Source organism: Melopsittacus undulatus, chromosome Z (assembly GCF_012275295.1).
Source record: "Melopsittacus undulatus isolate bMelUnd1 chromosome Z, bMelUnd1.mat.Z, whole genome shotgun sequence".
NCBI classification, from domain to species: domain Eukaryota; kingdom Metazoa; phylum Chordata; class Aves; order Psittaciformes; family Psittaculidae; genus Melopsittacus; species Melopsittacus undulatus.
The window spans coordinates 29794959-29867047 of NC_047557.1; the positions used below are offsets into that span (position 1 = coordinate 29794959).

Sequence of the window (72089 nt, forward strand, 5' to 3'; positions counted from 1 at the left end):
CCCAAGGATTTTGTCAGATCAAAAGCTGAACCTAAGCCAACAAATATTGAATACAGTGCAAAAATGGGAAGATTTATGTAATATGTGAATTATTCCAACTCAAAGCACTAATAAGGCCTCTTTTAATATTATGTGATATTTTAGTACTATCTTTCCAGACAGAACAATTAAAAGCTCAACAAAAAAAATTACAAACCTAGAAAGCATGACTGGTGAAAAAACTGAGCAGCTTGTTATGGCTACATGGAAGATTACAGAGTATTTACAGTTATCAGACACCTGCAAATGCATGCAGGACTGTAAAAAGGAGAATAATGAACACATCTATGAGCTTTATGACAAAACACGGTAGTCCTAACCAGCAACCAGTGTGACTTAGACTGGTGTCTGGGAAATGATTTCTTGCCTTACCGTATCACTGGAGATTTTATGCAGTATAACCAAACATTTGTTAAGAATGAATGAAGTATAGGTTATATCCTGCCCTGTATTGGGAGGATCAAGATGGCCTTCCTTCCAGCTCCTATTGAATCATGTGAGATGTAAATAACAAAGAAGAGCAGAAGAGATTAAATAACTTCATTCTACTATATTCCAAAGGCTGAGATGCACCTGCTTTAAGCAGGACAATGTATTCTGCCATGGTGCAATAGATACACACATTTTTAAACTATTGCCAACACAAAGCAGTACAGCAACTTGATTTATTATATGCAGATTCTTCTGCATTGTTGCTAAACAGTACACTGGTCCAAAGTTACTAAAATACTTAAAAAACTATACATATGTAAACAAAACATAAATAAGACAGCAGAGTTCTTTGTACATATAGTTTAGTACAGATTGTTAGGAATTCATGAATATGTACAATTCTATGCCATAGACTGCATTTTTACAATGCATAAATATTTTTTTACAGGAACAAATAAAAAATAAATTTGACAAATAAAAAGGAGACATATACTGTCATAAACACTGGCAAACAGTCCATACTGTATGATGGAACATGTGCAAAAGGCTAGGTTTCTCCAAACTAAGATGCTTAATGAATTCGTTACTCATTTCTGACCTTTTTACTAAAGAACTCTGAAAATTCCCAACAAACTAAAACTTTCCTTCTTAATCCCCACAGGTAAACAAGAAAGAACTGTAATCTCAAGTAATTTTTAGTAAATCAACTGTTTCAAACAACATAAGAAATTATTCAATAATTACAACTTTCAAAGTCAGAAGAATCCCCAAATTTTCAAAGTGGCTCATTTGCAATAAATTCAGGATGCAGCTTTGTCAGGTTTATCAAGGCAAGATGACTGAGATGCAGGGAAGACAGTGGTAGGATTTCTGCTTGTGGATACAGCAACAGGAAGCAGTGCTGAAGACATGGAAGAAACTTTTGATGCTGGAGTATTTATAGCATTCAAAATTGCTCCCTCTGGACTGACCAACAGTTTTTTGATTGAAGTGTCTAAGTGAAGCACCGAAGTATTGCTTGGTAAATGAGAGTTCGGCAAATGAATGGCAGAAACCACAGAAGATGCAGCTACGACATTGACAGGAGATTTTATCATGGAAGACATAGATGGTGTTGCTGCAGACAGTGGAGTACATGAGTTAGCTGGAGTACTAAGTATCTGGGGTGTTGCATGTACGATGGGTAATGCATCTGCAGACCCAAAGGAGTTCACAATTTTTGTGGAGCTTTTCAAATGATGTTTTGATATCTGCCAACTTAATGAATTACTTGGTGCTAGCATCATTTTCGAAGTTACTGGATTAACAACAGGTACATCTTGACCCTCTTGACTGTGGTTAATAGTTAAAGGAGGAGTCTGTTTTGTATTACAAGAGAGAAGAAGAACATGGCTGCCAGCTACAAGGCCTTGTGGTGGAACAGCAAAACGAGTACCATTAATCATTATTTGAGTTCCAGGTGCCAAAGGCATACAGGTGTTAATGACTATTTTCTGCTGAATGCAAGGTTCACACAACTGACTTCCTGCTTTGCTTGTTACAGTTGAAGCTGCAGGCATATGAATCATGGAAGCACAAGTGTAAGCATGACTTTGTTTCTCTGTACCAGGAAGCACCTGCGGGCACTGCAGGGAAGAAGAACTGGGAAAACTAATGACTTTCCCTGTATTTTGTGATGGAGGGGGCAACACACTCTGAGGTTTGTGAATACCTGCATTGCTTGGCATAGCAGCTGAAACTCCTGATGACTGAAACTGAAGCAGTGTGGGCAACTGGCTTTTTTGTACTGGAGGAGGAGCTGGAACTGCTGCTAACTGAGGAACTGTGCATAACACTTTGTGGGGGGTGGCTATAGATCCAGGCAAGCTAATGACTGGAAACTGCAAAGCAGATGCTAAGTTTTGAGGAGATACTGCTGGTTGTGCTGCTGAAATCAGCACAGATGAAGCAAGATGTCCTGTTTTCACAGTCGATATACCTACAGTATTTCCAATATTCGATGTACATAGCCGACTACCCATAACAGGCCTTATTCTCAAGGGATCATTTCCACCAACCAAGACAGTGGGCCGTGTCCCAGAAGTCCCACTTGATGTTACTGAAACAGATTCTACACATGCATTTGCTATTGTTACTGTAAGAGCATTTTCAGCTTTTGTTGTAACACATACAGATTCAGTAACTGACACAACACTTCGACTCACAAAACTTGGAACAGGAACCAGAGTATTACTACTTGTCAAAGATAACGTCAAGTCCATGCTCTTTTTGTCTTCTCCCTTAGAAATGGCAGAGTGCAATATATTCACTGGTGGAACCTGTTGTGCATTGCCTTTGGTATTTACAATGGTTTGACCTATATTTAGCCCAATTTTCACATCTTTTACTTGAGCAATACTTGGTGATGAATTTATCCTTATTGGTGCTCCTACTGTAGATGGGATCAAAACCAACTGCGGTTGCTCTGTGGCACTAACGAAGGTTTTGCTTAGGGAAGAAGGAAGGTTATGTTTCAATGACTCAGCAACTAAATTGGTGGTTGATGGGCCATTAGCAATTTGCGTGTTAATGAAAATAAACTTTGGAGCATTAACACCAGTGGATGCTGGAGAGGGTATAATACTGACTCCTGATGCCCCACAGGGCGAGAAGATAGGTGGATTTGTGAGTAATGTAAGTTTCTGGACTGGCATACCACTGATTAAATCTCCAGTTGTGGCTGAGTTAGACTCAGACTGTATAACAGTTTTAGTTTTAGTATCGTTTTGTTGCAGCACAGAAGAATCTGGAGCTACAACAGTGTTATTCTGTCCAGTGCTAGTCACACTAAGAGGACTGTTTGGAGTTGTTGACATCAAATTGCTGGCTAATGAAATGGAGGACAAAGAAGGAGAGGACACACAGCTAGAGTTCCCTATTACTTGGCCCGAAGTGCCTCCAACAGCAGGCTGGTGTAAGGTCAATTCAATATTCTTCTCCGTCACCTGGGTAAAATCAGCTGGGAAAGCTGGAATGTTAACAGAAGAAGCTGTTGAGGGATCAAATCCAGAAAGAGACGGTTGTCCAGTATGGGGGAGACCAGATGTGGCTGTTGTTACAGATGGAACAGGAGAACATGATAATGCTGTGGTTTTTGGCACAAGAAAAGCCTGAAGTTGAGGTGCATAAGTGAAAACTGAACTAGAAGATAAACTAGGTAAAATCTGGTCTGGGTTTGTTCGCACTTTAACAATTCCAGTGTTTCCACCTCGTGTTGTGACTAGAATAGATTGCGATTCTCTTACGCACACAGTCTTCAGCTCTTGCCTAGTTTCAAAGGAGTCAGCTGTCTGCAGAGGTGCAAGACTATGACAGGCAGAAGTAGTGTTTGTAGACCCACTTAGTGCTGTTGCTGATATCAAAGACTGGCTAGCTGTTGAAAGAGTAGGTGAAGTCAAAGACACAGGAGATGTGGCAGCTGAAGCCGTAGCCTTCATTTTGTCAGTTTCAGTTTGACTCACCTTAACTGTTGATGATAAGTTACCTGCTGAAGTTACAGCAGCCAGTGGTTGTGCAGTGTTTAGGGGACCAGTTGTTTGTGACAAGCGGGTAATATCCTTGTTAAAAATTGTACTAGGTGACCGAGTGCTAACATTTGCAGGGCCCGTCACCAGAACAGACGTTAAAGAAACACTGACATTCGATATTTCTGATGAAGTTGTACAGTGCAGGTCAGATGATTTCTGATGTAGTGACTGAATGTCCTTGGACACACTTTTTCCCTCCTGCTGAATAAGAAAATTCTTAGGTAAAATAAGAACTTGCTGCATAACTTTTTCTCCAGTTTTAGGATCCATCACAGGTTGCATTTGAATTTTCACAGAGCTGTTCTGGAGATCTACTGGTACACAATGGACATTTGGCATTTTGTATACCATTTGCAAAGGAGTCTTTGAATTAGTTTGGCAGGGTAATGCTGGTTTTATCAGTGATGGTTCCAAAGGTGGTGAAACTGTCTTTTCAGAAGTAGATACACTTGCACCTGCAGGAGGTGACAGCTGATTTGTTAAGGTCACTTTGTTCCCAGTATTCTTGGCAAGCAACGCCTGAATGGGTTTGGTCCCTTTCAGAAAATTTGACACTGATGTTGTAGGATCTGTCAAGGAAAATGATTCTGGAGTTGACCCTTCAAATTGTTTCAGCTCAGTCAAACAACTATCTGGCTGCAGGCTACTTTCTGAAATCTGGACTGCAGCCTCGTTAGTGCTCAGCTTAGCTTTCTTCCTCGGTGAAAGCTCATTTGGGCTTTGATCCAGACAACTATTTTGCTTGGACTGTCGTTTAATACATTTGGCCAGTGTCTTCTGTATTTCTTTGGAAGTCGATTCTTTTTTCAGAATTCTGTTTTTTCCTGTAGGTAAATTCATCTCCAATAATTTCATTTCATCTGCAAGGATATTAAAACAGAAACTATGTTTTACATGTTTGTGACTGATTACCTCTATATAACAATTATATAGTGTCTAAGGCAAATTAATAGTTTGCAAAAATAAGGATATGTGGGAAAAAGAATGCCTACTTCTTTCAGGGCATCTGGTAAAAAACCTTTTAAATTAAAAAAGATGGCAATAAAAAAGGAGAAAGTAATAAGCAAGAACCAAGAACATGCAACGACATGACCCTGACCAGCATGGGAGATCATGAGGAAAACCAAACTTGGCCATTCAAAGTAACTCATGAAGTCATTTGAGAGTGTGAGAATGCTTATTCCAGCAAAGTTATCGTGACGGAAAAAGGGAAACACCAGAAAAAAAAATATACAGAGACACTGATCTAGCAAAACAGCCATGGAGATAATGACAATAATCAACCTCACTAATCACACCAATTGATAGGCTATCAAGAAATTGCAGGTGCCCCTTTCAGGAAGATTAACCTGGAGTTTGCAACAGATATGACTCTCCAGGGTAGATCCTGGACACTGGGCTGGAAGGGGTGAAGTAATCGGTAGGGCTATACAAACTTATGAAGGGATGTGCAGTGAAAAGGAGAGGTGCAAGGACAGAGCAAGAAGTGCAACCTATGTGCATAGTGCCAGCTGCTGGGGGTTGTCTGTGTCTTCCCCAAATCCAGTGTACATGGGGGCAATGTCTGTTATTGACTGGCAAATTTCAAGACAGATTAGCCAGTGAACAGATGGGGCTGGGGCCTGGGCATATCAAGTGGAGTTCTAAGTGTGTGGGGTCTGTGGGACAAGGGTGTGGGTGCCACATGTTTCATACCAAGCATCAAGCATCACCAGTCAGTGAGCAGGGGACACATGAAGTGCACAAGAGGGCCCCGGATGCAGTCAGGGGTGCTGGGTGGACAGAGATGCTGTGCACTGAGGTGTAGCCAAGGTTTTGGCAATGCAGGGTTGCAGAAGGGGCCTCTGTGAGGACAGAGCAGGAGCTGTCCTGTGCCAGACACAGCTGGCTCCAACAGAGATCCACTGCAGGCCATAAATGAGCCTGTCAGCCAAGTTGGTGATGCCTCATAGAAAACGCTGTGCTGAAGAGCGTGACGAAGAGATGTTAAGGAAAGATGAAGGAGAAACAACCCTGCAGACACCAAGGTCAGTGGAGAAGAGGGGAAAGATGGGTTCCAGGCACTGGCACTGACTCCCGTGCAACCTGTGAAGACCCTGGTGAAACAGGCTGACCACCTCCCATGGAGGACCATGCTGTAGTAGGTATCTATACTGCAGCCTGTTGAGGATCCTATTCCACAGCAGGTGAATATGCCCTGAAGGAAGTTGCAGCCCATTGAAAGCCCACAGCGGAGCAGGCTTCTGACAGGACCCATGGCTTATGTGGCACCCAGACTGGAGCAGTCTTATCCTGAAGGACTCTAGCCTGTGGAGAGGACCCATACTGGAGTAGTTCATGAAGAACTGTATCCTATATGTGGGAAGGACCGAAGCCTGAAGCAGGGCAGAAGTGTCAGGAAGGAACAGCAGAGACAACATATTATGAACTGATCTCAACCCCCAATCCCCAACCTACCTGTGGCACTTGACAGAAGAGAAGGTAGAAGAATTGGGAATGAAGTTGAGCCTGGAGGAAGATGGAGACAGCAGTGCAGTGGGGTGGAAGAAGCTGTTTCAGTTTTTGTCTTTGTTTCTCACCATCCTATTACTCTATTTTCAATTAGCAATAAATCATTTTTCTCCAAGTGAGTCTGTTTTGCTTGTGACAGTAACTGGTGAGTAATCTCCCTGTATGTATCCTGACCTAAGTGTTTTTCCATCTTACTTTCTCTCCCTGTCCTGTTAAGGAGGCTGACAGAGTAGCTTGGGTGGGCATCTGGCAACCAGCAACATCAACCCATCATAAACATGAATTTTGAGCAGGCCTACTATGTTATTACAGAAATAATTAAACACAAAAATGGCAACAACCTGCATTAATCAGAATTTTCATCTTGGTCATGTCTGGCCTCTTCTAGTCTACATCTGTCAGACACACATCATAAGCAATTTCAATACTATCACAGTAGTAGGTAAGGCAGAAGTAGCACATAAGCTCACATGGAAAAATGAAGCTCGTGAATCAAGTTCAAGCTATGTAATTCCAGTTAATGCTTACCATTGTCGGGGTGATCTTTTTTGGAAACTTCCACATGTTCTGCAGACTCCGAAGATTTACCACATACTACTGCAAATAAATCTTTGCCAGAATCAACTTCACTTTCATCATTACTCCACAATTCTCTGTTAAATTTATCATGGTCTGGATGTCTTTTAAAGTCATCATAGTCCTTCTTCAATCTAGATCTTGAAAATAAAGAAGAAACTAACAGGTAAAGAACCAAACGTTTGTTTTTTTGCCTTTTTTTTTATTCGTATTTGCTGCCACACAAAAAAATTACTGTAGAATTGCCTGTGTCCTTCAAAAATTCCAGAGTAGTTCTATCCACAAGTCTCCAAAACCCAGAAAATGTGAAGTGACAATAACATCCCTTCCCTCACCAAAGCTGAATTCTATGTCATGGAATCTTCTAACAACAGGCCAAAAGATATCACTCGTACTGTCATAGGGGTTAGATCCAGACTAAATTCTGTTCCACACAAGAATTCCACATAAGAATAAAATCTTAAATAGGCCAAAAGACAAATATGACCATCCCTGTTTTATTACATCCATCTTCTATTTTTTCCTTGTCGTGGTTTAAACCAAGTCCCCCAACTCCCGGAGAGTTAGGAAGGAGAATCCAAAGAATGTGGCCCCCACGGGTTGAGATAAGAACGGTTTAATTGCTAAGGCACAACACAAAACACTACTGCCGTTGCTATTACAAATAACAGTGATAAAGCCAATAACAAGCGAAAAGAATACAACACCCCACCAGCCACCGACCCATAACTCACTCCACCCTGCCCGGCCGAGCACCTTCCTCCATTTTTCTCCAGCGCTCCACCCTTCCTGCTCTCTCTCCCAGTTGCATCCTGGGCATCACGTGCTATGGTATGGAATACCTCTTTGGCTAGCCTGGGTCAGGTGTCCTTTCTCTCCTTCCTCCCGGACTCCCCTCCTCCCTGGCAGAGCACGTGCTCAGAAAAGGCCTTGAACAAAAACACCCTCAAAACATGCTTACTATCAAGCAACTGTTCCCAGCCCAGAAGTCAAAACACAGCCCTGCACCAGCTACAAGAAGGAGAAAAAATGACTGCTCCTGCTCAAACCATGACATTCCTTTATCTTACATTGTGACAAATGAATCTGTATGGACTTCGTGCATTAACTGTAATAAATATACTCCTTCCTCTGAATGTAACCCCAAATAGATAATTAAGTAAGTTTTTTATTTCCTACATGCATCATGCTTTTCACCCAGCTATGGCATCATAAGGTTAACTTTCTCTTTTAAAAAAACTTTCCTATCTCTGGGCCATTAGTACAGCTGATACTGTCATTCCCACAGGCTCACACTCAACTAAAAAATGCGTACATGACAAATACATAGCTGCTTTACTTCTTAACACCGTTCAGAAAAACATCCATTTACCTTGATTCCCATAATGAGCTACATATTTCCATTATCCCTTCTTCTAAACTATTGTGTAGGGGAGATCTAGGACGTATTTTAATACACAGTGAACTACAGGATTCAGCTAGTGACCAATATAATATCTAGGAAGATTACTTAGTGAATGAATAAATACATTATAGCAGTTAGCACCTTGTGTAGAATATAATTTAGTCTGGATCTAACTTGTATGACAGCAACAACAGTATCTTCAATCTACTCATTCTTATGCATTAAAATAAAGTTGTTTGCACTGCGTGCAGCAATGGTCACCTGCTATCTAAGGAATTAAGAGGAAAGAGCCAAGCATGAACCCCATGGCAGCTGGGGTGGCACTAGGTCACCCTAAGGTGCTTTCCAACCCTAACCATTCTATGAAGTCATAGCTGGCAGGGCATGAGCCTCACCAGCCAGGATGCCATCCCACTACCTCTGAATGAAGGAGCAGGGCAGGCCTAGAGGTGGCAACTGTGCTCAATCAAAAGCCCAGATCAGCCGGCAAGTTCCTGGTGCTGAGACAGGTTGGAAGTCAAGCTGGGAAGTCAATTTGCAGCTTCAGATCAGGCTCAAGTCCAGTGATAACCTGGTAGGGTCAGGACTTGGTTGAGTAATTTCTGGGAAGGTCCACAGTGATGATACAGGCCCAAGGTCAGTCTGAGAGTCAATCCAGATCAGCAGGACCTGTGGCCAGGCAGGTAACTGCTGTAGCTGAGTGGGAAACCGGTATTCCTACGGCACAGATTGAAGGCTGCAGAATGACCTGAAATGGGGATCCTAGCCATGGGCATGTGACGTGATGTGGACAGAGGCCCAGGTGAAGCTGGTTAAGATCCATAAAGCCTAATAGTTTACTCACAGCCTTGACACTCTCACAAAGAGAAGACAACCTCGAAGTCCGTATGATTCAGTCATTAGGATTTTGAGCATGAAGTTGAGACGTAGAAGAACTACAGAATGACAGTAGGCAACTACTAAGGCTTCTGGATGGGAATTTCCTTTTTCTTTTGAGGAACTTCTACTGTGGGTCTAGTGAACAAATATGATCAGTGGACACAAGTAACCTTTTCTTTTAAATGCTGCTGCTATTCAAATACCATTCAACATTATACTCTGTCATAATTTTGAAGACATCAGAGGACCTTTCAGAAGGGAAGTAAAAAAAATTGATTTTGATCATAAAGACTGCTCGTACTAATTGAAAATCGCAAAAAGTAAGGAAGGTAAACTCCAGTTTCTTATTCCATATGAGGCCTTAAACAGAAAGAAGGAGATCTGCCAACCCTTTCACAACCTAGAAGGCCAACATTGTCATTTAGTTAGTAGGTTGAGACCTCCTGTAGACACTGCAACTGCAGCCAGACTTTTGGTGGTGCTGTTATTCATATCAGCACAAGCAATTTTTACTCAATTGCTTTTTTCTTTTCACATGGTACCTTTATGCACCATGTAATTGGTGCTACACTGCTGTCTTCCCCCACCCAACTCTGTCCTCCCCACAATCTGTAGAGATTGTTATTCAGCTGGAGCTGTTCCCTTGTACACCATTTGTCTGCCCAAACAGTTGTCATATGAAATGGTCTGCCCAAACAGTTATGTTATGAAATACATCAGCTAGCACTGCTGAATAAATCTGCATAAATGATAACCCCCATACTGGAAACAGTAATACTTTTAAAAAGGATTTCAATCTGCCCCATTTCTGAAAGGAGTTTGAACTGCTACAAACAGGAAGAAATAAACATCTAAGGAAAATGAACAGAATCTCAAATATAAGGAACAGAAAAAAGCAAAACTTGTACTTTAGTTCATTATTTAAAAGAAAATGTTCAATGATATCCTAGATTTCCAAACAAGGATTTTAATTCATGCACCGGATCGATGGAATGAGCTACTCAGGAATCAATTCTGAGTAGTTCTATGTTTACTGTCTTTGGTGCTACACTGTTGGTTTTTTAAGACATAACACTTTTTACACTTTTCAGATAAAGTTCTGCACCATGTAACTGTGTAAGTTGCTTTCTTCACACTCAAAATTCAAGCACTGCTTGGGGATGGGCTGGGTATTGGTCAGCAGGTGGTGAGCAGCTGTACTGTGCATCACTTGTGTTTTCTGATTTTTCATTTCTGTTGTTGTTGTTCCCTATTACTGGTGTTGTTATTGTTGGTATTATTTTTACTATCACTATATTCTACTATTCTAGCTTTATTTTAATTATTAAACTGCTCTTGTCTCAGCCCTGGGGTTTTACATTCTTTGGATTCTCCTCCCCATCCTGCCTAGGGAAGGAAAGTTGAGGGTGAGAGGGAGGCCGCACGGCACTTAGTCACGGGCTGGACTGAAACCATGACAGATGCCCTAGGCTAGTTTTCTAGCTACAGGTTTTCAGTACTTCTTTAACCAAATAAATAGCAATACATATCCTAACTCAATTGCAATACAAGTATTGATAGGCACAATTAAGCATTTTAGGGGAAAAAATATTAGGGAGCTAAGCTCAACTTTATTAGTTAGCTTTGGAGACTGTAAGTCTGGAACAAAGAATAATTCTTCCAAATAAGCACTGCCAGTGCCTCACTACTCTCCTCAAAGTATTTTCATTTAATTTATTTGAGAAGCTAAACCTATTGATCACTTTTTAAAAGGAGAATTCTGCTGTTTCTTACATACACTCTTGTTAAAGAAAAAAAAAGGACCATCTGATTACCTGTTTCTTTGAAATGCTTTCATTAGCTTTGGTTCCCATGGTAATAGTTCATTAAGCAGTCGTATCAATGTACCATGCAATTCCTTTACTGCCTGTTTCCGGTGGTACCATCTTCCCTGCAAATATAAATGACATTTATTTATCATTGCATTATACCTGAACCTTGTTATATTTTATTAGTACTACAATAATCCTGGTTTACTAATACAGCATGTGAAGAAAACAGCTGCAAGAAAATATTAAATTTCACAGTTTAGCCTTAACCTATGTAAGACTTTTACTTTTTTATACTACAGATAATGTCCTAGTTAAAAAGCAATACTGCAAGGATGTTCACTTTTTATAGGTGAAACTTCAGCATAATCCTAAAAACATATAATGTGTTTGAAATTACTTAATCGGGTAATCAACACAGGTTAAGGAAAACAACCATGTACATATACTGCTAATAGAGATAGAAGTCCTACAGAAAAGTCTTACCATAATCTCATTTAACATAAGTGATGCAATTTATATTATTGTAATTGTTTGCAAAAACAATTTACTACAATTTTCAGGAAAAAAAAACACAATTTTTGCATTACATTTTGTATGTTATTTGAAATTCTCTATAAAGGTTTTTTTATTAAAAGTTTTGCAAATTGGTCATTTATGAAGTAACAGACTATGCAGTAGAAACCAGTTTTCCAACATTAAAGATTTCAGCTGTTAACTCAAATATATAATCAAAAATTACTTTCTTTTCCAAACTGATACATGTAATCTTATGATCTTCAATGAAAAAATCATGTTTTCATAAATCTGGAAACACTGAATGTGGATAAAAGACACTGTGAAGTGACAATTAGCATGTATATACATACATACACACAATCACAGTGGCCATAATACTGCAGAGTACATCTCTTAACGCTCTTAGATACTCTTATAAGTACTTTTTCTCTCATTATTTTTTTCTCCAGTTTATTACATAAAAGACTGAACAATTCATTTATACGTAACAGCTAGAAAAAGAGAAGTGGCATACTCTAGTACTTCTCCCAGTTTACTAGCTCTGTGCGTTTTACCTAAGTGAGGATTTTATCTCTTGACTTCTCAGAAAGGATGTGAGACAATGAAGAGACCTCTTTTCCAAGAAAAAGAAGCAAGACTTGGGAACTTATTTATTTTGATAAGAGCACATATCTTTCACAGCTTCCTGTGGTCCACCACACCAAGAAATGCAGAGCAGGAAAAGCTGGATGAAGCTTGACACAGCTGCCTTTCAGCAGTCTGCAATTTGGATTTTCTTTTGGAGTAATTCCTTTCTATACATTTCAGCAGATCTGTCCAATGTACAGCAAGAGCAATCAGTCTGAATGCTCGTTTGAAGAACAGGTATATATTTTTTATGGATAATAATTTACATGTTACATAACAAAATTAATATGTACTCTTTTCATTCTTTAATTAAAATTATAAAAGTGAAGATTTTAAGTAGGAAATTATGCCTAATTATCCCTTAGTGTTTAGTTGAGCACATAAGACAAGCTAGCAAACTGTACTCTTATATCCCTTATTTGCAACCAGTCACATCTGCAGAGGTAAATGTACTGCCCCATAAAACCTGATACTGGACACTGCAACAGAAAACAGCATTTGTATATACTGTGGCCTATGAAAGCATTTGATATCACATCCTCACGTTAGCAGTCAACAGAATTAATTGCTAACATATGAAAGAATATTATGTATTCAGATTTATCTTTCTTGTAAGACATACAAAACATTTCACAGCTTCAAAAGGATGAATTAATATACCACAAAGTATTAGCTGATTGTATCAAAACAAAAATCAAAATAGCAAATAATTAACAATGCCACCACTATCAGAATACAGAAATGCTGTACATGCATTAGATATAACAAAAAATTAGATGTGTAAAAGCATAGTATTAAGATATTTATGTAATTACTACAGATTAACAACAAGAAATTATTGATTTATGAGATTCATCTTCAAATCAGGCTAAGATCTTGGCTCAAGTAGAAAAAATGAGTACTTATCAGCTGATCACTGAATAAACTTTGAAGTGATAATTGTATCATGCATTGAATAGCCAGACATAAGCAAAAGGTTTAGACAAGAGCAGACTTCAAGAATTTACTGACGTTTTCAACACTTCCCAGAAGAACAAATACAAGTCATTTGTCTTTTTGTTTACAAAAAATGAACAAAACCCCTAACCATTCCTCTGTCCCCTGAATGTTAGAGCTGGTTTTTAACAAAAACAGTGTCCTCTGTATATAACTTCTGGAAAGCTCAGTATCTACTTCAAAATAACTTTAAAACAACTATTACAGCAACATAATTTAAGCAAATATAAGTGAATTATTTCCCATTATCCCAGTTACTAATTTCTACAGATAATAAAATTTCCTTTAAAAATGTCTGTGTGGCAAACTCTACTCAGTAACACCAAACAGCTACAAACTGATGCTTAGGAGCTTCAGGCTGGACATTTTCATCAGAAACATACAACACTGCAACAGGCTGCACAGACGAACTGTTAAATCTCCTTTTTTCTTTCCTGTTTTCAAAACTGGACTAGTCAGGTCATGGATGACTTAATGCAAACACTGACAAGAGTCCTGCTTCAAGGCAGGGAGAACTCCAAATATCCCTTTTAACCATTGACTGCGGGGTACTATGTGATGATAGATAAGAAGGTTTGGCGGAGAACTTCAATACAAGTATGCATGCATGCATAAATTGTTACTTTGAACTGTAACACTTCCATCACAATACCATAAAACCACACTATCATAGTTAGCATTCTTTTCTTAGTGCTCTCTGGTCTAAAGGTCATGTGCAGATAAGGCCTAAACGTAGCACACAAGATGAGCACAGACGCTACCAATGTTTTGTAAGTCCTTCTAGTAAACCAAGCTAGATTTCAATTCAAGGCCCACAAAGTCAGACCTCCTATAAAACACAAGTAATTTTATCCCAGAAAATTACATCCACTGTAAACATTCCATTAATAACTCCTAATTTTTACAGGTTTTGTCCTGACACAGCCTGGTGTCATTGGCAAACTTGCTGAGGGCACACTCAATCCCACTGCCCATGTCACCGACAAAGATGTTAAACAACACCAGTCCCAACACCAATCCCTGAGAGACACCACTCATTACTGGTTTCCAGCTGGACATTGAACCGCTGACTACAACTCTTTGCATGCAGCCATCCAGACAGTTCTTTATCCACTGAGTGGTCCACCTATCAAATTGATGTCTCCAATTTAGAGACAAGGATGTCATGCGGGACAACGTCAAATGCTGTGCACAAGTCCAGGTAGATGACAGCAGCTGCTCCACTCCTGTCCATCAGTTCCATAGCCCCATCATAGAAGGCCACCAAATTGGTCAGGAAGGATTTCCCCTTAGTGAAGCCATGCTGCCTGTCACCAAGCACCTTGTGGTTTTTCATGTGCCTTAGCATGCCTTCCAGGAGAATCTGCTCCCAGATTTTGCCAGGCACAGAGGTGACACTGACTAGTCTGTAGTTCCCTGGGTCATGCACTTTCCGCTTCTTGAAAATGGAGGTTATATTTCCCTTTTTCCAGTCATCAGGAACTTCACCTGTCTGTCATGATTTTTCAAATATGATGGCCAGTGGCTTTGCAACTTCATTCTTCAGCTCCTTCGGGACCCGTGGATGGATTTCATCAGGTCCCATGGACTTGTGCACATTCAGGTTCTTAAGGTGATTTGAATGAGATCCTCTCCTACAGTGGGCCTAAGGGCTTCATTCTCACAGTTCCTGCATCTCCCTTCCAAGACTTGGGTGGTGCAGTCAGAGCCTTTGCCAGTGAAGATTGAGTCAAAGAAGTCATTAAGAATCTCAGCTTTCTCCAAATCCAGGGTAGCCAGTTCTCCTGACAGCTTCTGAAGAGGACCCACAGTGTCCTTAGTCTAATTTTTATTCACTATGTACCTATAGAATCCCTTCTTGTTTTCTTCCGCAAGTTTAATTCTAACTGGGCCTTAGCTTTCCTAACCTGGTCCATAGCTTCACGGACAACATCCCTGTACTTTTCCCAGGATATCTGTCCTTGCTGCTGCCTTTTATAAGCCTCTTTTTTTCCTTTGAAGTTTCCTTAGCAGCTCTTTATCCATCCAAGGTCTCCTGTCCCTCCTGCTGTACTTCCTTCTAGTCGGGATGCAACACTCCTGAGCTTGTAGCAGGTGATCCTTGAATATTAACCAACAGTCTTGGGCCCCCCTGCCCTCTAGGGCTATATCCCATCGAACCTTGCTGAGCAGGTTCCTGAAGAGACCAAAATCTGCTCTCTTGAAGTCCAGAGCAGTGAGCTTACTGCATGCTCTTCTCACTGTCCTGAGGATCTCGAACTTGACCATCTCATGATTGCTATAACCAAGGCTGCCCTGGAGTGTTACATTTCCAATGTTGGTGAGCCATGGCACCTCTCCTTGTCAGCTCCTCTGTTACTTGCAAAAGGAAGTTGTCTTCCACACAACAGAGGAACCTCCTGGATTGCTTGTCCTGGGCTGTAGAGTACCTCCAACAGATACCAGAATGGTTAAAGTCCCCCATGAGGATAAGGGCCTGAGAGCATGAGGCTGTTCCTACCTGTCTATAGAGCACTTCATCCACAGAGTCCTCTTGATCAGGCAGCCTGTAATAGGTCTCCACACTAATGTCCCCCATAGCTGCTCTCCCTTTGACCCTGACCCACAAACTCTCTGTTACCTGATCCCCTGCCCCCAGACAGTGTTCTGTACTCTCTAGCCTATCACTGACATAAGTATCAACTCCCCTTCCCCATCTGTAGGGCTGTAACTTTCCATTCCGACACTCCAGTCATAGGAGCCATCCCATCATGTTTCTGTGATACCAGTTATATCCCTGTAGATGTGCATACAACTCTAATTCCTCTTGTTTATTCCACATACAATGGGAGTTTGTATAGAGGCATCATAGTATTCAAGCTGCAGCCTCACAAGTGCCAATACAGGGGGATGATCACTGCCCTGGCTCTCCTGGCCACACTATTGCTGATACAGGCCAGGATGTTGTTTGCTTCCTGGCTGTCTAGGCACAACCTGAATCATGCTCAGCTCCATCAATCAGCACCCCCAGGTTCTTTTCCACTGAGCAGCTTTCCAGCCACTCTTCCCCAAGCCTAGAGCACTGCGTGGTTGTTGTGGCCCAAGTGCAGCACCCAGCACTTTGCCTTTTCAAACCTCGTACCACTGGCCACAACCCATAGATCCAACATGTCCAGATCTCTCTGCCGAGCCTTCCTATCCTCCAGTAGATCAATACTCATGCCCAGGTTGGTGATGCCTGCAAACTTACTGACGTTGCACTTGTCCTCATCACTGATAAAGATATTGAACAGAATTTAGTACCATCTTGTTTCAGGTAGTGACAAATAAAACACTATTTTCTTCTGTAAATACAATGTAAGGAATTAAGAACAAAACAAAAGAGAATTAAGGCTTGGAGAGTCGACAACTGTAACATATATCTTTCAGCTGTGTTAAGTTAGAACTAGATTTTAAAAATGCAAACACAATGAAAATACATTTTAGAGATGTGCAGAATGTTTCCATATAAACTCAGAGAGACATTCAACACATTCTTGACTGAAAGCTTACCTTTTAAAATAAGGTTTCTGACATCCAGAGCAGCCAGGAAATGCTGACTCCACTCTCCGTGATGCCCCAATATACACAATACTGGCATACTCATCATGGAACCCCAAAGCAGACTGGAGCCAGGATATGGAGATATGTGGTAAGGACTGAATTTTACAGGGGAATTTTTTGTTTTTAAATAAGCACACACAACCACAATATTATGCAGTTTTATAAGATTTTCTTTAATCTTTACCTTATATCTCAGGGACATAAAATAAATTAGAAATCTTATAAAACCATGCAATATTGTTGAAAAGGGGTGGTGGTGGAGGGAGAAAACTTACCTTACCCTTAATATGCCTGCTCCATTCTGCAGTGGGTTTCTGTGGTATGTGTGACATCACCAGCCTAGCATTTTCTAGTGATGCCACACAGAGAGGGAGTTGATGATCTACAGCTGCTTTGGACATCAGATACCTAAAGAAAAGAGATTGATAACTTGTTCAATTCAGATATGTTCTTACTAACCAATTTATTGGTCAAATACCAGAATTTCAGACACTTACTCCAATGGCAGTTTTGAGTGAATAACAGTCCGGACGAGGTCATGTTCGTAATATACAAAATCATCTATAACTGAAAGTGTTTACATTTTTAAAATGCTTAGACTTATCTTCTCCAGTAAAAGTTCCAAAAACTCAATATCTTGTTTTGTCCTCAGCAATATCATCCTACATACTTCTAAGTACCTATCAACAACTAACCTCTCATGTTGTCTGAAGACTAATACTGTATTCCTCCTGAATACGGTCAGGAGGAATGAGCCACAGGAAATGATAAATCCACTTATGAAATCTCTTAAGCTGTTTTATCTTTGAGCATTTATCAGCAACTAGTGAAAAAATAACTTTTAGCAGTGTCGTAGTTTAAACCAAGTCCCCCAACTCCCGGAGAGTTAGGAAGGAAAATCCAAAGAATGTAGCCCCCACGGATTGAGATAAGAACGGTTTAATAGCTAAGGCATAACACAGTAATAATGATACAGCCCATAACAAGCGAAAAGAATACAACACCCCACCAGCCACCGACCCATAACTCACTCCACCCTGCCCAGCCGAGCACCGACCGATACCTCCTCCATTTTCCTCCAGAGCTCTACCCCTCCAGCACTCTCTCTCCCAGTATGCATCCTGGGCATCACGTGCTATGGTATGGAATACCTCATTGGCTAGCCTGGGTCAGGTGTCCTGTCTCTCCTTCCTTCCAGCCTCCCCTCCTCCACCTGGCTGGAAAAAAACCTTGAACAAAAATCAACCTCAAAACATGCTCAAACCATGACAAGCAGCCATCAAACTTTTTTATTGTTTTTAAGACTTCAGCTTGCACTGATAATCTGCACCTAGATACCCAGTCACATGAAGCTATATGGTAAAATGGTATCTCATACTCTCTTATTAAACATTACAAACAAACAAAGTAAAAAAAACCCAATCCAACTAAACAGTAAATTTTTTGCTACTCAGAGTATCTTTACCTCATGACTTAGCTCATTACTGTGAAATGACTTCTCATTCAGACATACAGCCAAGTGTTCTGATTTCTTTAGGCAAAATTACCTCACAATCATCATTCCTCTGATTAATCTACCACGTTTATTTTAAAGATATAAAACACAAAATTACAGGAAGAAGTTTATTGTCAGCATGATCTTACTACCTTTTTGAACTTCAGACCAGTGAAATTATCCAGCACTGAATTGTCACTCTTTATTAGAAAAACTTAAAGATATTAACTAACTTAGTTCTGTAACTCATGAAGAAACTGGATGTTCCAAAAATGCTGTGTCTTTTAAGCTGTTATGAATCTTACTTATATTCCTTTCATATTGCTGAATTTTCTTAACTCTGGATATACAAATATTTCTCCGCTCTTCAGCTGAAGATCTTAAAATCAGCTGATTTTGTTATACCTGTCTGCTGACAGGAATGCTCTGAATATTATTTTCAAAATAATATGCTAACTGACACAGCACTGTGAAATGTTCTCAACACACAGTAGGTTACTGAGTTTATCTATGCCAAAAATGTCCCAGATTAAATGCATGAGTATGCATTAATATCTTTGATACAGAATCCACTCTTCCACATTTGTAACTGTAGAAATGTGTACGATAAAATTTGCTTAAGGAAAGTTTCATAACAAACGTTTATTGGAGGGCTAGCCACACAAACAAAGGCATGAAAAATCATGGAAAGTTAAAATGTATTATGAACAAAATAGAAAATACAGACAGAAAAAAATGATACTGGAGGAGCTAAGAAAAATGGAGACTGGGCCAAAAATGCTGTAGGCTAATGACATAGGTGAGAAATACCAGAGAAGAAAAAGTAAGTATTGTGGAGAATACTTCAAAATGTGAAGCATAAAATTGGCATTATCCATTCGTATTATACAATGAAACAGCTTGCTGCATCTCCAAAAGCTCAATCTCTTCTCAGAAGTACAGGAAACTGTATGGATGTGAATGTGTAAAACTCAGATTCAAAATTCAACATCTGGGGCTCATATCAGTTTAAAAGATGCAGGCAAGCTGAAGAAAAGCAGTGAGACTATTTAAGTACAAGTCAAGGTTTTGGACAAAGAATTGAAAAAGAGTATCTCAGAAACATTACAGATGAACAGTAACACAGAGTCTAAGCTGAAATATAAAGAAAATGTTTCAGCTGCAAGACTTCAAGTAGGTCTATTAAAATTCTGTTCTCCTAAATATTTACTTGAATAAGGATCTCCTCACCTGCAGCTTAAACCTGCACATATGTATGCAAACACAGATTTCTCAGACTATAATATTATTTGCTTGCATGTACATTTATGTAAATACAGTAACATAGACGAAAACAAGTAGAATAGGAAACCCCTTACATGCAAAAACCTCAAGCATGGTACATATTCCACTGGATAAGGGAGGAAGAGGCTAGGAGGAGGGAGGAATAGGGAAAAGTAAGCTCACCTCCCACTAAAAAGTGAATTAGATTTAACCCAGTTATTAAGTTTCTACCAGGCCCAAATGAAAATACATAGTAAGTTTTTCCACTTTATTGTTTGTAAAGTTGAGGTCTGATTAACTAAAATACCAGTAAGAACCCTTACCTATTTTTATGGTTACGTAAATTTCTGCTGAGCATTCCTGAGAAGTCCCTGTACAATCTTGTCTAAACACAGTTTTCCCATCAAACATTTTCAAATATATAGCAGTATTTCTTCTTTCATTACTGTACGCAGAGGAAATATTTTATAAACTTCTATTTAGCAAATTATACCATTTTGCATTATTTTTGCCATATATTAAAATCTTTTAAAATAAAATGCAGCAAACCAATAAAAACCCAGAAAACAATCTCATCTTCCCACGATGAACACAAACTTCCACTTCCTATGAACAAATTTAATAGCAGCCTGTTTGGAGTTTTAAGAAAAAAAAACCCAAGCAGACAGAAAATATTACGTTCCATTCTGCTCCAATATATTCTTGTAGATAGTCTCAATATCCTACAGATGAAAATATGTCTCTGAATTTTCAGGTGCACTACAAAATACATACTTCTGCAGGTGACATGGATTCAGAGGTACAGAAAATCTCCATTTATTTTCAGCCCTTCTGACTCACCTCCCTGATATAGACAAAAACATTCATGTGTCCTGAGAAGTACAACTGTCGAAGTAAGACCTTCAGGAACAACATTAGAAGATGGCAGAACTCAAAACCTTTGTAAAGAAGGTTTTCATCTCTTTTGCTATGAAGTCAGGAACACCCATGTGTTACAGATCACTAAAAAAAAACCAATAGAATCTTCAATACATTTTCTCCAAACCCAAATTAGTTGTGAACCTGGCTGCTATCTTTTGACTAATTCTCCTTCCCTTCACTTTGTCTGACTTCCCTCCCCACAGGGAAGAGTCTAATCTCCTTCTGAGGAATGTACTGTCCTTCATCTATTTTAATCTTGTCAACTTAAGGGTGGGAATCCGGGACACCAGCCTCCCTTCTCACTCCCCTGACAGTTATCCACTTATCAATCACATTTGCAGGGAGTAATTCAAATCCAATGGTGCTACCAATGTAAATACTTGCATTTCAGTAAACAAGGAATCTTTCAATGTTTTTGTTCTCTCCAAGACACTCTATGCATCAATATAATCAAGACAGGGTCTAGAATTAAGCATCCTTTTAAAAACCCAGTTCATTTTACAATAAGCATGCATACTACAAAGTCAGCTTGCAAAATGACATCTGCAAAAAAGCCCAAAGTTCACTATTTGATAGAAATATCCACAGTCCCATCAGTTTCATAGTACATAACAGCAAGAAAGAATTTAAAAAACAGTAACAAAAAAGTTCTGCTATGATATGCGATAAATACATAAAACTGATCTACAGAATGGCGTAACAGTTTCATGCAAAAACCCAATGACTTCAAATCACACAAGACATTGATTATCTCTATGGGAGGAAAGAGATTTCCGTTTACTCTGCAACTCCCACTGATTTTACCTGACACAGGAGACAGGGAAAAATGTCATCCAAAATGATAAAAACTGATAGCTGTTATCTTGCATACTAATCAGGATAGAAAGTGCTACTTTACTATCCCTTCTCACAAAAGAAATTTCATATAGTGCATAGAAGCCTTTAAGTACACTAAATTGGCTAAATGATTCACCAGTATATATGTTTGTCAAAACTGTTTTTCATCAATACTGCTGCAAGTAGATTTTCAAGTGGAATTAGGCTACTTTCCATGTCTTGATCAATTTGCTAGATCTAGCAGATTTGTACAGCTCACATTCAGTTGAACTTCCACACTTATGTATGCAGTCTAAATTTTCAGCAAACATGAGGTAAAAATACAATAAAATCTCAACAGAATTTTTTGCCAGTATGTTCTACTTCATATTTATAATTGTCTACTTACTCCTGACTTTCCCCACATCTTACCTATGTCAGTATTAGCAACAGAACAGACATCAATTTTACTAGAATTTAATTCTTGTTATGGCAGATTCCTTGGGTACTTCTTAATAACACTGCTTTAAAGGATCTTACTTTACATGTCCTAAGGAACATACCAAAGCTAGAAGACAGTCCAGGTTAGACATTCCTCAGGGAAGCACCCTCCACCTTTTCACTAGACAATGCATAGAGCATTAAATTCAAGTCCCTTTTCTGCACCTCCCTCTTTCTGACTGTCAGACACTCAGTTAACTAGTTAAACTAAGTAAGTTATTCTCTCTCAGTGTAGTAAGTGGCAAGGAGAGGAACTGTTTAGTGGCTGAAAGGACTGACTTTTTAGAGTACCCCTTCTTGCAGTATCACAGACAAATTCACTTGCCACAAAATGGCACTTTTTGTGTCAAAAACAGTCCCACTTTCTTTTGCCCCCAGATGCTCATTCCTGCTCTTACCCCTCAAACTGTGGCAGAAAACAAAGGTATCTGTGCAACTGAGTGATAAATTTCATTAGAAAACTGATCTGGGTTACAAATACCTCAGCAGTAGTAAAAGTGGTTAAGTTTATCACAGAGTAACCATGAAGCTGAAGAAGGAATTTTGCTACCTTCTCTCATGGGGTGGCACAGAAAATATAAGCTGCCAGCGACACAGAGTAGGAATTATTTATTTGCAGTATTTTGGTTTATGTCAGTTGAAAACCTATATGAAATTGCAGACCTGCTTCAGAACTATGGCTGGAGTTCAAAAGTGAAGCAGTCCAGGAAGAGATAACACTAAGACTGAATTGAACTTCTGTTTAAATAACTGAGGTAAAATTTAAGTTTCCTCTCTAAACAGTTATGGCAACCTGGCAAAAACCAGATCTCATCAATGTTGCAAATTCACCAGTCATCAAGCAAAAGCACAAGACTTTTTAAATGGAAAAATACTACTCATAGCTAATTAAAAAGACAATACAGGTGTTCAAAAGAGTATAGAATCAAACTGTTTCAATCAACCAGTGAAAAACCTTTCCAACAGGCTTACTGGTAGTAATGCCTGCACTTAAAATTACCCATGCCTTTCAATTACATAACATTGTTCTAATTTGCTTTTAACTTGCCAAACAAAACATTTCTGGGCTAAAAAACTGTCAGGTCATTTTTTGGCACAAGCTGATGTTCTGATAAGTGATGGATACAACTGGTCCAACTACCTACAAAAAACGCAGGAGAACAGTATGTTTACTCATGTTAAAGTAGTCTTACAGCTCAGCTTTTTCATTACAGCCTCCACTACTTGCAAGTTCTGGAGAAGGAATTCCTTTACGTACTCTAGAATGGTCTCCTAGGAAACAAAGGGCAGTTAGGACTAAGAAAAATGTTATACTTTAAAGTCTTCATATAATTAGACAGCAGTATTTCTAATATGTGTTAGTATCATAAGCTTTAAAGCTTGCCTCAAGGGTTTCTCTCAGTAGCATGTGCAAACAACTACTGAAAATGCAATTACCAAGCAGGTTAGTCACGAACAGATTCCTATGAGTTCATGTAGGTCACCACTGCAATCGAAGATCAATAAAGTTATCATGAAGTAGTAAGAACATCATCACCTTCAGGTCAAAACAAGAAAGGCATCCATGAACAGCATCAAAATTAATACCATTGAGTTTTCATATTAGGTCAAACTTCCATCACCAAATTAGAGCAATGTTTTACTAGACTAGGCACTTCAGACAAGCTGAAACAAACCCTATTCTGAATGCTTCTGAAACTGCCACTGTCATTTGTGTCTGAGCTGAAGAATGAAATTCTGATCTCCTCCATTTTTTAAGGTATCTAACCTATACATAGTATTAAGACATCAAAATGAAACTGTAATGAATTCACTTGCAAAATACAACCTCATTTTTTGCAAATCAATTTCAGTAACTATTCATCTAATATAACATCAATTTGTGTTTTTAAAAGCAAATATGAAGTTTGCCTGATAATTGATTTTTAAAAATCAATACCTCACTTTATTGTTTCCTTATCATCACTTCATTGTTTCCTTATCATCACTTCAGTAATAAATTATAGCCTTTTTAATTAACATAAAATTTCTAACCACACAAGTGTTTAGAGACCCAGAATCCTGATCTATAGAAACACACAGAAAGATTGTTCTTACCTCACAGCTCCTGAATGCTGAATGAGTTGTATCTTAACTCCCCTGTACTTAAGAGGGCTTTTTAAGATGGTGCAATTAGAACTAAACATAGTATTCCTGCTGAAGTCATGCAACTTATTTACATAATGACATTATCAGATTTCAGTCCAAAGAGCAATTATGACATATTTGGCATTTGTCTACCCTTGAAGAAGCCTTGTTGGTACGGATCTACCAGCAGACTAAAAGTCTCATCTATACTAACATTATTGATATGCTGATGTGTACTCTCATTTTTGGCATTTTCATCTACTGTTGAGACAGCCCTTCTGATAACCTCTTTACAATCTTACCACATAACCAATCTGCAATTTGCCAACTACAAAATAATTTCAGATTAAGTCTAGTTTTATTCCTTTGGATATTTTAACAACTATTACGCTAAGTGTCTCACTGAATGGGGTCCTAATCTATATTGCTTCTCACCTACCACATTTCTGTTCCCCATTTAAATTATTTAAGAAAACATTGGTTTCGCATGAGACTAAAGACAGCCACAGAAATTAGCAGCCTAATTACTAAGGTATAGAAAAAGCAGTATTTTTAACTGCTACTGTTCACTGAAATGCCACAGAAATGCCTACCAAAGGTTTAATAAAACTGCAATGAAATAAAGTATAATTTGGATGTAAAGGGCCATTTAAATGAGTATTATTCACGTATTTGAAACAATCCATGATCTTGATGAGAATCACTGCTGCCTACAAAATCTCAAATGTGTTGGGTTCTCTTGTCTAACCGTTATTCATTTGAGGTTTTCAGATGCACAGACTGAGTGATCCAGTGTACATTGGTAAAATTTGTACCTCAAACGGGTATCAAAAGCCAGATGACATGCTTCCTGGGTTTTATTTAACCCACTTGAATAAAAATTAAAAGGCAATTTGAGCAACTTACTTGCAAACAAAAGGAGTTAGGAATCCTAAAGCAACATAAGAGTCAGCTCACAAGATTTATCAGCACTGCATAAGGAGACATAAGAATTCTATCCTGTAATTGCTTTTTACGTAAGAAATTGTCCTCAGGGAAGAATGATCCCATGTTTATTAGAAATTAACTGCTCCTTCTAAGGTACAACCACTATCCACAGATTTTTTTGGCAGTGAAAAGCGTTAACACAGTTATAAACTTTACTTATATAAGAACATTTTGAACAGAGCACTATATACAGAAAAGATTCAGATTACAGTCTCCAGGTATCAACCTTATGAGGCTTCATGCAGTTACTGAACAGGCACAAAATGTTCAGTTGACAAGCCACAGCAAACAACTGGCACCGTTTTATACCCACACAAGAGAAAGTTTTTAACATCACATACCGATTTCTTTTTAATGTCCTCCAGATCTCTGAGTTCATTCTCAATCTTTGTGATTAATTCCCTGAGTTCATCAAGATTAGTGCAAATAAGCTAAAAAACAAATGAACACAAACACTTGGTAATGTGGGACTTGGAAAATGCACAATAAATCCAAAAGCACATGTTATTACTTAGTGCCACCATTTGGTTTTTATTTTTCTTATAGTATTTTCAAACATTAAGAAGAAAAAAAAAGGACTTTATGAAAGGAAGAAAACCTAGTAAGAATATCATTCTTCAGAAACAAGTTATTCAGATATAAATCATTCTTCAGACATGGCTCATGTCTGCCTGTAAGTTTCCCTTTCAAAATGCAGTTATTTCTTAAAACTCCTGTGAATGACTACCACAAATTTGTCTCAAGTATAGTAATGAGCCAGAACAGGTTTCAGTACCAAACAACTCCCTGCTGAATTAAAGTTAGCTTTGGACTACAGATAATTACACTTGTTACAATTTGTTTGTGAACGTATTTTTATGTGCTTACACAGAATATAACCTAGCCATGTCTGTCAAATCTACCTACCTATGTTTTGAAAAGGTATGATTATATTCTTCTTATTCCTGTCTTTAAAAATTGCTTTTTATATTTTTCCTTTCAGAACATGGATGTTAGTTCCTTTAATAGGTTCTTTCAGGTTACTGCATGTTAGGACCTGCTTATTTTTAAACACCGTGAAGTGGAAATGTTTTCATTAATACCGAATACATACTGAAATAGTTTCAGAAAATTAAATCCAAGCAGAAAAAAAAAAAAAGCAAACACATAAAAATTCTTTTATCATAAAACTACTAATTTTTTCTCCAAGTCAGTAATTCATAACAATGTATTTTTACTTTAATTACCCATGCAGTTTTAGAATTGCAGTAAATTAATATTTTAAAAACTTAATTTTACTATTAAAACACAGAACTGACACTTTTAGCAAAACACACTTTAGTTTGTGTTATGGATTATGGGTCAGAAATGTCTAACCCATACACGCCGGTTATTATTTTCATAATCCTTATATATTACATAAGTGTTTTCCATAGTTTACAGTGTTCCACACAGGTTAAGAGAGAAACCTTTCAAAAGCTAACTCAGCATATATTGTCTACAGCAAGACAGTGCCAATTTCCTTATTTACTTGCCATATAGTATGCATTCTTCTTTGTCAAGTTTAAAATGGCAAATGAATAAAGATTTCGGCACTGTCTTCCTGTAGGCATTGTATGTAACATCAACTTGCATAAAGTTTCTGTTTTAACACAAAAATACTACTATGTGTAACTCTACTAGGTTCAACATGCGTGTCTGTCCAAATACATAAGATACAAACCGGAGCCAAATACTGGCTTTTATTTTCCCATCTGGCCTTCAAGAAATACTGTATTAATACACAAAAAGGTGCAAGTTAGTCACGAGGCCATTGACAAAAGTCAATAAAAGCATGGATACATATTTTCCCTATGCAATTATAATCAATCTTTGACTATATAACTGATAATTCCGTTTTTACATTTCATCAATGCTTTTTATTTTCTCCAGTGAAATACGTTTAGTTCAGCGTACCATAGATCGAAATCAAGCAGAACTATGAACCAAAAAAGATGCTGTCTTCATTTGCTAGACATGGGTGAATTCCTTTCCCGGAACTCACTTGGAGAAAGGCAAGAGTTTGCAAGGAGAAGGGTGATCTTACTATTGTTATCTCAGTGCTGTCCTGGAACTACCAACTCTACCATAAAAAAGCTCCTATATTTGGCACAATTAATGTGGCCAAACTTTTCAGAAGTCCCAGTCCTATTTCTCATTTTTGGAACACTCACATGAGCTGTAAGGATCAGATCTGCAAAACTGTTAAGTGTGTACCAATCTAAAGTACTTAAGTGTGAAACACAATACAAACATATAAGTTTAGTTGTCTTAGGGCTGGGGGTGACTATAAAAGGTAATAAAATCTTTAAGTCCCAATCTTCATCAGCAAAGGTGTATGTTTGAAGCTAACATCTCTGTATTGGTTACATGCTGGTAAAACAAGGAAGGCAACAGCAGCTCAGCTTAGAGGATTTATTGTCAAATGAGTTTAGTATTTTAAATACTCCAATACTTATTGCAAATCACTATAAAACTGTTCAAGGAGAAATGTGTATTTCTTCATTCACAGTAGGATTTGAGATGAGATACTAAAGCTGCACACTGACTGGGAGGAAGCTATTTCTGTAACTTCTCTCCCTTTCCCATCTTCTCTTTCCCATCTTATAGGATGAAGCCAGCATTTTGAAGGAAGAATGAGAAGAATAGTAATGAAAAAGTGTAGTGTATTTTGTGTGATAATTTTAATACTGAATCTAAGCTACTATTTCTCATAATGAGACTCAATGTTTTAGAGTTCTTTGTTCATGATTGTTAACTGACTGAATTTAGTAATTCAATTTTCTGCAAACATTGCCTTCCCAAATTGTTTTGTATGTTTTAACAGGTAATTTAACATTAAAGCAAAAAGAAAAGTATTGATATTACAAACTATTCATTCTCTCACATTCTGATAGCTCACTTCTAGTTTCACATACTGCTCTTAAAGAACATGCCTTTTTATCATTTATCATGAGAAAAAGAATAGGAAGAGGAAAATGTTTCCTTTATGACTTACAAAAGGCAGAGAAAGATAGTCCCTGCTCCCTAGAATATCACATGGTAGCTTAAAGATTCAGGGTGTAAATATTTCCATTAATGTACAAGTCATTTCAATAGTTACTTATATACTAACTACAATACAGATCTTTTCACATCAGGTACACTATTTTCTGCACATGGGCTTAATTTTCAGACAATAAAAATTCTGTTTTTCAGTGGAATACAATGGAAGCTTCAGGTATTCACTATTCCAGCTGACTTTCAAATTCAGTGTTCAGCCTTTCTGTTAGAATACAATTTCAAACTCAGTAACTTCAAAGACCCTCACTGACTCCCAGAACTTCAACAAGGAAAGACATGAAGTCTCCCCAGTTTCTAAAAGTAAACACAGGGAGACCAAGCTCAATCACAGCTTGTGACTTTCCCATGATCCATTTCTCAGAATTTATAAATTAAATACTTGTAATTATAAAACCAAATCTGATCTGTGGATCAAGTCATGAATACGAACCCATCTTACTCCCCAAATCAATGATGTGCCACACTTCACCCATTTACTTCAGCCAATCTTTTATAGCATAAATATTTACAAACTTCAGTGAGGTTTCAGCCTAAACTTATAGAGTAGTTAGGGTTGGAAAGGACCTTAAGATCATCTAGTTCCGACCCCCCTGCCATGAGAAGGGATACCTCACACTAAACCGTATCACCCAAGGCTCTGTCGAACCTGGACCTAACACCGCCAGGGATGAAGCATTCACAACCTCCCTGGGCAGCCCATTCCAGTACCTCACCACCCTAACAGTAAAGAACTTCCTTTGTATATCCAGTCTAAACTTCCACTGTTTAAATTTTAACCCATTACCGCTTGTCCTGATGCTACAGTCCATAACAAATAGTCCCTAACCAGCATGCATATAGGCTCCCTTCCGACCCTGGAAGGCTGCTATGAGGTCTCCATGCAGCCTTCTCCAGGCTGAACAGCCCCAACTTTCTCAGCCTATCTTCATACGGGACGTGCTTCAGTCCCCTGATCATCCTCGTGGCCCTCTTCTGGACTTGTCCCAACAGTACCATGTGTTTTTTATAATAACACCAGAACTGCACACAATACTCCAAGTGGGGTCTCACAAGAGCAGAGTAGAGGGGCAGAATCACTTCCTTCGACCTGCTGGTCATGCTCCTTTTGATGCAGCCCAGGATACAGTTGGCTTTCTGGGCTGTGAGCGCACACTGCTGGCTCATGTTCATTTTCTCATTGACCAACACCCCCAAGTCCTTCTCTGCAGGGCTGCTCTGAATCTCTTCTCTGCCCAACCTGTAGCTGAGCCCAGGATTGCTCTGACCCAGGTGTAGGACCTTGCACTTGGCATGGTTGAACTTCATGAGGTTGGCATCAGTGAGTCACAAGTGAGTCAAGGTCCCTCTGGATGGCATTCTTTCCCTCCAGCATATCAACTGAACCACACAGCTTGGTGTCATCGGCAAACTTGCTGAGGGCACACTCAATCCCACTGTCTATGTCACTGACAAAGATACTAAACAAGACCGGTCCAAACACTGATCCCTGAGAGACACCACTCGTTACTGGTCTCCAGCTGGACATCAAACCATTGACCACAACTCTTTGCGTGCGGCCATCCAGACAGCTCTTTATCCACTGAGTGGTCCACCTATGAAACTGATGTCTCCAATTTAGAGACAAGGATGTCATGCGGGACAACATCAAATGCTGTGCACAAGTCCAGGTAGATGGCATCAGCTGCTCCACTCCTGTCCATCAGTTCCATAGCCCCATCATAGAAGGCCACCAAATTGGTCAGGAAGGATTTCCCCTTAGTGAAGCTATGCTGGCTGTCACCAAGCACCTTGTTTTTTTTTCGTGTGCCTTAGCATGTCCTCCAGGAGAATCTGCTCCCAGATTTTGCCAGGCACAGAGGTGAGACTGACTGGTCTGTAGTTCCCTGGGTCATCCATTTTCCCGTTCTTGAAAATGGGGGTTATATTTCCCTTTTTCCAGCCATCAGGAACTTCACCTGTCTGCCATGATTTTTCAAATATGATGGACAGCGGCTCAGCAACTTCATTCTTCAGCTCCTTCAGGAGCCATGGATGGATTTCATCAGGTCCCATGGACCTGAGCACATTCAGGTTCTTAAGGTGGTCTTGAACGAGATCCTCTCCTGCAGTGGGCCTAGGGTCATCATTCTCACAGTCCCTGCGTCTGCCTTCCAAGACTTGGGTGATGCCGTCAGAGCGTTTGCCAGTGAAGACTGAGCAAAGAAGTCATTAAGAACCTCAGCCTTCTCCAGATCCAGGGTAGCCAGTTCTCCTATAGCTTCTGGAGGGGACTAGTCTGTCTTTTATTCGCTATGTACCTACAGAATCCCTTCCTGGTATTTTTAACATCCCTAGCCAAGTTTAATTCTAACTGGGCCTTCCCAGGTTGGTCCCTAGCTTCCTGGACAACATCCCTGTATTCTTCCCAGGCCGCCTGTCCTTGCTTCCACCTTTTATAAGCCTATTTTTTCCTTCAAATTTTCCTCAGCAGCTCCTTTTCCACCCAAGGAGTTCTCCTGGCCCTCCTACTGCACTTCCTTCTAGTTGCGATGCAACAAGTTCAGGTTACCTGTGTAATGATTCTAAATTATACTTTATTTCCTATGAACCTGCTCTTTTATTGCTGCCAGCTCCATGTGATAATTATCCAGATAGCTCCTTTTGAGATTTCAATATAAACCATTGCTGACAAAACTGAAACTGACAAAACGGAAAACATTAAGTTAAACCAGTTGCTTAAAATGCACAAGTTCCTTTTTTCCTCAGTTATAGTACAGGTACATTTGTATAGGTACATGAGAGAAGACTGAGACAAAACACTTGTTACCAATCCTAAACTTTGTAACTGGAAAAGAAACCTAAAACCCCCCACATTAATGTCCCTTCTGTACAGCAATATAGTAACTGTCATTTCTTTAAAACATTAATGAACAGTAGTAATGATAAACCTGTAACTCATAGTGCTTTTTAACAGGAAATAGGCAACAGCCAACTAACTCCTGTTCTTTAAAGATGTAAACTCACTTCTCAAATAATTTTCAAGATATGAAAAAGACGACATGGGTTTTGTGTCTTTTTATTTGGCAGAGAATTTAATTTACATCTCCTTATCTTTTGTTTGGTTTTGGTTTGTTTGCTTTGTGGTGTTGAGGTTTCGTTGTTTTCTTTTAGAGCAAGCTTGAGCTAAGAAATCAGTATAAGGTCTGGAATCACATAAAAAGGGGTGATTTTTCTCATTAATAATTAGTTTTAACTTTGGATCACTGCACATATTTAAATATTTATTAATAATAATTTCAGCAACTTTAATATCAAGTTATGATTTTCAGGTAAAGGATCTATACTGAATTACCTGATCTAGTCTTACAAAATACAGTGCTCTGTGGTTTTGGTCTTTTTCTTAATAGCGTGTGTAGGCTGCAAGGAGATAGAACATCGTACAGATTTTCATTTACTTAATTTCTTTCCGAAAGAATGGATGTTTAGATATGAATGGCAATATTCCTATGGTTATATTTTCTGTGGCATAATTCAAGGGTCCTGAATACACCCAAGCTCTTTTACCAAATATTAAAAAAATACACACTCACCTTCAAACAAGGTTACATAATTTCATAAGGCTTAGCCATCCACATACGTGGAGCAGAGTATCTTGAAGCATACTTCACTAGGTTCTAAAAGTCTGAGTAGTATTCCAAATATATTTTAATATTGGCAGACACTTCAAGCAGTCATACTTGTCCTCTTGAAAAAGGCGGGTTAAATTGTTAAAAATTTCCCAAAGAGGGCTCAATTGCTCATACTAATCAATTTTAGCTCCACCTAAAACAGGCATAATGCCTAGCTTTGACCAAAACAGACAGAATTCTTTTGCTACATTTTATTTAACATTTTACACAGGTAACTATAATAATGTTACTTTTACAGTTGGATATACAGATTACCTTGGTTACATAGAAAGCTGGGCTGAGTTTGAGATAATGTTTTAAACAGACTAACTAAATACAGCAGTTCAATACTGTAAAAAAATATTTCTAACCTAAACATGCATATCCATGGCATGCAGGTAATAAGAAAAATTTTAGACACTGTACCTGCTTTCTGTAGCTGCTAGGAAATATTTTAGTTCCTACCACTAGAATATAGACAAAAATCAGTGTATACTTAAATTTTAGTCCTTTCTCCACATTGACCGTTACTAGCCAATTTTATCACTAGAAATTCTGCTAGCTCCACTTTAAACACTTATTTATCATCCATGTGAGGGTATTACGGAACAGTCATGATTTAATGTGGGTCTATTGCTCAGAATAGCACAGACTGCTTTGTGAAAAAAAAATTATAGCCAAAGGAGAACTTCAATACAAGTATGCAGTATCTGAAGGGGGCCTACAGGGATGCTGGGGAGGGACTATTCATTAGGGACTGTAGTGATAGGACAAGGGGTAACGGGTTGAAACTTAAACAGCAGAGGTTTAGACTGGATATAAGGAAGAAATTCTTTACTGTTAGGGTGGTGAGGTACTGGAATGGGTTGCCCAGGGAGGTAGTGAATGCTCCATCCTTGGCAGTGTTCAAGACCAGGTTGGATGAAGCCTTGGGTGATATGGTTTAGTGTGAGGTGTCCCTGCCCATGGCAGGGGGGTTGGAACTAAATGATCTTGAGGTCCTTTCCAATCCTAACTATTCTATGATGCTATGAAATTGTGACTTTGAACTGTAACACTTCCATCACAATACCATAAAACCACACTATCATAGTTAGCATTCTTTACTTAGTGCTTTCTGGTCTAAATTTCATGTGCAGATAAGGCCTAAACGTAGCACACAAGATGAGCACAGATGCTACCAATGTTTTGCAAGTCCTTCTAGTAAACCAAGCTAGATTTCAATTCAAGGCCCACAAAGTCACACCTCATACAAAACACAAGTAATTTTATCCCAGAAAATTACATCCACTGTAAACATTCCATTAATAACTCCTAATTTTTGTCCTGTAACAGATGTATCTGGGATCTTAAACAGTACTGTGAAACGATGTCGAAGCTGCGCATAATGAAAACCGCTAGAACTTTCTCTACTAAGAAAACGTGAAATGAACTTGAAATACACAATCAGATTAAAAAATTGAACTAGAAGAAGGAAATTCATTAGGATTTCCAAGATCTCTATCAGAAACTAAAGGATTTACTTCACAGACATTCAGATTTTAAGTGCTTAAAATGAAAATCAGAATAATTTACCTGAAATTCTGGTATGGTAGACTTTGTGACACCTTTCCTCTTCTTTGTGATTGCTTTTTTAGATACGGATTTTTTCCCTTGTAAGATTAAAAGAGAAAAGCTTCATGATGCTGCTTGTTATTAATAAAATCGAATTACATATAGACCTGAAAGTTAAACTGTAACTAACAAAGGGTTAGGTTTTAGGCTTAGGATAAGTCATGTGAACATGATGAATCATAAATAAACCCAGTAAAACCAAACATTAAACAAGTGTCTGTGTAGGAGAGTCTTTTAGAAAAAAAAAAGAATAAAAGAACAAATCTGCTACAATGCTCATAATATACTAAAAATTTAAGTCAGAAAACATTTACACTACTGTTTCAAAAGCCATGAAATTCAGATGTTATGCCACAAACTTAAGAAATATAGCATCTTACCTGCAAGATTTGTTCTCTGACACTGTAAAGTGAACCACACATCTGTATCTTATAGTAGAAAATACCCTAAAAATAATGGCAATATCTAGAAATCACTCAATGAACAGACTTAAGTTACCAATGAAATCAGATTACCGATTTATTTTTTCTGGCTGTAACAAAATCCAACATTTTAAAAGGAAGCAAACTCCTTCCTAAACACCCTTCACAACCACTGTGCTATATAAGAATATGGAGGTAACTAAAAGCATCTCTGAAGGTAAGGCAAGTGCTTTTCTGCCTATAGTATCAGGGTTCAGAAGTTATATACACTTACATCAAGTAGTTATTTCACCAAGTCATATATGCAAGATAACAGTTTCTCATATGATCATTCTATGTTAACATCATAAATCGAAACAAGCCCATACTCTAAGATTACTGTCACTCACAGTCAGAAGTCCTAAAACACAAAAAACCTTACAAACAAAACAAAACAAAGCCCCCCAAACCCACAATTATGTGGAATTTGTTATCGAATAGAATCATTACAGGCACTTGATAATAACACAAACATAGGCAAACCTGGTGTTTATATTAATGAAAATACTGGCAGCAATTGCATTTAATTTTTTCCTAATACATACTTGCTTATGTGTGCAAATGCGCATGTATATATACACACTCCTATTCATAGATGCCTAGCATTTAAATTTTATTATGTTTATTATGGCATCCTATTTTCATTTTACTACACTGTGAGCTTCCTGAACACCTTACCCAAATCTAAAATAAAACACACTTATGAAATAAGACCACAGGACTCGATGGTATGGTCCTAGGACTATAGAAGGGAAGGACCTGGATTAGAAACTCTACATAAAATTAAAACATTAAAATAAATAAACCAACCTAGATTTGAAACTCCATATACTGAACACATACATAGTTCTAAAAGCCCTCAACTAACAAACAAAAACACTCACAGGCTTCACATTACAGGACAGGTGACAAAACAGAGAAGCACATTTGTTAGAATAATGACCCAAACATTTTAGCAATGGGGAAAAAAAGCCAGCATTTTTGTTTTGTATTTTATGAATCCAGCTGCATTGAAAACATAATTGCTACTACTGCAAACACTACTATCCTCTTAACAAACTAAACCAGATATCTAATATAAGCATTCTTGGCAAACTGACCCAAAAAGAAAACTGATCATATGGCAATTTCTCATTACAGCCTGCAAAAGAATGTTACTTGGCAAAAATGTGAAGGGATAAAAATGTAGGGCAGCTAGACTGTCTTATTTCTTTACAAAAAGAAAGATTTGAATATGATTAAAATGAACATTTACATTTTACTTGAATATTTCAACATAGAAACACAGAATCAAATAGGTTGGAAAAGACCTTTAAGATCATCAAGTCCAACCTTTACCCTAGGACTGCCAAGAACACCACTAAACCATGTCACTGAGGGACTCATCTCTTTAAGACCAGTTGCAGGGACAGTGCTTCCACCACTTCCCTGACCACCTTGCTCCAGTGCCTGATTACCCTTTCATGAAGAAATTTTTCCTAGTATCTGTTCTAATCTTCCCCTGGAGCAGCTTCAGGTCGTTACTTCTTGTCCTATCACTTCTACTTGGGAAGAGATCTCCTTTCTCCATCTTCCTTTCAGGTAGTTGTAGACAGCAATATGGTCCACCAAGCCTTCTCCAGACTAAACAACACTCAGCCATTCCTCATCAGACTTGTGCTCCAGACCCTTTACCAGCTTCATTGCCTGTCTCTGGACCTGCACCAGCACCTCAATGTCTCTCTTGTAGTGAGGAGACCAGAACTGCACACAGGATCTGAGTTGCGGCCTCACCACTGCCCAGTACAGGGGGATTGGCCTTGGCCCTGCTGGCCACACTATTGCTGATACAGGCCAGGATGCTGTTGCCCTTCTTGGCTGCCTGGGCACAAGCTGGCTCATGCTCAGCTCCATCAATCAGCATCCCAGGTCCTTTTCCACTGAGCAGCTTTCCAGCCACTCTTCCCCAAGCATGGAGCATTGCACGGGGTTGTTGTGGCTCAAATGCAGGATTGGGCACTTGGCCTTGTTGAACCTCATACCATTAGCCACAGCCCATTGGTCCAACCTGTCGGGATCCCTCTGCAGAGCCTTCATTTCCTCAGCAGATCAACACTCCCACCCAACTTGGTGTTATCTGCAAGTTTACCAAGGGTGCACTTGACTCCTGGATCCAGATCATCAGTGAAGGTACTGAATAACATTAGCCCTAATACTGAGCCCTGTGGGACAACACTAGTGACTGGTCACCAACTACATATGATACCATTTACCACTACTCTTCGACCTCCACCATGCAGCCAGTTTCCAACCCAGCGAAGAATCCACCTATCCAGGCCATGAGCAGCCAGTTTCTCCAGGAGAATGCTGTGGGAAACAGCATGAAATGCTTTACTAAGCTCCAAGCAGACAAATGTTCACAGCCTTTTCCTCATCAACCAGGCAGTCACCTTATTGTAGAAGATGAGGTTGTTCAAGCAGGACCTGCCCTTCATGAACCCATGCTGACTGGGCCTGATCCCTCTGTTTTCCCACACATACTGCATGATCACGCTCAGTATGACCTGCTCCCTGACCTTCCCTAGCACTGAGGTCAGGATGACAAGCCTGCTATAGAAAAGCTGGCTGGAAGGAACATCTTCAGGTCACCTAGTCTGATTCCTTGTTTCAAAGCAGGACTGCCATGAACACCAGATCAGATCAGATGTAACCTGAAGAACTGTAAAGATGGAAATCTAGTTACTGAGCCACTGTTCCCCTTCTATCTGATAATTTTTGTACTGAAATTACTAGCTTGGCTACATGTCACACTCTTAACTGGTTTATAAATTACAGCAAGTAAAAACAAGGGATCAAGAGGTAGCAAGCAAGGATGTGCTAAATTTGAACAGGTGACCCCAAGAGATTTTTTTTTATTATTTCTTAGGTGTGCTTTCCTGATTGCTTTTAGTCAGCAAGTAAGTATATTTGTACATTCAGTCTGCTCTGAAAGGTACCACGTGCTGTGACTCAAAATTCATCTAGCTGCTGTCAGAAACATTTTACTCCACTTCCTGAACCTTAGTGATTTTACCCTTAACACAAAATCTATGCCCGCCTCAGCTTGGAGGCTGAAGCTATGTGACTACTCTGTAGCCGCATGGATGAAGTGTTTGTATGGTTATGCTACATGCAACAAGGCCAGTAACTGGTAGAGGCAGGCATCCCTTACCATTTCTTTTGTTTCTGATGAATGCGTCAGATTTTGGTCTGAGAATTTAAACTAGCAAATCTCAATACATTTTTATTTTGGAAATCTGATCCTTGATTAATTTTATTCAAAGATTTTTTTGCTTAAAGGTAAGTGAATCGGAATAAAAACAAATCCAGATCTACAGATCTTTCAAATTTGTTCCTTTTAAATAACCACCACTGGAACGCTTCTGTTCTAAGATTCCTTGGAGATCAACATTTTATTAGCCAAGAGTCCCCTAGCCAGCTTTGTGAAAATTCTTTGATGTTATTTAAGTTCAGCAGGTCCAGAAGATGTCTGGCTGCCCTAGGTTTTCCTTTCAAGCCAAAACAAGTTCCACAGATGGGATCACTGAATACACATGCAGACTTAACAAAGTAATATAGAAACTAGGTCCCAACACTAGTTACGAGCATCCAAAAACACACTAGGGAGATCAGATGCAACAAAACAGAAGGCATCTCAAGTTGGTCTTGCCATCTAAAGGTGAAGACAAAGGAACAGATAAATTACATTTCAGATCTCTTCTAGTCCTGTTTTAGGCACAAAGAAATGTAGACAAACAGAGCACTAAGCCACATAAATGCTCTAGACACTTGTAAATTACCTCAGCAAAGACAACACAACCAATTTGTAAGTTCTCATAACAATTTTGACTTGAAAACAGGAACATTTTTACAGCTGTAGTAAAAGTTGATTATGAACTATGATATTTGAGTCCTTGTGGCTCCTCCCTGAAGAATTAATGTCAATTCATGTATTAAATTACAAAGTGAAAACAAAACAATTTTTAATAAAAAATACTTTCATTATAATTCTAAATAAAAATGAAATTTCTACTGCATATGCAGTAAAGCCCCATTCATCGACGGGGAAACAGATGTTTCGGATATAAAACACTAAATCAGTAGTATGTGCCATGATAAAATAATGTTAACCCCATCCAACTGGAAGAATTCCTATTTTCTCATTACATTCTAGCAGCAACTCCACTCAAATGTTCTCAAATTAAAAAGCTAGTCATATAGATTCCACCTCACAAATTTATAAGACACATTTCATGCCTTTCAAAGATTTGGCAACTACTGAGCATGTCCTGTTTTCTCTGTATTCTGCTAATCTTCTCTCCTGCTCCTAACAGTTCCTCTTTTAGAAAATGTAACATGCAATGATCTAAAAACGAAGCATTACTAATGACTTCTGAAGGTTCTGCACTGCCACAGAATATGCTTTCACACAGTCAAAACAGCAAAGCAAATCTGAACAAGAGCATTAGTAAAGCTGATTTACAGAACAGTGCAAGGAATCTAATAAAACTTCAGTGGTGTTTCTGAAAATAACGACATTGCAGCTTAATGCGTTAAGTACATTGTTACAACTTTGTAGAATACCTCACTTAATGTTTTCAACAGGGTTACCAGGCTATTTGTTCAACACCCAGAGCCTAGGCAACACTACAGTGAAGTTTCTTGCAACTCTGAAAACAAAAGATTAAACTCCCAAGCACAGTATATCAGACACTCCAAAACTGCTGCTAGGCTGTTAAATTGATTTCTTCACATTCAAGCAATTTTTTATTTCACAAAATGTATAAAATATAGTGTGAAACAGAATTTGAGCAGGTGGACTGCTCATGAATCTTTCAGAGCCTAAGTATAGGGTATCAAATTTACACCAAGGTTCTTCTAAAGCTGTGCACTGTATTAGTGTTTTCTACACCAATTGGAATAAAAGACGTTAAACTTACACTTACTTCAACCTCTGCTTCAGGACACCATAGTTATTTCAAGCAGTCTCTGGCTGTTTGAAACAGTCCTCCTATTTTCTCAACCCTACAGATGTTCTGAATTTCATTCAATCACTGTTTCAAGCATGCAACCACAGATTTCTCATGCTTTTGTTCCATACCTTCCACTGCAGTCTTTGTGGTACTTCATGATTTACTTCAGCATAGCTGTCATACTCCAGATCCAAAAAGCCCCTCAAAATTGTCACAATCTAATTCAACAACTTATAGCCTGATTTATCTAAAACTTAAAATTAATGTGCAGCATGCAAGCTGTTTACAGAATTACTCTTTCTGATTCTGTCTTTTCACTATACTCAGTACTCTGTCAGTAACTGGCACAGTATGCTGCCACAGTAATAACCATGACCTTGTTCCGAAGTCACAGACTGAATACAGTGATTGCATTTTCCTTTTCATAACTTGTAAGAAATGCTCATTGATGTGGCTGTGTTCTCCAGTCAGTTTTGCTCAAAATAGTTACAGGAAGTTTTCAGCTAAAAAAACACACATTCTATATCCATAAACAGTATCTTTTGAATACCTTTCCTACAGCAATCAGGAGGGTGCAAATTATCTCAACAGGAACATGAACTGTGACTAAAGTTACACTTAGCTGCCTTAAGGAGCCAACAGCCAAGCTTGTTAAAAAAAAAACCAAACAGGAAAGGTACAATTTTACACTCCTAATGCTCTCTTCTGCCCCCTGTACTTTTAAAGAACATTGTAGAAAGTGATTATGGCTATGATGACATTTAAATCAAATGTTTTTGTGAATTCAGAGCAAATTTTATCAAAATGCTTTCTCTGTTCTACATTGTAAGTGTATCTTTAAGCAGAAGATAAAACTGCAGAGCAGCTTTGAGAAACACTACTTAGCATTAAACATTATGAAACATTACAGAACAATAAGGCATTGGTATGAATTCAATCCAATCCTGTCTATTTCAGCCTAGCAGCTGCAGGACTAACAGACTTAATGAGCACACAAAGAAAAGCTCTTTCTTGTAATACTGCAAAGTCTTTGGAAAATTTTCTCCAGTTATGTGAAAGTTTGCAATGAAACGGTAGTCAGAATAAAAGGAAGATGCCTGAACATATATTAAGAGATAAAGGAAAAGTAAATACCAAAAGAAACAGGCCCCTTCATATCATGCCCATGACACTGTCAGTCACCTGCAGATAAAGAGGAATGTTTTATGCCCTCCACCTGAATGGAAAACACACCACCTGAGCATGACTAGCACAGACTATTAGATCCATCAGATCAAGTAGTTAGAGACACAGGACAAGTACAAATACAGAATCATACGAACTTTCATGATTTCTCACAGAACAGACACACATCTCCATGTGCAGAAAGGTCTGCAAAACTGTGCAAACACCAACAGAATAGCTGATAGAAAACTGTTACTTTTTTCTGGATTTCCACCTGCATTGACACATCTCCTTCCTGTCTAAAATCAACCCCGAATGGAAATAATGCTCTATCTGCAGTGTTCTCTGATGAAAATATAAATAATTAAAACCAAGTTGAGATAATTACTGGCATCTGATACTGGTCTACAGCTACAGATACATATTCTTAACAAAAACTATACCCTAATTATTTTCTATATTAAATTACATCTGGTAACGTTAAGCTTCTTATGACACAGTATGAAACTCTAAGAACAGAGGTTCCTGGCATCCTGTTGAATTTACTATTCAGTCATGTAAAAACAAATTAAAACTAAAATAACTACTGTTTTAATTCTCATGGTTTTAGTGGTATGGAACACTACCTTGTGTTCCATAAAATCTTTTGAAACATATTTGGCTCCTAAAATACATTCTTAACATAGCTCAGCATAAATCATAGAATCATAGAATAGTTAGGGTTGGAAAGGACCTTAAGGTTCATCTAGTTCCAACCCCCCTGCCATGGGCAGGGACACCTCACACTAAACCGTATCACCACCCAAGGCTTCATCCAACCTGGCCCTGAACACCGCCAGGGATGGAGCATTCACAGCCTCCCCGGGAAACCCATTCCAGCGCCTCACCACTCTAAAGAATTTCTTCCTTAGATGCAATCTAAACCTCTGCTAAGTTTCAACTCGTTACCCCTTGTCCTATCACTACAGTCCCTAATGAAAAGTCTCTCCCCAGTATCCCTATAGGCCCCCTTCAGATACTGGAAGGCTGCTACGAGGTCTCCACGCAGCCTTCTCTTCTCCAGGCTGAACAGCCCCGACATTCTCAGCCTATCTTCATATGGGAGGTGTTCCAGTCCTCTGATCATCCTCATGGCCCTCTTCTGGACTTGTCCCAACAGTTCCATGTCCTTTTCATGTTTAGGACACCAGACTGCACACAATACTGCAAGTGAGGTCTCACAAGAGCAGAGTAGAGGGGCAGGATCACCTCCTTCGACCTGCTGGTCAGGCTTCTTTTGATGCAGCCCAGAATACGGTTGGCTTTCTGGGCTGTAAGTGCACACTGCTGGCTCATGTTCATTCTCTCATCAACCAACACCCCCAAGTCCTTCTCTGCAGGGCTGCACTGAATTTCCTTTTTGCCCAACCTGTAGCTGTGCCTGGGATTGCTCCCACCCAGCTGTAGGGCCTTGCACTTGGCATGGTTAGACTTCATGAGGTTGGCATCAGCCCACCTCACAAGCGTGTCAAGGTCCCTCTGGATGGCATTCCTTCCCTCCAGCGTATCAACAGAACCACACAGCTTGGTGTCATCGGGAAACTTGCCGAGGGTGCACTCAATCCCACTGTCCATGTCACCGACAAAGATGTTAAAAGTGACCGGTCCCAACACCGAACCCTGAGGGACACCACTTGTTACCGGGACAATAATTAGATAAATAATCTCCACCAGTATGCTGTATCAGATCACCACTACATGAGCCTTAGTATTAAGATACTACAAAATCCAGAATTTTTTTAGCACTTCAGATAACAAAGCAAACTTATTGCAAGAAATGGAGATCACATAAGAGATACATGGGTCAATATATGCAAACCGAGATAATGAAATGCCAGGGATTTGTTTTCACTTCAGTATCAATGCACCATCTGCAAGATACAAAAGGAAAACTGACTGAAGGAAATTTATTTCTTGATTAAGTTTTACTAATAAGCTTAATTTCCACTGTGTCAGTTAAAAAGACAAGAATACCAAACCAGAAGAACTGCCTGCATTTAGGTATGGCAATTAAGCATAACTATTCTATAATTCTATGATTAAGTAAGCACTACAATTTCCACTAACTGTGCAGATTAGGTCAGGGACCTACTCAAGACCAAAAATTCTTGACTGCTACAGACCAAAAATTAGAAATTAAAAATATAAGAATTTTCACTGTGATTATAGGATATATTTTTATTATAAATACAATCATTCTGTGATAGGCATTTATGATGCATTTCTGTAAGAATAAAGTTTAAACTCACACTGCCAGTATTTACATTTCTTCAAATCGTACTCAAAAATTTGTCTCTTCTTCTCTAAAAACACAACATAGTTTTTAGCTATAAATATCTCCTAATGTGCTCTTAAGAATATTAAGATGGGGGCAAATGGGCAACTTTAACTTCTGAGTTTTTTTATGACACGCGTAAGAAAAGCGTTATCACAGTGAACATGATCTCTATTCACTTCAAAGGCTACTTTCAAATACTGTCTGTTTTGAGATCAATGGTTCAAAACAAAAATCTATTAAAAATTACACATGCTGTTCTATGAGCGCTGCTTCATTTATAGGAAGTACATTTTTAGGTATGTGCTATAAAATGACGGTTACAACAAAGACTAAGGCCAACTTTAACTACTTTCACAGAAAAAATAGTCACTTGGTCCCCATTTTTTTCTAACAGTTCTATAAATTAGAGATGCCTTATTCTAAATTTAGGTTATTATTCATTTTGTGGTTGTCTGATTTTAAAAATGGAAAGTGATACATTTCCAGAATTAACAGTCACAAATGTGAATGTAAAATAAATTTCTTTTGCTGAATACTGAACCTGTGAACTTCAACTGTAACTCTTAAAATTTATGTTTAGATGCATTCATTGAAATTTTTTGGAGGGAGGAACTTGTCATTTATATGGTTAGACACTTCTTTGAGTATTCTGCACAAATATTTGGGATCTAAATATTACTTCTTTTCTTAGCTTTAAACTTCCATTGAATTTCTAGGTAAAATGCATTGGCATCAGATCTCTGAATTCCCTTACCCTTTAGAATACATTTTGTTACAGAGATGTTTGGTTTTAGCTGTTTTTAACTAAAATCCAGTATTTACCTCTCAATCTACACTGTTCAGAAAATAAGACTGTTGCTTCAAAAAATATGTTTGAAGCAGTCTGCTGAAATCTAGCATTGATAGCATAGCCCTTGAATGAACAGGATAGCAGACCAAAGTTTATGGTGCTTTATACAACATTAAAATACTACCTGACAATTGGAACTAACTTAAGGACTTCTAAATTCACTCTTTTAAAAATATTTAAATATTTTCCAGTGAGCTACCTGGAATTTGGATTATGTATCACCTACCTGAAACATTTAACTAGATGCTGCCAACATCTGTAATGCAAATGCCATCTGCGTAAATTCTGTATCTCAGTTGTTCGACTAAGCAGAAATTTGATCAGGCCTGCAGTCAAAGCAGTACTGTTTGCTGACTGGTGACCTAAGACTGCACAGTTACAGTAGAAATTATTTTAGATTCATGATGTTATGTAATTACTCTGTGTTTCTTTGTAATTTATATAAACTAACATTACCAGAAAGAGGAGAAGTATTTCCACAATTTCTACAAGACAACATAAAGCAACTTCAAGCTATACTGTCTGATGCTAACCACTCAGTCAGGTTAATTTTCCTAAATACTTCTGTAACAAACTCTTCCAATGAGGTATGTTTTCTAAAGATACATTCTGCAAATGAATCATGTTTTAATCAGCTGATGAATCTATTTTATGTGCTTGTGTTATTGTAATGGGAAACTTTCCCACTATCAAAAAAATCTAATCAATGAAGGCTATCAAATCAAATCAAATCAAATCAAACACAGACTAATCAACTAACAAAATCCATATCCTCCTAAGTTTACAAAAGATAATAATGCTAACTTACCAGATTTGTGCTTCTTGTGTTTTGCTTTCTTTTTAATTATAAACAACTTGTTCTGGATCTCAGTTTTGTAAGATTTGAATGGATGAAGATGAATCTCACGTTTTTTTTGCAAGTCATCAAGTTTTCTCTGTAGATTTTCATTTAGAATATCCTTCAACTTCTTTTTTTTCTTTTTCTTCTTTTTTGCCCGCAGCTTATTTAGTTTCTCATTATTTTGCAGCGACTTCTCTAGTATTGTTCCTTTAGCAGATTCCTGGTAATTTATGTCTTGGTTGTCATTATGAGTGCCATTGACATGCATTTGGCAAGCTTTCAGTGTGTTCTCCTTGAATGGATTGATCTCAGCTTTTATTCTAGCCATTTCAGAAAAACTATGGCCATTCTCCACAGTCTTTATTTCTCCTGAACTAAGGTGACCACTCATACCAACAGTCTCTCCTGAACTACTCAAACTCCCCAAGTTCTCTTTAGAGCAACCAGTTTTTTTGATGTCGCAGAATCTTGAGGGCTTGATTTCACAGTTAATCTCCTCTGTAGTGACTCTAAAGCTATCTAAATGTGGGTTTTTTTCTGGACAGCTAACGATATCCATACTCTTCTCTGTTTCTGTCCTGGAATGATGTAGCAGCTCTTCTTTGCCACCAGAACTAACCTCCCCATTGCTTTTCCTTACATATTCACGTTTTACTTTTTCCAGTTTAATACGTGACACTTTTCTGACTTTGATGGGAGGAGATGGGAATTCAGGAGCCTGAAAAGGCTTTTGTTTGTAAATCCGAACATCTGCACCACAGAACTGTGGAAAATGAACGTATGCATTCTCCAAGTAGTCATAACCAAGAATTACTTCTCTGCATTCATGTATAGGCTGACCTAGCACTGCATCCTGAACATCCTTTTGTGTTTCATACACAAAATCACAGAGACCTTTTAGCAGCCACACTTTTTGGTAGAATGGTAGCTCATGAAATGGTTTTGATTCCAAGGGATTAACTTCTCCAAGGACTTTGAAAAACTGGGGACACAATCCAAGTTTTTCGGCAGAGGTATTAGGATTGTCAGTCTGCCCTACAACAGTATACCAGTGTCGTACTTTCTGTCTGAGTGCTGCTTCCCAAGTCCTGTAAGAAAGCGTAGGCCTGCGATGTAATGTCGATCTGCGATGAGGAGGACTTAACAAAGACGTCATTATTTTAGACAAAAAAGCATTACACTGAGGCATCAGAAGACAACGTTCCAATTCATAGAATACTATTTCTGGTAAATTTAAAATCTGTTGTGCTAAACAAAGAAAATGACCAATAGCTGGAATTTCCCACATTGTCTCCATCCTTGTAGGTGCTGCTTGAGCTAAAAGTGACTGTTCCCATTCTTCTATTTCTTTCTGACTAGCTTCTTCTGCTTCTTTTCTTTCTTGCTCTCTCAGCCTAGTAAATTGAGGAATCAGGAGAACAAAAAGAAATGGGAGAAAAAAAAATCAGAACCACAGCATGACAAACATACCTGTCCTGAAGTAATAAATAACAATACAGTTCAGTTTGTCTTACTTTGGATTACACGATGCATCACTGTAACAAAACGGGAAATTATTACAGCCTTTTACTTCTACCACTACTTTAAGAAAGGAAAAAGGTAAGAAAATATCTGGCAGATACCAACAGTTTGGGTGGTTTATATTTCTTTTTTTTTAAATGTACTCCTTTCCTCAATCCATTTTTGGCAGGATTTACTATTTCCAACAAATACCCATATAAAAATATCTGAAAAATTCCAGGTAAGACTTGCTTTCAAATGGTTGTCCTGTGGCTTGTGTCACCTACCTTGTAACTAACTCTCTCAGCACACAAGTGTACTGTCTAACTGTTCAGTACTTCATTCACATATAAAAGCCATTTTCCCTCCAACCCACAGGTGTGTTACTAATTGATTTCCAGTGGTGGTCAGAAAGGAAACAAATATCAGAATGGATGAAGAATATGATGGAAAATAACACCAGAAATAAAATGTCATTAATAAATGGTTTGCCCTCACCTGAAAAACTGTATTCAGTTCTAGTCTCCCTATCTAAAAAAAGGATAGAGCAGAAATAGTGGGTATTCAAAGAAAAAGGTCATCAGTAATCAGAAGCCTGTTAACTTCTGAAAGATCTGGGAATCCACACGTAACACTAGCAAGAGGAAACATGACAGCAATATACAAAAGTAATATGACAGAGTGGGTACTTCTTTTTATTTGAAAATTAATCATGAAATTTAAAAGCAACAAGTTTAAGATGAAAAAAATGCTTCCACTTTAGATAATCAATTATTTGTAGCTTACCATCTAACTTAGCAGGACACAGGATATGTTAATATAGTTCCAAAGTGAAAAAATAGGACATCTGCAAGAATATCAAGGTTTACCAGTAACAGCAAGGATTCTTCTTTAATGCCCCAACGGTAAACTAACATTTTTGCCTCAAGGCATAAGCAGATTCTAAAAGGTATGATTAGGATATAGCTGTACTTAAGAGAAAATTTTTTCTAGAGCTCTTTCAAAGCTTCTTATGCATTTTTCTCACATTCTTTTCTCTGAAGCTTTTGTCACTGACCACTGTTAGAAACAAACACCTGTGTACATCACTAATGTGACCTGTTGCTGGAATTTACATTTCCCAATTTCTAACCTCCAATAATATTTCTTCATACACAACTAGAAAATGTTGTGTATCCATTCAAAGCATCAATGCTTTCCAAATTCAGCCAAAGAATAATAGTATATTAAAATCTTTTGTTTGAATATGAAGCTAATAGTGGCTTCTAGCATTAGGAATGTGTATTTGAAGCATTAACTATGTATCTCAGTGCAAAAAACTGTGACAAACCTAGCTTAGCTGACATCTTAGCATGGATGCAGGAGAAATATGCCATGACCATGAACTTAAAATCTGCATTCTCTGTTTATGCAAAATGACATATAATACAGTAAGATTCCTCAGAATGTTTTATCTTACATAATTTAAACAAATGTCAAGGTATTTATTGCCATAATTTGAATAGAAATGTTTAATACCACATATATGCAACCTTGTTTTTTACATACCTATCAAATGCAGAAAAGCAGATTCATGTAAAACATAAAATTAAAATGTAAAAGCAAACCGATCAGTAAATTCTCAACTTCACTCTCTCAGCACACCATTAGTTTTACTGTATAATGGATGAGATCTCAAGACAAAACCCCACTCTGCAGCACTAATTTAAAAACGTACAATGAATGCGGTCTAATAACAAATGCCCATTTGCCATTCCAGATGAATAAACCAGTATATTCAACAATACTGCTTGTATAAAGTGAGCATTTTTTTAATTCTGATTTTTGTTCTATTTCTATGTGTTAATACTGCATTAATTTATAAATAAATGTAATAAAAAAAATCAAAATAAATAACTGAAGTGGACAGAGGAAGAAATGATACGAAGTACAAATTAATTTCAAAACACTCCCAAATCCCATTCCCTCCTTTCTCCTAACCATAAAACATATTTCCAAATAACCTGCTGCCTCTAAAAGGTGTGAATACTATTAAAGTAGTATGGAAATATGCTTAAATATGAATAGACACTTAGACGGAACATCTGTAGAAACAATCACGTAAGTATCACTTAATAAAAACGCAGGTTGTAGATCTAAAAATACCATGTTCACAAGCAGTTTCAACTTACCATCAAGTAGTAATATAAATAAATGTGAAATTCTAAATGTGCTTCATAAAATGACAATCATTATACTACTTTAAAAATCTTTTTTAAAAGAAAAATGTATCTTGTTCCACTTTCAAAAAGTTTGCATTTTTTTAAAAAGTTGTCATTTTATCACAGTATCTGTAGTCATTCTATTCTCAGTATACATTCAAGAGAAAATATAGTAATTGCACACTTTCACATCTTCCTTATTGAGGTCTTCCTATCAGCTGGCTATCTTTTCAAGGGCATAGCTTTTTCTTGGGGCATTTTTGTTGGTTTTCTTTTTTGAGAGGGAGGAGGGGAATAAAGTGGGGAGAGGAGGTGCAGCAAGGAAGAAAGTGCAGAGGACAGAGGGAGAGAGAGAGAAACATTTGATATTTATGAGGACAAATAACCTTACACTGAGAAATTCTTTGGACAAATGTATTTGTCTTTTATGCTGACAGCAACTGTAAAAAGCCTTTGTTCATACATTGATTTACATTTATCAGGAACATGTTTCCAGGCACACATTTTGTTTACAATAATAACACAAGACTACCCCAAGGTTTAAGGTCAAGCTGACACTTCCAGATTAACAAAGGACAAGCATATTCCTAAAAGAACGTCTGCAGCAGTGGATAAAACCTGACCAAAACATGCACAAGTAGGGATATCCCCTAGAACAGAGTCCAGACAACTCCCCACTTGTAATTTTCTCTCTTTAGACAGCAGACACATCTAGCCAGCTAATTCCTTCTCACTTGCAACAAGAGATTTCTCTGGGAGGGCAGAAAAGACAAATACTAGATGGTACTTTCCCCCCTGCCCCCAGATTATAATTTCTGAACCACTATAGTAATGAGTAATTTTTCACAGGTAAACGGTATGGTACTGGAACTTTGATGACAAGGTATAGAGAACTGCTTTAATTCTACAATACTTGTTTCTACAAACTTTCTTCTTAAAATTATACTAGAAAGCTAAGTATAAAATTAGCAATATTATGCATTATTCTAAATTAGATCAAGATTCAATGGTCAGAAGAAACCAAATTTGGAGATGCCCATGTGACCTTAATTCTTTACCGTAATGTTTTACATCGTATTACAACATACTTTTTTTACATACATTTTTCATAGGACACACTTCATTCCATGCTCACATCCTCGTAAAAGGCTAGACTGGCTGTATATGCATACCTCATTCCACAACTTGGCAATTTAAATGACTAACTTACAGCCAGAATTGAGTTCTTTAAATGTTTCAATGAACATGTCTGAAACTTATCCCAGAGTCATGTTTTCAGAAATGGTAAAGACATAGTTTTGCCTAGCATAATTTTCAACAAATCAAAGTTGTACAGACAGTTATTCCCATTGAAATCAAACAGTTAATTACCTGGCATTTACTGTTTTTTTAAAAAATTCCAGTAGGAAACTACCTCTATGCCTGTAAATGCCTCTCTCTCAATAGGCAAGCATTTCCAATTACATAATAATTCCACCGTTATTTATTGTTAATTAATATGGAAGTTAGTATGTCAGTATGTTACTTAAATAACATGTAATCAAGCAGCTGAGTAGAACCTCATGGAAATGTAACTGATAATTGAAGTAAGATGGTCAATATTCTGATAATAAGAACAACTGAAGGAAAACTTCTAACAAGACTGACAAGAAAAGTAAATTACATGTCCTTATATACATACATTTGGGGGTGGGGGAGAGAAATACTTCAGAAACTAGCAGCTGCAAAACAGTGAAATTAGCTTTGCAAAGACATCTTCCCAATTTTTACATGTTGAGTCTACCATGATAAATGTATTAGTTGTGGGAGGTTATAACCACTAAATAAGGAAAAAAACTGAAATTAATTATGTTGAGGACACATAAAGAGGACATGGAACTGTTGGAACAAGTCCAGAGAACGGCCACATGGATGATCGGGACTGGAGCACCTCCCATATGAAGACAGGCTGAGAAAGTTGGAGCTGTTCAACCTGGAGAAGGCTGTGTGGAGACCTCATAGCAGCCTTCCAGGATCTGAAGGGGGCCTATAGGGATGCTGGGGATAGACTTTTCATTAGGGAATGCAGTGATAGGACAAGGGGTAATGGGTTAAAACTTAAATAGGGGAAGTTTAGATTGGATATAAGGAAGAAATTCTTTACTGTGAGGGTGGTGAGGCACTGGAATCGGTTGCCCAGGTAAGTTGTGAATGCTCCATCCATGGTGGTGTTCAAGGCCAGGCTGGACAGAGACTTGGGTGACATGCTTTAGTGTGAGATGCCCCTGCCCATGGCAGGGGGTTAGAACTGAATGATCTTAAGGTCCTTTCCAACCCTGACTATTCTATGATTCTATGAAATAGATTATGTAAGACGTAGATAAACTACATCAAAGAAGAAGAGAACTTCCTAGAAAGAATACCTAGTTACCAAAACAAAAGAAGGATTTGGAATAGGTTTTCCATTAAGCTGATTAAAGAAAAGAAGATAAAAGGCACACCTCAACATAGTCTTCAAAATACACAGCTGAATAAAACCTTCTTAAATCAATTTCAACATTTGGGGGGGGGGGGGAGGGGGAATAATCACAAACTCTTTTACGGATTTAATTTACTACATTTCTTTGTATTCATCATAAGACGGCAGTCCTTTACAAAGAGTATCTACATATCTAAAGCAAAGGATTAGATATTAACTTTGACTTCAACAGGCAATTTCTTTGGGTATCTGGCTAAGTTTTGTAGAAAGCCACTTACATTTGCAACCTTACTTACCTGGGGCTGAAAGCATGTAACTCCTACTCAGGTGACTAAGCAGTCTAAACTAAGATAATTACTAGCTAGAAAGTACATGTATGCTGATTGGTCAGCTGGATGGCTAGGAAGTGAGCATTTTTGTATGTTCCTGGTAACTCATCTGCAAGTTGTGTAAATTGCAGGTGCTGCCTATCCAAACACAACTGATGAGCAAGCACACAGGCAAGTTACACCACAACATTGCTCACAGTTTTGTAGGGAAAAACAGCAGCAGTGAAAGAGCAGAAGGAAGGCAAAGCTCAGTGCGGTAGAATTTCAAATCCTGAACAGTTTACAGACTCATTTGATGGGACCATCCCAGTCACTCATAACTATACCCTTACACAGGATACCCTGTATTATAGCAACAGATTTGGACACTCATACTTTGACAACTCTGATGAAAGACCAACTAAAACAATACTAATAACCAATAAAATAATATGTATCCACTACAGTAGTGCTTTAGTCCTATGAATACAGTTTATAGCATGAATTCTACTGGGATACATTAAAATATGAAGTCTGCATTAACATTTTCTGACCTGAGAAATATGGAGATAATTGTTCAGAATTGCATATATAATTCTCCTTACAGATTTAGTACAAGATTTAAACAGGTATAAATGCAATTTCAGTTCAGCAAACTTCATTTTTGTTACAAAAAATGAAGAGCAAGTGAAAGCCACTTTTAAAATGGAAATAGCATCCCATCTTAGTGTTGTAAGTATATGCATTCACATATAAAACACTCTAAAAATGTGTATGTGCTGTATGATATGATCTTCACTGGAAATGTATTAATAAGTAAGCCTCCCAAATTCTAAGCTTTTTTCATAAAATACTTCTATAATGTACTTCTGGAACATTTTCATTGTGCTGAATTGACAAACAATTGGTATACAAAGGTTCAAGTTACTTTCAAAAACATGGTGAATCCCACTAGGAAATAAGAAGGTATCTGAAGCATGATTATCTGAGGAGATCAACAGAATCAAAGACATATTCAATCAGCTACCTGATGACACACTTTTATTGCTTCCTAATGAGTCCTATAGTTCAAAATTTCAGGGCATAAAAACACAAGCTAGTTGTGATCTTCTGTTAATGTGTAGAATCAAGTACCTGGGGGTATCCTTTGCACTGGGAATTTTGAGTATATCCAGATAAATGCATTTAATTGTTAATTACAAGAGTTTTGCAGGAACATGCATAAACAAGACGTACGAAAGCAAAATTTTTATTTCATGAGGTAATATGTGCACCTGACTCTATAGGTGAATCAAAATGTAATCAAAATGCCCTTTTTCATAACTGTTATGAAGTTCAGAGATATAGAACACAGAACTGAACACAAATAAAGAGAACTTTACCAGAGAAATAACAACCCTAATGATTTCTGATATTTTGCAAAGTATGAGGTGGTAATATGAATAAAAATTCACTCAATTCTATAGAAAAATAACTGGTTAACACTCAAGTCAGCCAAAACTGCATGTCTTCAAATCTGCTGAAAAAGAAGACTACCTGCAAAGTGACAGTGAACTGGTTATACACAGGAAAATTCTACAAAATTGTAAACTTCGAAAAAAGCTGAGAAAATCTTGCTTTCTAAAACTAATAGTCTTACCATCATGCTTCATGTTCAGACACAGTCCCCCAAGCTACTGTTAAAGTATACAAGCTTACAAGCTTTGCTTTCCTCAAAGTAAACCATACCATAATCAATGTTAAACACTGCCTAGAATTAATTACCTCCCAAATGTATGAAAACCTCAAAATCCCAGAGTTAATTACCCACATTCTAAATTTATTACTGAGAGTTAAATGCCACATCAGTGACATAACAGAAGTGGCAGTGGCAGAGGTAATTTGCTTCTGGCTAACAGTGAGGAAAGTAGTGAGAAGATCACAGAATTAGACAGTAATTAAGCATTCTGGTAGTTTTGAATCTAACTGTTGCATGGAAAAGAGTCCAAGAAGAGGTGTGATACACCATGACTGAGGTAACAGGAAATTGCTGCAGGTTCTTGCAGTTACTATTAGAAGTTTCATAATCCTAAAATAACAGCATCAATTTATTTTAAAGTTTACATGACTTCAGAAATTTTCAAGAATGTGGTAAATCAAAAATTAATTATTTGTGGATGCACTGTATTGAAGTCCTAGTCATGAACTTCAGACAAAGAGCACTACAACATTTATTTACCTAGAAAAGCCTTAAGGAGCTAGTCCCTGTAGAGAACTAGGAAGACATAATTATTTAAAAGTGAAACAAAACAGTTTTTCCTATTACCTCTTTTCCTCTTTTGCTCTCAGGTGTTCTTCTTGTCTTAGAACCTGAACCATCACAGACTCAAACATGCCTGTCGACAAGCCTACTAAATTGCGAGGCATGGAACGACGTCTTGTTGAAATGCATGCTGCTCCTTTCTCATCTTCCAGCCCATAACATCCTCTAGATGTTACAGCTATTGAAGTTTTCTCTCTCAAATGCCTAGAAGAGCAAGCCAGTTCACAATTACAATTTCCCTTATTAACAGCACTTCAGTGCCTACACTACCAATAAAACATATCAATATCAAGCATATTTACTCAGAAAAAAAAGCAGTTATTTTTCACCTGCCATTTTTACCACTTTGAAAGTTCCTTCAGGAATTTAAAAAATTAAAACCAACATGCTAACATGAGCTATATTTTCACATCTGTTAAAAACGGTGGATCTTTACCTCAAGTAAGTAAATATTATTTGGAGATTTAACTTCCTATATTAATGTGTATAAAAAAATCAGAAAGAAAATACTTCCACAAGGCTTGAGATAAGAAACTGTAATTTTTAGAAGACATCTAAAAATACGGGGGGGGGGGGGGAAGTGCACTTGTTGATTTGGGTCAAGGGGGCTGTGTATGTAGCAGCAGTTTAGTTTTGTTAAAAGTGTAAAAAAAAAAAGATCAAAAAGCCTATCACTTTAAATTTGCCTGTAAAGTTATATCTTACACTGTTTCAACTGTTTCAAAGTACTTTAGCAAAACTGGTATGAGAAGCAACACTCTTATGACACCTCTGAAAACATCTGAGGTGAAGGTGTAAAAAAAGTCCAGCTTCCATTCTAAAGTGATTTTTCTATGGTCTGCAGTATCTGAGAGTCATGAAACCAACCCTGAGTCATTTGATGGAGCTCACTGAGGAAAATACTGCCCTAATGAAACAAGAATGATTATTCCAAGAAGTAGTTCTTGAATTCCATTTTACTAATAAAATTATTTCTGTTAAACACTTCAAACAAGTCTGTCTGACCAAAAATTACAAAAGAATTTTGAGATTTCTAGATTTCTCAATCCCTTCTATATCTAGTTCTTCGAAACTTTCACCAAGTGAGTGTATACAGACAAAAAATATTTACAAATCTCTGAAGAGCTGATGCCAACAATTCAGGATTGCTCTTTGCCTGTTTAGTATTTCTTCATATTTATCTGAACAAAGACTGCATTTGTGAATGACAACTGATTTTGGTAAATACATATACTGTGATATGATGACACTACCTTCACTTTCTTATGTAGTTTCTAATAAAAAGGCATCGAGCATTCTTAGGTCTTACTGAATCCAATGAGTAGGCATCTAATTCAACAAAGAGATCTCCACAAAATGTCTATCAATTCCATACAGTTGAGATGTTACAGTCAACAAAATGTACAAAGGGAACTTGGCACAAATCTTCAGGCTGCATCTGGTTAGCCATCCAGCAGTAATTCTCTTAAGCCAGCAATTATGACTTTTTTTTTTTTTAATCAAGTTTTACTCAGGCAAGCTAGCAATATTCATGCTCTGGTAGATTCATCTCCTTCCCTTCTAGTCCCACACTGTCCCAGAACTGTTGTTGCACAAAAGCAGTTTCAAATATAGTGTTGCTACACCAACACGGAATATATTCACTCCGTGTTACTGAGTTTGGCACCACACTTCTGAAGTGCTCCTATCACACAAAGCAAGGTCCTGTTTACCAGCTAGCAGCCAATGCTGTGTCACTATCGAGTTTAAGGCTGATGGACATGCACAGATTTATGCATTTCTCAATACTGTTCCTTCTTCACCTTCACCCTTTGCTTCTGTTAAACTCCTGAGAAAGTACATTTCAGTCATAATTTAAATGGGACTTTCTACAATATACCTTGACAGGTTTACTTGCTTCAGTTGCTCTGGCTGATGAACAAGCTCCTGCCAGTGACTTAAACATACCACAATTTCCATCTTGCCATTTACGACTATAACATGTCAAACATTATCTTTCATTTTATGATTATTAAAAAGAAAAGGAAAAAAAAACAAACCACAATACCCCTTTGTTATTTCAAAGCAGATACTCTGGCTCAAGAATTTATTCCTACTTGTTTCCAAGACATTAAAAATTTGAGACTGTAGAGTTGATAATTTTGAAGAGTCAGATGCTTATGCAAAGTTTGGGTTAGTTTCACTTGCTTTTGACAGAAAACAAAGAAAGGAGCATTTGACATCTTGTCTAAACAAGTCTGCCTCCAGTTCCTGAAAATGCTTCTTTCAGAAGCCTTTCTTAGAGAAGCCTTTCTTACAGAAAATCTTAAGCAAGAAACGCTGACCCTTTTTTTATATTTTGGTATTTTTACGTTTGGAATCTCCAAAGCAGACTGAATTGTATTTGAATAGCTCCCAGCAGGAAACATTCCTCTTTGTGTAAGCACTGAGACTTCAAGTATTTTATTGTGGGGTTTGAGTTTTTTTTTTAACCCATTCAAATGGTATTTTGTACATGAAGAAACACATCCTCCTTTCCTACTTTACGTAAACAGCACGTGATTGGGCCCCTTTTAAGCTTTCTACACCTACCGGGAGAGCAGCGCCAGCTTCTGCTCCAGCATCATCTCCAGCTTCTGGGCCTGTTTGGAGAGCCAGTGATCTACACCATTCAGTCGGTAGCAAGTCTCCAGCATTAGCCGGAAGTCACCCACGAAGTCTGCTATCCCCACGTACTGCCCACTGGAAAATTTTTCTTCCATCTTCAACAACCACATTCCAGCTGGCGACTGCTGAAAAGAGTGACTGCTCTTACGACCCGAGAGGGAGCCAGCTCCTTCTTCCCTGATGGATGCCTGATCCGCAAGGGGCTTCAAAAACGGTGCTGTCAGAGGCCGGTTCTTCTCCAGGAGAAACTCACGCAAGATGCGGTATCCCTGCTGCAGCTCGGGATTCAGGCTCTGTTCCCAGGAGCAGCCGCCGCTCTTCCCTCCCTCCTTGTCTCCCTCCTCGTCCGGCTCCTCCTCCCCGCCAAGGCGGCTAACCGCGGGCCGATCCACCGAGAGGTTTCCAGCCGCGGCGCCCGCGGGCTCCGCCGAGTCCATGTCTCCCACCCCGCTCACGCACGGGGCCTCGCCGGCTCCGGGGTAACTGCCGGCACGGGGACGGCTCTTCAGCATCACTTAGGGACCGCCGCGCTCCCCCTCGCCCAGCCGGAGAATCGACATCGGGCTCACCTATGCACAGAGACACTATTCAGTCCCTCACCACGCTCCCCCGCGACGGCCTCAGCCCTGCCCCCAACTGCGGCGGGAGGGTGGGCCTCAGCTGCCGGGGCGGAGGCAGCGGCCGGCCGCCGGCTTGGCCCGCCTCTCCCTGGCGCCGGCCTCCCCGGGCCTCCGACGGCCCCGCCCGCCCGAGGGCCGCGCTCTGCCTGCAGGGGCCGCCTCCCGCGTTGGACACCAGCGCATCCAGCTCCCGTCCCCTTCCCTGCCCGCGCCCCTCCCGCCATGATGAGGCTTCCCTCCTCCACTCGCCCGCGGCCTCCTCCTGAAGGGAGGCGCAGAGGCCGGCCGGAGGGTGCCGTGTCTGGGATGGCCGCTCGCGTCTGCACGGCGGATGCTCCGCTCGCTTCCCGTCCCAGCCTCGCCTCCCCGCGCAGCCCAGCCCGGCAGCGGCGACTGGGCTGGCAGCGGGGCCACTTAACGGTCGGCGGCAGGGGGGAAGGGAGAGCAGGTCGAGAGAAAGAAACGCAGCGCCTCACCTACCGCGCGTGCGCCCGACCGGCAGCGCGCGGTGGGGCTTGGGCGCCAGGTGAGCTGGCGTCATCAGAGGGCGCCCGACGCAGGGCGGGGCTGGGTGCGGGTGTAAGAGAGAGCATGGGACGGGACGGTGAGGGTGAGGTGGTGCAGTGGTTGGGGTTGTTGTTTCACATGGCGCTGGTGCGTCGCGGCAGCCCTCAGCCTCGTCAGAGCACGAACAGCCCATTGTTCTTATGCGGTCGGTGAAAGAGTTCCTCTAGGAACATCCACGTAACTGTTTTCCCGAACGTAAAGGTGTTGAATTAAAGACGTTCAGCAGTTAATGTGAGAAAGTTTGAGAGGGCGCTCGGGTCTACCGCCTGAAGCGCTTACTCGAGGAGTTAGGGGTTTGTGAGGAAAGGTACTGAAAACTGCGGAGAGCTATCCCGGGGATGCACCTGCAGTCCTTTCAGGTTTGCTCTTCAGCACCCTCCAGTCCTGATCACCCCTACAACGACATACTGAGGAGCGTTGCAGGGCTCCAGGGGATGCCACAGTAGTAGTAAGCACCAGGGGGACAGTAATTAGTGGGCCGAATTTTGAGTTCATCCCCTCAGCATGTATGAGTTAAAAAGTTTAGGGCACCTGGCTGGGCAGAGGGCTGGGGGACGACAAGGAAGAAGGAAACACAGACCAGTTTTCTTTGCTCAAGCCTTTACTTCTATAGGGTCATTCACATTCATTCTACAAGGTAACTTTGTGCAGAGATCACTCCAGAGACCCTGTGCATGACATCTTGACAGGAACAAATCAGACTTTGCAAGATAAATGCAGAACCACTCCCCTGTTCTTACTGCACTTCCTCAGTCTAGGGACACTGGGAAAATTCCGTCTCCTTCATTCCTGTTTGATCACAGTTGGCTTTCATAAATGGTTCTGTCAAGCTGCTTTTGTGGAAGGAGCCCGAGCAGAGGCCGTGGGGATGGTACCCTTCATGTGCTATGTTTCCCTTGCAGGCTGTGCATACATGACAGAAGTTTGGGACCCCCCCTTCTAGCCCCATTTTCCAACCCCAGTCTACAAAGTACAGCCAATGCAAAAAGGTTGATCCCTGAGGTCCTGCCATCTCTCCTGATCACTTACTGATGTTTCAGCTACCTGTTTTTATCCTCCAGAATCTCTTGAGTTGCAGACTCCAAACACGTGAGGTCAGACATCTCGGCATGCCAGGTGTGGTATTGGAATAGGAGGCTGCAGCATGTTTCCACACTGGAGGGAGGTGATCATGCCTGGAGGGCCGTTGTACATTTGAGACCTCAGTGATCGGTGCAACAGTCAACTGAGTGTAGCCATAAATGGGGTGACCTGCAGGCCTGTGTTGTGCTGTAGGTATCCCATGGCCACTGGATAAACTCATCCAGCTCACTGTTAAAGGAGTGGTGGGCAGCTCCCATGTTGTACTGGCAATTACACCACTCCTTGGAGATGACCATGCCTCTGTGTAACAGTGAGAAGTTATTGTGTGAATATTGTTTCTGTTTGAAAGGATAAATGATGAATAGAGTTGTGTTTCTTTGTAAGAAAATCCTCTAATAGTTTTAATGGGCATAGTGGGGGAGCCTTTTCACAGACAGGATCTTCATGGTGTGCTCTGATCAGAGGCCTTTTGATGCTGCACACTTATGATTCACAGCATCTGAAATGCTATAAGGTAGCAGTTCTGTATTTCCTTATGGTGTTAACTCTAATAAATTGCATTTTAAATGGTACTTTGCAGAGTCTGAATGCCTTTCTTACTGGGACCACAGTGGACCACCGTGTCCTGGTGCAAAAGAGAGGGAATGCTGTCTTGTGTTTCCACTGATAGCTTGCCTCAGAAAAAGTGTTTGGCTTGTTTAATTTGCACTCCAAGCTGAAGGTGGAGGGTTGTCATCAGGGGAACAGAAATTTTGGAGGTCTTCCTGCAACATTTGTGGAGATGAAATCATAGAATCATAGAATAGTTAGGGTTGGAAAGGACCTTAAGATCACCAAGTTCCAACCCCACTGACATAGGCATGGACACCTCACATTAAACCATGTCACACAAGGCTCTGTCCAGCCTGGCCTTGAACACTGGCAGGGATGGACCATTCACAGCTTTCCTGGGCAACCCATTTCAGTGCCTCACCACCCTCACAGTAAAGCACTTCTTCCTTATATCAAATCTAAACTTCCCCTGTTTAAGTTTTAACCTATTACCTCTTGTCCTACCACTATAGTCCCTGATGAAGAGTCCCTCTCCAGCATCCTTGTAGGCCTCCTTCAGATACTGGAAGGCTGCTATGAGGTCTCCATGCAGCCTTCTCTTCTCCAGGCTGAGCAGTTATTCAGAGAAATCTCCAGGAGCTTGCCAACAAAGTTTAACTTGACAAGAAGGTATTCTTTATTATGGTGCCAGGACACAAGGGAATAGCTTCTCCTGGTGTGTCTCCACAAATTGCTAAACAAGCCATCCTTATATAGTTGCTAAGCATGCATATTCATTACGTACATCATGCATATGCATGAGGCTATTTACAGCATTACATAATTCTTCTAGAAAGTTTCCTCTCATATGTACAAAAATGTGGTGGTTTCTTTGGGGGTCGTTTACTTCTTCCACAATCTTCACTTCTGGCAGTCTTTGAAGCACGCACAGTAGATAATGCTTACACCAGCTTAATTGGCTTGGTAACACTGCAGACATAAGCATCCTGTACTTCTACTTATCAGTTAGCTTAGCTGCAGCCCATCCTGGACATCTGCTAGTCTCAGATACTCTTTATAGAATCATAGAATCGTAGAATAGTTAGGATTGGAAAGGACCTCAAGATCATCTAGTTCCAACCCCCCTGCCATGGGCAGGGACACCTCACACTAAACCATATCACCCAAGGCTTCATCCAACCTGGTCTTGAACATCGCCAGGGATGGAGCATTCACAACCTCCCTGGGCAACCCATTCCAGTACCTCACCACCCTAACAGTAAAGAATTTCTTCCTTATATCCAGTCTAAACCTCTGATGTTTAAGTTTCAACCTGTTACCCCTTGTCCTATCACTACAGTCCCTAATGAATAGTCCCTCCCCAGCATCCCTGTAGGCCCCCTTCAGATACTGGAAGGCTGCTATGAGGTCTCCACTGTGAAAACCTAGACCTTGGGCCCAATGTAGGAGAGGATCTGGTTAGAGACCATCTTAAGAACCTGAATGTACACAAGTCCATGGGACCTGATGAAATCCATCCGCGGGTCCTGAAGGAGCTGGTGAATAAAGTTGCAAAGCCACTGGCCATCATATTTGAAAAATCATGGCAGTCAGGTGAAGTTCCTGATGGCTGGAGAAAGGGAAATATAACCCCCATTTTCAAGAAGGGGAAAATGGATGACCCAGGGAACTACAGACCAGTCAGTCTCACCTCTGTGCCTGGCAAAATCTGGGAGCAGATTCTTTTGGAAGGCATGCTAAGGCACATGAAAACCAACAAGGTGCTTGGTGACAGCCAGCATGGCTTCACTAGGGGAAAATCCTTCCTGACCAATTTGGTGGCCTTCTATGACGGGACTACGGAAGTGATGGACATGGGTGGAGCAGTTGTCGTCATCTTTCTAAGAAAAGTACTAAGTACTAAGGTCATAATGACCTAAAACTACACCAGCTACAGCGATTTGTCTGATACAAGGATTCTCATTATGTTCTCTAGATGCATTCTGACTGGGTTTTCTTTTTTTTCTTTGAAACATGTCCCTCAGTTATTTTCCATTGCTACTGTTACAAAGCCATCAAACTTAACGTTACTTAGAACTGATTCAACTTTTTCACAAAGGTTTGCATTTCATTTTGTGCCTTGTCTCAAATCCTCCCTTTTTCTGTCCTTTTGCAAATTCTTTTGCAATGCTTTATATACTTCCATTACCATTTAGTGTCTTTTTGAAATATTTTCCTGTTTCTACTTGATGCTTGATTTCACTCGTTTTACAATCTTAATAATTTATCATAGATTGTTTACAATGCCAGAAGAAACATTGTATCATACCACAAGTAATCAATATTGAAACAATTAATACTAATATTCCTGTAATTAATGTAAAGTGTAAACTTTGGTCCCAGGCTTGTACAATTATCACATAAATCCAAATTACGACCGACGCAATTTCATACATAAGGGTCCTGAAGGTTCAACCCGCCATATCTTCTCTGGTGCTGGTGCTTTCTTTATTCTTGAATAATATATCTAAGCAGGTTGTTCCTCTATCTTCACTGCTGAAAAGGGAGTCAATAATATCTGGTACGGTCCATTCTACTTCTTCTGTAGAGGATCTCCTGAAAAGTTCTTAATATAAACCCAGTCTCTGGATCTGAAAGGGTGAATCGGATAATCCAGAACTCTTGCTCTTGTCCCTAATATTCTCTTATTTCTTTCTTCTAACTGTTTTCTCAGATTGACCAGAAACTGCTGGAGGTAGCCTTCTCCCAATTCCTGAAGGCTTTCTCCTTTAGACTGGGGTTGATATGGTCTTCCATGTAGTACTTCAAATGGACTAACCTCTTCTTTCAACTGAGGTTTAGTTCAAATTCTTAATAGAGCCAGTGGTAAGGCTTGGTACCAATATAAATTCGTTTCCTGACATATTTTACTAATCTGTTGTTTAATCAGATGGTTCATCTTTTCTACTTGCCCACTGGCCTGAGGCCTGTATCTAACATGTAGTAGCCAACCAATTTCTAATTTTTTGCTAATTTCTTTAACAATTTTGCACAAAAGTGTGAACCTTGGTCAGAAGAAATTGCCACTGGTACTCCAAAACAAAGTATTATCTCCTTTAATGACGATTTGATTACTTGTCCTGCATTATTTATTCTACAAGGGAATGCTTCTGGCCAGCCTGAAAAATTATCCAGTAACACCAGTATCGATAGCCTCGTTTTCTCAGCAATTCAGAAAAATCTATTTGCCACTGCTGTCCTGGATAACTTCCTCTCCCAATTGTCCCCATTTGATTTCTATTTTCAGTTTTAGGATTATTCTTACAGCAGAACTGACATTGTGTTATCTAATTGAACTATGGTGTATAGATTCGTTACTACAATTTGTTTGTCTAAGTATTTATATAGAGTTACTACTCCAGTGAGTTTCATTATGTTCCTCCTGAACTAGCTTCCAGAGTTGATTATAGGGAATTACAAATCGCCCATCAGATATTTGAACCCACCCCTCTTTGTTTTCATGTCCTTTGAGATCTTCAATCAACTTTCTATCCTCTTTTGAATATCTAGGTTTAGATTTGTCAATTGTTTGCCATCAGGGATTAAGGACATGATTTTAGATATTTCAGCAGCCCATTTGGCTTCAAAATCGGGCAAATTATTTCCAATTCCCTGATTAAAGTCACCTTATTGATGCCCTCTACAATGCATAATAGCTGCTTCCTCAGGTAGCTGAACAGCTTCCAGTAGCCGCAGAATTTCTGTAGCATGTTTAATTTCTTTCCCTTGTGTTCAAAAGTCCTCATTCTTTCCAGATGGCACTATGTGAATGGACTACACCAAATGCATATTCAGAATGAATCAGTTCAAATATTTGTCCTTTTGCCTTTAGCCAGTTTCAGGATTCTCGTTAGTGCTTTTATCTCTGCCTTTTGGGTGGAGGTGTTTGCGGGTGAAAGTTTAGCTTCTACTACCTGTGAAATGGTGGTACTGCATATCCTGCCTTCCATTTACCATTTTTCATGAAATTACTACCATCAGTAAAACAAGAATCAGCATCTTCCAGAGGTTTCTCTTTCAAATCTGGTTGGCTTGAATATACAGTCTCTATAGTGGCCAAGCAGTTGTGTGTTAGTAGTTCTGTCAGTTGTTCCTGCAAAAAGGATGCTGGATTTACAACATTAGTGACCACGATTTCTATGTCATCGTGTTCCACAAGGGTTGGTCTGGTATTTTAAAAAACATGAAGGAGATAACTGATAGAGTCCTTTCTGTTCCAGGACTGCTGATACAACACGGGACACTAGTACAGTAATCTTTTGTCCCAAGGTGAGTTTGCGAGCCTCTTTAATATTCATGACAGCTGTTGCCACAGCCCTTAGGCATCCAGGCCATCCTTTGCTCGCTTCATCCAGCTGTTTTGAAAAATATGCCACTGCCCTCTTATAGGGTCCTAGTTTCTGAGCGAGGACCCCCAGGGCTATTTCTCATTTTTCATCAGAATATAGCCAAAAGGAATTACTCATGTCCAGAAGTCCCAGAGCTGCAGCTCTCTTTAGCTCTGTTTTTAAATTTCTAAAAGCCTCATCTGCTGAATTAGTCCATTCTAAAGAGGGAGGATTTCCTTTCAACAGTTCATATAGAGGTCTTGCCAGAACACCGTAATCATGGATCCAGAGTCTGCGCCATATGGTCATTCTCAGGAACATTCGGAGCTCTTTGACAGTCAACGATTGTGAAGTTTGGCAAATGGCTTCTTTTCTAGCGATTACAAGTTCTCTCTGTCCTCTTGTTATTCTGTATCCTGAGTAGGGGACTCAGGTTTGAATTAGTTTGGATACCTGATAACCATTCAGTCCCAGAAAATTCAGTAATTCCACTGGACACATTCTTTGTTTCTGTGGCAATTAATAGGTCATCCACATATTGTAACAGAGACCCCATCTGAATGGGGTGGCTTCCATGATTCTAGTTCCAGTGCTGATTTCCGGAAATTGTTGGACTGTTTTTAAACCCTTGAGGGAATACCTTCCAAGTTAATTGGGTTTTCCTTCCTGTGTCAGGATTTTCCATTCAAAAGCAAATAAATTCTGTTTTTCTTTGGCCAGTGGTAAGCAAAAGAAAGTATCCTTTAAATCCAAGATGGCAAACCATTTCTGATTATTATTCAATTTAGTCAATAAGGTATACAGATTAGCTACTAATGGATGAATGAATTTCAAACTCTTAATTCCATTTTGCCTTCTTTAAATGTTGCTTCTCACCCTAATAAAGATTTTGGAGAATTTGGCATGCATAAAAATTTATGCATTCCTATTTGTTTCCCACTTTGTACTTTAAGAGTTTCAGATAGGATGCTTTTTTTTTTTTTTTTTGGCAGCCAGGAGCTCCCACAGCTGTAACAAATTCTTTTCTCTCTGATTTAAGATTGAATAAGTTGCTTCTATAGCCACTAAAAATTCCACTTCATTTCCTCTAATCCCTAGCTTTAGTTTTACCAGTAGATCTGTTAGGGTAAATTCCCCAGGTCCCTGTCAGTCTAGTTCTAATTCAGTCACCAGAGCCACCTTATGGGTATTCCTTTTAAGGGAGTCTCACTTCCAACATCCAGATTCCTTACACTATGCACACTGATTCAGTCCCATAGGAGAATTCAGTGTTTCACCTCTGCCCGACATTCCTCCACCTCTGCCTCACCCTCTCACATTAGTCCCTCCACCAGTTTCTACTTGTCCCAAAGCAGCCACCATAGCTATGGCTATAGCATGACTCAGCTTTTTCTTCTCTACCTGTTCCCAGTTCCTATACGCTCTCCATGCTTCCTCCTCAACTCCTGTCTACATTTGTCGATCAGTCCTGTCTGTTAACATGTCTGTTCCTACCTGTTCACCTGCCCCAGCACTCATCCCACACTCAAACACAGGATTTTAGAGTCCCCTCCTTTCCCCTTGGGTTCTGTTTTAATCCTTTCTTAAATCTGAATGTTGAATCTGCTGCTTGTTGCCAGTGACATTCCTCCTTATCAATATCAGATAGGACAGATGCGGAGGTCTTCCCAATTACTCTGGTTTTTTTTCTTTTCTGTTTTTTTTTTTTTTTAAAACTTTAAATATCTTTCCCAAGTGTCACAGGCTGAGCAACATCTCTCCATCTCCGCTTTATGGTTTTCCCTGTCCTTTTCCAAAGCCAAAATCAAGGGATCTGGCAGAGCTATATGAATTTCACATTCTGTCTGTCATTCCGGGTGGTTTCTTTAAGTAAAAAACGTATCTGCATACATCACTTCATCCCATTTTCCTCATGGCCTTAAGAACAACATCAATTGTAACAATATATTATAGTTCAGAGTTCCATTTTTAGGCCATTTTTCCTGATCTTCCAAAGTATACAAAGGCCACCATTGGTTACAGTATTTTATCAATGTTTTCTTGTTTACCGAGCCCCCCAGGAAACCCTCCCAGTTCTTTCCAATGTGCCAAAATACGTCCTAAAGGATTCTTTTTCAAGATTTCTTCACTCTTTTGATTTACCATTATTAATTACACACTCCACACACTTACAATACTTGAGACAGAGACTAAATTCAGTCCAGCTTCCTCAGCCTGTCTTCATTCAGAAGGTGCTCCAGTCCCCTGATCATCCTCATGGCCCTCCTCTGGACTTGTTCCAAAAGCTCCGTGTCCTTTTTATGTTGAGGACACCAGAACTGCACACAATACTCCAAGTAAATCAACTATAGAAAAAGCATGATTGAAGATGATAGAAAGCAGCCAGCCAAGTTACAGTGGGAATTTCTAGTAGAAATTGATTATAAGCAGATTAGGCTGGCAGCAGGTTTGGCAGCTTTGTGGCTTCTGGATATTTGCCCAATAACACTCACTTCCCAGTACCATTGTGTCAATCAAATGGGAAAATTCTTCCAGGCAGGATTCTTGGGCCTCTTCCTGCAGGACACTCAAGCAGTGGCTTCCCTTTTCCCTTCAGTCTTTGGCCTAACAAAGTACTCACAAGTTTTGAGATCAGGACTGCCCTGGTTTAACAAGGGTCAGCTCTTCAGTAATCTTCAAAATAAGGCTTTTCTTTCTTCAGGACTACGATTGTCCTCCTGTATTCCAGCTCTTTTGGGTCATGGGTTGCTTGAAACCTGCTAGCTGTGTGACCATGACTTTGCAAGAAATCTGTTAGCCACAGGAAATGTAAGAGTTGAAAAAAACTTAGAAAGGCTATAGAAGATTCAACTAGTTCAGCTGGACCAAACACATAATATTGTAGGAAAGAGGGATTTGCATAGGTACTGTGGCACTGTAACCCTTGTTAGAAGCACTCTGGCCAGTGCGCCTTCTGTGTCTCTTTGCTCCTAGCCAAACTTCTCCCTGACACTTACATTATACCGATGTATATCTGCTTATGAATGTCCGAAATGTGGGAAGCATCCTCCAAAGTGCTTCTTTCTCCCTGAAATACAACTTCACAACAACTAGAAATGGCAACAATAAAGTTGATTTGGGTTGCCTCAGCTAACCAGGTACCAACTCTCCAGCTGCCAAAAACCTCTTGGCATACAGGTGCCTATTATGAATTCTTTGAGGTGATTGTCTTCTTGAAGAAAGAAGAAGAATTTTTAGTCTCTGGAATATGCAGCTCTGTGATGAGGAGGGAGACTATAAAGAACTAAAAGCCAGTATATGTTTTCCAATATCTGTTTTCCATGGGTTTTTTTTGTATTCCAAAAAGTTAGAGGTTTAGTTCAGTGTCAGGACTGAGAAAACATGGACGGCTATCTCATATGGTGCATAGTTAAGTAAATAAGGTCAGTTATTTTCAATGTATGTAGGTCAGTTGTGTTCAATGTATGTGTAGCCTTTAATTCTGCTTACCATTTCTTATTGTTGTTATTGTTGTTTGTTTGTTTGTTTGTTTGTTTTTTAGAAGAAGGGCTTGTTTGTCTGGAAGCTTATATATACGTTTTTTCACCAATACCAGGTAGCTCAATAAAACTTATTGCTATATATCTGTCTTTGCCGTAAGGGAGAGCTCATAGTCAGAATTCTGCATACAGTTCGAAGGCTAGTACCTGGGAAGCCGTAAGATGTGATGCCCATTGGGTTTGGTGTGATAACATCTCAGCTATATTCAGGTCTGCCTCAGAAAACAGATCTTTTAGTCTGTGCTGATTAAAAAAATTGTGACCTGGCTGCAAAGCAGTGGGCATATTGTGCCCAATCCCGATGTTTTAGCATTAGAAGATGGCGTTTATGGAGAGTGCAGGCCACAGTCCTAAGTCAGCGAGTGCCTATGTGGAGGTCAACATGAACTGAGGATGAAGAAAGCTGTGGGTAAAGAAGCAAGAGTAGCAGGGCAGGAAAGATAAGAAGAAACTGGGATGTGTTAAGAAACAATAGTGAACTGTTAGCAAGTTTTGGAGACTAGACTCTCATACATTTAATGTAACCAATTGTATCTTAGTTGCTGTGTGCTACACTGTATATGTATCCGCTAATACAGCAAGTTATTGATTATAGAATCATAGAATCATAGAATAGTTAGGATTGGAAAGGACCTCAAGATCATCTAGTTCCAACCCCCCTGCCATGGGCAGGGACACCTCACACTAAACCACATCACCCAAGGCTTCATCCAACCTGGTCTTGAACACTGCCAGGGATGGAGCATTCACAACCTCCCTGGGCAACCCATTCCAGTACCTCACCACCCTAACAGTAAAGAATTTGTTCCTTATATCCAGTCTAAACCTCTGCTGTTTAAGTTTCAACCCGTTACCCCTTGTCCTGATGCTACAGTCCCTAATGAAGAGTCTCTCCCCAGTATCCCTGTAGGCCCCCTTAAGATACTGGAAGGCTGCTATGAGGTCTCCACGCAGCCTTCTCTTCTCCAGGCTGAACAGCCCCAACTTTCTCAGCCTATCTTCATATGGGAGGTGCTGCAGTCACCTGATCCTCCTCGTGGCCCTCCTCTGGACTTGTTCTAACAGTTCCATGTCCTTTTTATGTTGAGGACACCAGAACTGCACACAATACTCCAAGTGAGGTCTCACAAGAGCAGAGCAGAGGGGCAGGATCACCTCCTTTGACCTGCTGGTCACGCTCCTTTTGATGCAGCCCAGAATACGGTTGGCTTTCTGGGCTGCAAGCGCACACTGCAGCCGGCTCATGTTCATTTTCTCATCGACCAACACCCCCAAGTCCTTCTCCGCAGGGCTGCTCTGAATCTCTTCTCTGCCCAACCTGTAGCTGTGCCTGGGATTGCTCCCACCCAGCTGTAGGACCTTGCACTTGGCATGGTTAAACTTCATGAGGTTGGCATCAGCCCACCTCACAAGTGTGTCAAGGTCCCTCTGAATGGCATTCCTTCCCTCTAGCGTATCAACAGAACCACACAGCTTGGTGTCATTGGCAAAGTTGCTGAGGGCACACTCAATCCCATTGTCCATGTCAGCGACAAAGATATTAAACAAGACCGGTCCCAACACCGATCTCTGAGGGACACTACTCATTACTGGTCTCCAGCCAGACATTGAACCGTTGACCACAACTCTTTGAGTGCGGCCATCCAGCCAGTTCTTTATCCACTGAGTGGTCCACCTATCAAATTGATGTCTCTCCAATTTAGAGACAAGGATGTCATGTGGGACAGTGTCAAACGCTTTGCACAAGTCCAGGTAGATGACTTCAACTGCTCCACCCCTGTCCATCACTTCTGTAGCACCATCATAGAAGGCTACCAAATTGGTCAGGCAGGATTTTCCCCTAGTAAAGCCATGCTGGCTGTCACCAAGCACCTTGTTGTTTTTCATGTGCCTTATCATGCCTTCCAGGAGAATCTGCTCCCAGATTTTGCCAGGCACAGAGGTGAGACTGACTGGTCTGTAATTCCCCAGGTCATCCATTTCCCCCTTCTTGAAAATGGGGGTTATGTATCCAATCTTAATACAGCCAGTTATTGTGTATGTATCCATGTATAATACACTGAGCTATTGTAAGCAGCCGCAGCCTAACATGGAAATTCTAGTTTAGCCAATAGCTATGAATAGATAGGCGTGTGGACAAACCAATGTAACCAATGAAAGAGTGTTTTGTAGTGCGTGGGCTATCAGTAACTGTATAAATATAGGTGGTCGTGGTCAATAAAGTGAACAAGATCCTCTTGATTCTGTTTGTTCTTTCTGACAAGAAATATGGATATCAGGATCATATTCTGAGATTAAATTTACAGTCAAGAATAAGACACATGACAAAACAAGATCATATAATTTATTGGGACCTGTGACTTATATCACCAGAATATTTGAAAAAGGATATTTTGTCTAAGTGTGTAATTGACGCAGAATAAATGAATTAAAAAAAAAAAGTACCTGAAATGAATTGTAATGGACAACAGACCATTGCATTCCTCTACAACAACTTTTATGTGTTATTTTGTCTTTTGTTATGAAAAAATATATTGCACATAACCAATCCACTAATACACTATGTTCTTTCTGAGTTTTGCCACATGAGTGCACTGTTGAATAAAAACCATACTCCATCCGTGCTTTAAATTACAAGGTGGGACTCCATTTCCAAGTAACCAGGATATAATTGCTGGAGCAAAAGCAAACAGACTTTAGAAAATATGTACCAGCAATAAAACGGAGTTGCACTGTAATCACATGCTGTATTGGTAAGAGGAGCTGTGACCCACATATCAGAAAAAATATTGTTTAGAATAAATAGTGTTGATACATTTAATACTTCATTGAGGCTTATTCTGCTTTCTCTCCATACATCTGAATTTGGTATACAATTTTTGTGAAATGTCATCATATAGAATTATGTATTTTTTAACATAAAAATAGTTGCAAAGGTAGATTTACATGATCATATCTTGTCTTCAAGACAGAACATTACACTAAATGAGCCCCTCTGCCTTCATGCTATCACAAAGATGACAAGAAATTTCACAATCTCTTGTGGTCCCTTCCAACCCTTGGGATTCTGTGATTCTGTGATCCACAATGTCTGAGGTGGTTAGGGAGAAGGGCAAATACCTTGTGGATAAAGGTATACCATGAGGTAGAAATTGGAGATATGTTTGGGGAAGAACAATCTTCCATATACAGTTCACAAAGGACAGTATGATCTTGTAAAGGAGCAGAGAGACCTGTCAGACCTGACCAGTATCCTTTACCTCCGAAATCAATGTTGGGTGAGGAAACCTTAGCATATCACGGAGATCAAAATCAGTGATCTAAAGTTAAGTGTCTTAAGTTTCAGTTTTGTTTCAGTTTTAATTCAGTTTTATGCCAAACATGAAAGCATCTACAATTCGTACAGACACCCACTGACAATGTAAATATTTAATCTCTTTCGGAAACTTGATTTGGGTTTTATAGTGTGCCCTAACCTTATATTTTGCCTTTACATTTGCTCTCAAACTGAAATCAGTGTTATTAGACCATAAAGGAACAGTCAGTGGCTACAAATACTATACAGAGTAAGATGAGCTACTAGGCAAAATCCAACAGGTTTAACTCCTTGCGTTACCTGTGGCCATTGCCTGTATTTTAAAAGAGATTATATGTTCATTCTTGGAGATTTATATGTATTTCTCAGAAGACATGTAAAATAATTAACAAAAAAGTTACTCTACCCCTCTTAAATCCAAAGGCCCTCTGGCTCAAATTGTTGTCTCTCCCGGCTTTTTCAAGCAGACTATAGTATTGTTGTAAAAAACAGTATCATCTTTCCACCGCCCTCAAAGAGTCATTTAGTTACAGTTTTCTGTTCAGCAGAGTATGTCAGCTTATCTGCTATTCAGCTGCTGATGTTCACAAACCTTGAAAGGGTGTTTCGGCTGAGCTTCCTCCTTCCATTCCCTCAGTGAACTTGATCATTTTCCAGCAGGTTCAAAAGTTATTGGAGAGGAGAGACAGACAGACAGCACAACTGTATAAGCCTCAGTTCCTTAGAAAATCAGGGTAGCAGAGACTAGTGTTCTCGAGCACTGTACATTTTTACTCCTCTCTCTGTAATTGTGCAACACAAGAAAGACAACCGTGAAAGTGCTTCATACGGAATTAACATTTAATTTTTGTGGAAAATTTTGCAGTTATACTGTAGTATGTCTAATTGCAGAGCTGAAACTTGTTTTTCATGATTCTGGTAGTATAGAAATGGCAGTTATTTCCCTTTCCCATTGCTGAAGAGTGAAGAAAAAAAATATTTCTGTAGCAGAGAGCTTTTAAGAGAGACTGGATATGGACATTGAAATATATAGAGAGGCAGAGTTTAGATGACTGTAGCATTTTCTCCATCCATGGATGCCCTTTCAGTTCTTTTGTAATCATTAACTGTAACGACCATGTTCTACAGTGTCTGAGAAGACGTATAATAGACCAGGGCTAAAACTGAAGTCACCCAGATATGAATGTCTGCTTCTGACAGGCAAAAAGCAAACTCCTTAGAATATGTTCACATTATCAGCAGTTTTACAGTATGCATTGTGTGTCACTATGCCTGCTGGCTGGTGTAACAAAGGAAGGTCAAACGAAAGAAGCTGTGACGGGGCTTAGTCACCTTACACATTGAACATGTACAAGACAGCACTTGCATCCTACTATACCGGTCCATCAACAAAGAAGAGTGGAAAGACTGGGCAATATTGAAAAGTATATATTAAAAGGATGATCTGTATTTCTGGATAACTGCAAAAACTGGTGCTTGTTCTGGAGGGTTTTCATAAAAGTTGTAGGAATCCATCAGTGAAATTTGATTAAAATTCAACAGTCTTCAGTCTCATCCAACCACATCTTTTCTGTACATCTGTTTTGACTCTACATTCAAAGAAAAAACATTATTTCCAAATAGGTGATTTAGAAAAGTCAGAGTAGATGAATCAATCTATAGAAATAATTGATCTTTTTCTTAATATTAATTTCATAGTATCACAGGATAGTTGATTTTGAAACAGACCTCTCGAGGTCTTTTGCCTCCATGCTCAAAGCAGGGGCAACTAGAACAGTTTGCCCAGGGCCTTTTTCAGTTTGGTTTTGGGTATCTTCAAGAGACTCCACAACCTAAAGAGACAGCTAAAGAGAAAGTTATGCGTTTTTAAAGAGATAGCATGGCCTCTCTTTGTGTAACTTTTAATATGAAAACATAAACAGCTGGAATGTCCCTTTACGTTGTGTCACTCCCACTCTTTTGAAGTTAATCATACTCTGTTTTGGATTAGAAGAGCTAAATCCAAAGTTAATGTGACTCAATTTCATATGTAGGAAAGAGAAGTTAACTGTAGTCCAAGGACATATCCCAAAAGCCTACATGTTCTTCTCTATGTGCAGTGAAAGCACATGACTTAGAACACTGTTGGGTATTGCAGCATATTACTGTGCCGTGAACCACTTTTCTTGAACCCCTTCTGTGGACCTGTGCATCCCCTAGCAAGAGAGCACATCTTTTGTGATCTCAGGTTCAAAAGACATCCATCTATTATTCCTAGAAGCACCAAACATTATGTAAGCCATAATGAGTAAAGAATAACTGCAGTAACATCTAGTGTAAGAACTCCAGACTGAGAAATGTTAAAAAGTAGTAAAATGTCAGTGGAGCAGACATAGTTTCTGTTTATACAGCACCATTTTTTACTATAGTGTCTGTGCTTTTAAGAGCAGAAGTTTCTCAAAAAAATGGTAAACTTCAGGAGTGGTCAGCATAGACATAACTAAGTCATTAGTCTTCTGTTATATATAGAAAAACATGGAGTTTTAAATAAGTGCCTGCTGTTTTGAGTAGTAGACAACTTCACTGCACAGTAGAACAGAATTATTTAGTGACAGTTTGGAAGTACTGGGAGCAG

At 39.2% G+C, this 72089-nt stretch overlaps 1 protein-coding gene across 1 annotated transcript; it reads right to left on the minus strand.

The window, feature by feature from the left end:
* Nucleotides 1–690: 690 nt before the first annotated feature.
* BRD10 (bromodomain containing 10) lies at nt 691–55996 on the minus strand. Its single transcript, XM_005155106.3, has 8 exons — nt 55357–55996; nt 52789–52989; nt 43984–45410; nt 33354–33430; nt 25392–25481; nt 11223–11338; nt 7077–7264; nt 691–4897 (listed from the first exon to the last, which is right to left on the minus strand). Exons 1-8 carry the CDS (start codon nt 55941–55943, stop codon nt 1272–1274), a joined length of 6312 nt encoding a protein of 2103 aa, XP_005155163.2. The 5' UTR covers nt 55944–55996; the 3' UTR covers nt 691–1271.
* Between the last annotated feature and the right edge of the window lie 16093 nt (nt 55997–72089).

Coding starts and splice junctions, on each gene's coding strand:
- BRD10 (XM_005155106.3), bottom strand. CDS start 55,943: ATGCTGAAGAGCCGTCCCCGTGCCGGCAGTTACCCCGGAGCCGGCGAG. Junction 45,411..52,788: donor AGAGCAAAAGAGGAAAAGAG/GTAATAGGAAAA, acceptor TCAATTTACTAG/GCTGAGAGAGCAAGAAAGAA. Junction 25,482..33,353: donor CTACCATACCAGAATTTCAG/GTAAATTATTCT, acceptor TTTGTTTTTTAG/CTTATTTGCACTAATCTTGA.